Raw genomic sequence first — 72,089 nt, forward strand, 5'->3', positions numbered from 1 at the left:
CCCTAGAAGAGACTGTTAAAGCCATCAAGCAACTGAAAAGTGGCAAGGCAGCAGGAGTTGATGGAATTCCACCAGAGATCTGGAAGCATGGGGGCACAGTACTACATAGCTCACTTCACAAAGTACTTGTCACCTGCTGGGAACAAGGCAAATTACCACAGGACTTTCGCGATGCAATCATCATCACCCTATACAAGAACAAAGGGGAAAAGTCAGACTGCTCCAACTACCGGGGGATAACCCTGCTCTCCATCGCAGGCAAAATCCTTGCCAGAATACTCCTGAACAGACTGGTGCCGACCATTGCAGAAGAACTCCTCCCAGAGAGCCAGTGCGGCTTCAGAGCTAACAGGAGCACCACCGACATGGTATTTGTTCTCAGGCAGCTCCAAGAGAAATGCAGGGAACAGAACAAGGCTCTGTATGTGACTTTTGTCGACCTTACCAAAGCTTTCGATACCGTTAGCAGGAAAGGCCTGTGGCAAATCTTGGAACGTTTAGGATGTCCCCCAAGGTTCCTCAGCATGATCATCCAGCTACACGAAGACCAGCGAGGCCAAGTCAGACACTGCAACGACCTCTCGGAGCCCTTCCCAATAGGCACAGGTGTAAAGCAAGGCTGCGTTCTCGCGCCAACTCTCTTTACGATCTTCTTTAGCATGATGCTTCAAAGAGCCGCAGTAGATCTAGATGAGGACGATGGTGTCTACATCCGCTATCGCACCGATGGCAGCCTGTTCAACCTGAGGCGACTAAAGGCACACTCCAAGACAATGGAAAAACTCATCCGAGAGCTACTGTTTGCTGATGATGCTGCACTCGTCTCCCACTCGGTATCAGCTCTGCAGCATATGACGTCCTGCTTTGCAGAGGCTGCCAAGCTATTCGGCCTAGAAGTTAGTCTGAAGAAGACAGAAGTTCTCCACCAGCCTGCACCCCAGGAAGATTATCACCCTCCCTGCATCACTGTGGGTGAATCAGTTCTGAAGACAGTCCAGCAGTTCAGCTACCTGGGGTGCATCATCTCCTCAGATGCCAAGATCGACAAGGAGATTGACAACAGGCTGGCAAAGGCAAACGGTGCATTTGGCCGACTGCACAAAAGAGTGTGGAGCAACAAGCATCTGAAAAAAGGCACAAAGATCAATGTTTACAAAGCGGTTGTGATGACAACCCTCATCTATGGCTCCGAATCGTGGGTTTTATACCGTCATCACCTACGACTCCTTGAGCGCTTTCATCAGCGCTGCCTTCGCACCATCCTCAACATCCACTGGAGTGACTTTGTGACCAACACTGAAGTCCTCAAGCGGGCAGAGGTTACCAGCATCGAGGCACTGCTGTTGAAGACGCAGCTGCGCTGGGCAGGGCATATTTCTAGGATGGAAAACCACCGCCTTCCCTATTCCTACAATAACACTGCTTGTTAGGTCAACAAATTTAAATAAATTAACTATCTGTGCCTGTCATTCTTTCTGGAGGGAACATCTTGTTGTTTTTTTGTTCAGTTGCACAATCAAGTTTGACTCTTTGTGACCCCATGGACAAAGTCACGCCAGGCCATCCTGTCTTCCACCATTCTCCAAAGTCTGCTCAAATTCGTGTTTGTTATATCAGTAACGCTGTCCAGCCATCTCATCTTTTGCCATCCCCTTCTTCTTTTGCCTTCTGTCTTTCCCAGCATCTTGTTTAGCTGTATATATATTGTGACTAAAACATTTCTGGAGCCAGAGTTTGGGGCCTACATACATGCAGACCATGACAGAACTTCTCCCCCCGCCCCCGCCCTTTTCCAGGGTAAAGGCAGCAGTACTGCTATTGTAGTAAGACAGCTAGATCAATGAAATAAGACTTTTTATTTAAATGAAGTATAATTTAAACATCTGGGAACATAACACATTTAAGTACTTTTCCAGTAGAGTAAGCATGAATGTACATAATCTTATACTACTTGCCAACTGTGTCACAAGTTAATCAAGCTGTTCATTAAACCTAATTCTTTGAGTAACCCAAACACACAAAAACTTCTGCAGCTGTGAGATGACATGGATACACCGCTCTGGCTCACACTAGATGTCTAAAGAGAGTGCTTTCCTTGTTCTTGACTGCCTATAAAAATCCACATTTTGTCAAAGGAGGAGCAAATATGCTCTGAGTCTCTGTAGCTGGTCAGAATCAACAGTTGCTACAACCAGATGGAGGCTTCTTCTCATTGCGAGGTTCTTGAACCAGGTACATCGGTTATTCAACTTCTTAAGTACGAGCCATCACATCTTTCAAACTGTACTTTGTGTTTCAATAAGTCAAACATACATAATATACTAAAAAAAATCTCAGGCAGAGTCCACAGCAGAAGCAACAGAGCTTCCCCCAGCAAGTAGTCATTTCTAAAAGTTGGAGGATTATCAGAGTGGGCATCCAACACAGCACAAGACATTAAACAGAAACATGAAGAGCATCCTGGTGTATTCATGGGACTCCTTGGATTCTCAATCTTATATCTATTACACATACATGTTTGTGTGTACATACATACACATTCAAGTATATGATGGCAAAAGCAAAAAAAGTATAATCTAATAAAAACAATCAAAGCTATGACAACAGCAAACTTGTAACAGAAAAAAACAGGTAAAATATTCACAGTAGATACATCTTAATTACCTTTACTGCCAACTGTTAAGCTACTAAAGTGCTATGTTGTTTATACAGAGAATATTGTTGTTACACAATATTTTTTCCTTATATACACCAACAGTGTAATTAGTTTTAACTTACATTCCATGAATTGTGCTGGGACTCATTCATTTGAGACTGGGCAGAGGATTGCAGCCAAATATTAAACAGCTGGATTTTAAAAAATAACTTTGGCCAAATATGTGGGTACTAGATCCACAGTTTATAAGAACATGTTCACCTGGAAGTAAGCAGTCAGATGAAAGGAATCTGTTTCCAATTAAGTCTGGAATGGAAGGTAACGTGGCTCATTTTGACAATGCAGATCTGAGAAGGCAGAGACCACTTTGGGTTTGAAGTGGAAATTTCCACACCTAAGTCATGTCAGAACCATCACCTGCTTTGCTCTTCATCGATTACTTAATATTCTATTTTCAACAGTAAACGTAACATTCTATTTCAACAGTAATTAGGAATTTTTTTTAGCATGGAACATTACATCTGTCTGACATCAAATAAATGTAGGCCAGTATACACTGAATAAGAAATGTAAACAATGTACTAGAAGACATCCAAGCAATAACTAGCACATGACTGTATGAACATAAAAGTAGTTTCATTTACTATCAAATCAACATAAAAAATGACAAAGAATATTTAAAATGATGGTGAATGAGCACACAATCAGTGCAATCCTAAATAGAGTTATAGCCTTCTAAATTCCCTGAAGTCAGTGAGCTTAGAAAGGCATAGCTCTGCTTTAGGGCTGCGCAGTGCAGCCAGCTCATAGCCAGCATTGTAGATCAGAGATCCAACTTTTCAAGCTTATTCAAGAGAAGACAACAATGCAAAAAACTAAATTCCATTAAAGATTTTTACATTTAAGAATATGTATTTTCAGTTTTTCACACATGAAAGTTTATCTGTTCATCAGTATCCACATCCACTACTTGTGCTCAAATGTAGAAATCCATCTAATCAACTTTCACCTAGAAAATAAAAGTATAATTAAGAATAAAATACAAATGACAGCATATATATATTTACTTAAACTTAAAAGTTTATATAATAGGTATGTGAACAAACATATAGTCTGTAAAATTCTGATCAAGTTAATGAAGCTGTACCCTCCTTTTAAAACATAATATATACTGGTTTTAAAACAGTATCAAGAATCTGGAACATTTTTTCCCCTCTGTTGCACTGCAGCATTAATTCTGCAGGCTTTTTTGAAAAAAAAAACTTTACCTGGAATTATGTCTTATAAGAAGTAAACTCATGTTGTTATGTCTAGGAACACAATGAACTACAGCCTGACAAGAGATTATATTGAGAGATCATTATGAACCATGGACTACAGTCTGGGGCTAAATGAGACATGATGGCATCAGTCCTGCATGTCTGGAACAGTTCAACATAAAATCTGGACAAAGACCGGGATGAGATGTACATTTAACGTACAGTAAAGGAGGGGAAGAACTGAACCTCTTTCCTTATTTTCCCCTACCCTGAAGTCACTTTCTGAAAAAGCTGCTTTCCTCCCAGTGGAAATTCACAAAATACCAGCAATAGGAGAAAAGTGGCTAAAAACAGCACATGCACACACCTCAGTACAAAAGAAGAAATTTTTTGTCTGGGGACCCTTATTAGTGTCATGATATGGAGATATGCCTGTGCTTCAGAGGACAAAGATTCAACTTGCTTGGATTCAGAACCAGATTAGGATTTACAAGATTATGCATGGGATAGAGAAGGTAGAGAAAGAAGTTTTCTCCCTTTCTCACAATACAAAAACTCGTGGGCATTCAAAGAAATTGCTGAGCAGTCAGGTTAGAACTGATAAAAGGAAGTACTTCTTCACCCAAAGGGTGATTAACATGTGGAATTCACTGCCACGACAGGTTGCGGCGCTACAAGCATAGCCAGCTTCAAGAAGGAATGGATAAGCACATGGAGCAGAGGTCTATCAGTGGCTATTAGCCACAGCTTATCTATTTGCCTTCTGACCGGCTCTCAAACATCTGACATTCATTGTCTTGTAGTTCTCAAACATCTGACGTTCATGTCTTGCAGCTCTCAAACATCTGACATTTATTCTATGTGGCTCTTACGTTAAGCAAGTCTGGCCACTCCTGAACTATATGTTCAGCAGATATATATACTTCCTCAAGTGATTAAAGCACTGACAAAATACTGCTAACTTGCTCTCACCAGCTCAGAAGATTACAGCACATGGATAGACCCCTGCTGTTTAACTGACCAGGGGAATGAGCCATATCTGGCACATGGATGATGGAACTTAAACCAGGCAATTAGCTTCAGAACCAGCTTAGGATCCCCAGCCTGAAACCAGAACACCACTACAACAGATGCTTGACTCAGGCAGCGATGCAGCTTGAAGAGTGACTAAAGTAAGGCAAACACACAGTGGGTGATTCCACACTAGGACCTAAAGCTGGCTCTTTTCAGAGTTCAATTTGAGGACATTTACATCCATGTATCCCTGATTTTTTTTCTACACCACCATTTGTCCCAGTTCAAATTGCCTGTCCTGTCCTGGGTTATTAATTCCATATTCAAGCTCCTAGTCATCAACAGAGGGGAAGGTGGGAGGGGGGCAGAAAAACAGCTCTCCCTTTAGGGGATCTGGAGGCTAGGCAAGGGGAGGACCTTCTCAGTTTGGTAGAGGGCGCTCCAGACTCAGGACCCAGCACCCGAAACCCCTGGGGATCAACGAAAGTGAGGCAGGAGAGCTTCATGAGGGAAGGCATCCTTCTCCCAACGAGAGAAAAAGAATATCCTGGCAGTTCGACATCTGCTGCCCACTCAGCTCTCTCCTCCACAGTCTAGAAGGGGGAGCACCTGCACCACATTTGAGTCCCTCAAATCCATTCAATGTGAGTGGGGGAGAAGCCAACCTCCCCACAGCTCAATTCCAACAGAGTTGCAACCCAAACACAAAAGAAGATGGGTTGCTGGTAGCAATTGCATGGTGCATAACCCAAAATAGATGACAAAGAAAAGAAGGGGGAAATATCTAATAGAACCCTCATACAGAAATAAAACCTTACACACATTGACAAGTCACCAAATGGTGAAATTGCAGGTGGAAGGATAACAGAGGCTAAAAGATTAAAAGCTGAGTTATGCTTCTACTACAGCATCAGTATCCAGTTCATAGCTGCATTCCCTGTGTAAGTCTCTGGGTGCGTGGTATACTGCCTACAAGTCATGTCTGCCTGTCAGAGGTTGCCTCTCTGTTGTTATTTTCATTTTAGCTATAGCAAACAACTGTGGATCTGTGGGCACAAAACTGGGCAAGTTACTGAAGATCCCAGCAGAGACTGAGAGACAAACTATCATCTGGCTGAACCTGAAAGGCCTGTATTAAGACTGCCTAATTCCAACCCTTTTCAACCTAACAGTAGAGTGGGGACTTCAATAAGACATTATGGTCCTTTAAGGTTTCCTGTGGCACTGGTGTGACCCACAATCTAGGCAGCTCACAGAAACAAGTCAGTCTCTACAGAGCTGATGCATGAACTTTTCCAACAAGAGCAAATATATAGGTAAGTAGATTTGCTCCTGCATAACTCCAATGAGAAGTTCCCTTTAAGTAATCCTGATGGCAAGGCTGCCCATCTCAAGAGCTGGCACACAATCTCCACCCCAAGGCTGATGGAACAGAGAATGAACAACAGCTCCCACTACAGTCCCCTACTGATCCTGAAAAAAGGAAGGTACATGTTTTCACAGTGACATTGTGAAAACATCTACAACATCACCTACTAGTTTATACTTTTAACTGGAGAGACCAGGTATGAAACCTGAGACCTTCTGGATATAAAGCCTATGCTCTACCACAGAGCAACTGCTGCACCCATGCCATGCCAAAACTCAAGAACACTGGAACAACCTCAAGTACTGTGACCTTGCTTTGCTCTCCCCACCCCTGTCCTTCTACCTACTGAATACAGCTGCAGCCACAATGCATCAAAGCCTGTTAAAAGTTATTCCATACCCTACTGTAGTCCTTATGCTGCCACCCAGATATCTGAAATCACCTCAGAAACCACATGAAATCTGCATTTGCTTATCTTAACTGCACTTTTAATGGCAACAACTTTTCACAAAGCCCTGAGGCTCCTGAATATTAAGCCATTAAAGCAAATATGTATAAACACTCTTCCAACTGATACAACTTTTAGGTCAGGATCTGAACCTTGCTTTGTTGTTGATTTTTTATGTGTTGGTTTTTCACCAGTAAACATCACATAACATCCTTGGTATTTTCAACTGTTTCTAAAACATGTTCTTAGTTTCAAAAGCTATCTGCAACATGTATTTAAAAATATCATTCAGCAAACAAAAGTCCAAAGCCCCTTAGACATGTAGACCAAGCAGTGAGTGTTTGGATCCCACTCTTAAATCAGATTTGGCCTTATATAATTCTCACTTATTACATACAAAGGGCAAAATTATTTTTACATTTGAAACTGACCTTTCTAGTACAGTGTTTACTTGAAGGGTTCTCATCAGAAATTTTCATCACATCTAGAATGGTACTCAATCCAGAAGGGTCGGGCATCTCATGTGTCGTTTTTGCTGATTCACCTGTGTGATAAGTTTTCTTCAGTCTCTCTGTGTGACAACATTGGCCAATGAAGGACCAGCTATACTTCAGAAGATCCTCATGTTTTCTTCTTTTGCTGAGTAAAGCTAACTTCTTCTTCTGCTGTCTCTTAGACAATTTTTTAGAGCTGCTCCCTCCTTGGTATTTGTTAGAAGTATACTTGAACACCAAATCTGATTTTTTTTTGTCCTCTTCCTTTCTTGGCTGTAAGGTTCTCCTTACATTAGAGCTTTGCTGACTACCCAATTGCAATGGATCAAGCAAAATTTGTGAATTCAACACATTAAATTCTACCCAGTTAATTGACATGAAAGAATACACAGCACATCCAGAAGCAACCAATACATCTGCTGCACTGATCCCCTCATATAACGCATCTACCTCCATCTTCATCCCACAGTAGCGTCTGAATTGGAATAGAAGACCTTGTCTACTAAGAAACTGCTGAATTTTACATTTAGCCTCATCGTTCCACTGTTCCCCAAAAACAGGTGACACTCCAAATAAACAGCAAGGGTAAGTTAGTCGAGGTAAATTCACAAGCTTTTCTGGGATAACTTTTAGCCTGTGGAACTCTGAGATGGGGATGGGAGCCAATATTCCATCATCTACAAATGTAAGCATGAACTGATCTGAGATTTCAGAAACTTCAACTCTATTCCATTTTTTATTAGGCTCAGTCTTTATCAAGCAGCTTGTACCAATACAAACAAGATCTTTTGGCATAGTCGGCAAGTTTTCTGGCAGATCAGAGAGTAGCTTAAACAATACTTCCATAGTTTTAAATGAGTCTTCTAACTGAATGCAAAAGCTTGAAGGATCACTGACTGATGTGACAAAACCAGGATAATGCCTATTATTCTGAAACTCTGCCCATGAAATTGAACTCCACCTAAATGAATACTTGGGTACTGTTGTTTTCACATTATTTAAACCTCCCAATAAGTTACATTCCTCTAACATTACTTGATTAGGTATCTGAGGCCAACATTCCAGCAATAGAATCCCATTCACTAAAATGTCTACTTGCCAAATTAAAAGAGATTCTAGGTATCTCACAAATAAAATCTTTATTTCCTGACCTTTTAACATCTTCAGAACTCTCTCAAAAGCCAGGCAATCTACATTTTCAATCCAAACCCATTTACAAGGTACTGCACTCCTGGGAATACTCCTCAGTTTGCTACTCAGCCTCCTTGTGTCACTGATTGATACAATTTCATATATTCCCAAATCCATGAAAAAAACCAGCATGCTCTCATTCATAAACTTTTTTATAACTTCAGATCGATACCATTTGAAAGTTATTTTTGATTTTGTCAGACATTCTAATCCTTCTTGAATATGTTCCACTGCAACTGGCATTTGATCTACTTCCTGAGTAGCCACCATATTCAAATTAAGCAATGTTTGCATATCCTTCTTTAATTTTATGTAGAAGTACCCATTTCTGGAAATATGACCTATTTCAGCATTTTCTAGCTGTCCAGAGTTTATTTTTTGATAGGTAATTTTAGGAAAACATTCCATAGTATGTCTAGACTCATATTCTTTATATACTATTTGATAACTTTGGTCATTACCATCAGTACCTGCATTTGCCACTGACAGCAATGCTGTGATTTCTTCTGTATCTAACATGGGCATGTTCTGTAAACCTAGACTAACTTCCAACTGCTTTAAATCTTGAATAACAGATATTCCGTGACAGAACAGATCAACCTCCCATTGTTCTTCATGTTGTTGTAGAAACTTGCAAATTACTTGTTGGTTATTTACTTTACTGACAAAATAAGCAGTAATATCACTACTCCAGTTTTTACCAGGCAACATACATTTTGCATGACTAATGAAACAGGGTATGCTCAGTCTTGGTAAATTTAAGAATTGTTTCCCTATCTTATAGATTTTGGATGCATTCAAAATTGATGAGTTACCATAGTCAATGAATTCGGCTTCATAGAATGCTTCTGATTTAACTCCCGTAATAACAGCTCTGTATATGCAATGATCAACTTCATACTCTGCTAAGACTATGTCATCTTCCTCAATGTCAGTTTGTTGCTCTAAATCCAGTATGCAACTATTCAGTTCTTCAGCAAGCTGCAAAATTTTATCCTCATCTATTTTAAGATGAATATAGAAATCTGATGGACTAGTTACAAAGGAAACATAAACCATGACTTCAGAATTCAGCTGAATGTTACATTGTACAAGATCTCTGTACTTTTGCTTGGCAGAAGTATTCCTTTCTTGTTCTGAAGGGCTTAGTTGATGGATATGTGATTCAGTTATATTATCTGTAGACATCTCCTTGAATTCTGATGGGTCAGGCATCTCCACTTGTTCTCCACTTGTACTTTTATTTTTCTCTCCCATAGTGTTTTGCAAGACCAATTCTGTATTTTCACAGTCTACTTGTACAGACCTAATGCGCCGTTTTTGCAGATCAATCACAGTTTCTTTTCCATATTCAACATGTACATCACCATCATTCTGATGACAAGAATTTATTTTATTCTTGATTTCTCTGTTAACTGCAGTTATCTTTTCTTTAGGTTTCACATTTTGGACCTCAAGAGGCTTTTCTATGACACTTTTTATATATTTTGGATCCTCATTACTCTCTGTTGTACTCTCTAATAATAATTCTTTAATCTGCTTACTTATTTGTAGTTGGTTATCATACAACTCCACAGCAAGCTGGCCATCAGAGTCTTTAGCTATTATTACTGCCTTTAGTTCTTTACCCAAGTAATTTTTCTCAAACCATTTATTTATTTCAACTGGAATTTCAGTATCTTTGAGTTCTGACAGGCAACACTTGATAGCTTGCATAGGGGTGAATAATGTTTCTGAGGCATGATCTGGAATATTAATCAGTTCATCTTTTGCCACCACTTGTTTATTCCCAAAGTCCACAAAATACACAGCCACATAATCTGATGATCCTATAGGAGATGCCAAGGCCCTGTAAAAGAGGCCATCTTCAAAATATTTGGCTAAATATAATCTGCAGGTGTTTATTTGGCCAACACAGCTTGCCATGTGACTGATCTCTGAGATTTTTTGAAACAGATTATCAATATCACCTGCATTTCTATTTAGCTGGCAAAAGAATTTTGTAGGGCTGTTTATATGGGTTACACATACGCCCTCTATATTTCCAATGTCTGTATCAAAGGATGAATAGTAAAAGCTATATAAAGAAAATGGCCGTGCAAGTGATCTTGGGTATTTGAGAGAACAGAATTGGTCATGGCCACAGTCTAAGAGAAACTGCTGTGCTCTGACAGATGGAGTCCACAAATCAACCACATTATATAAGCAGCCAGGGCTCTTAATAATAAGGGCTAAAACGGTGCAAGTCAACAGTCCATTGGAAGAAGAAATGAAGGATTTAAAATCATCATATGCCTTTGCAGTCCAATTATCTGGATCAAACTTTAACAACTGAGTTACACTACTAAGACAACATCTGAATGCTTGACATTCCAAGGTCAGAAAATCTGGGTGAATAGCCTGAATGTCTTCCAGAAAAACACTTATTTGTTTCCCATAGTCTACTAGTACAACTTCAATTCTGATTTTGGATATGTATTTCAGAATGATAGCTCTGTACCACTTTCCATCCACAGAATCTTTTACAACACAGGCAAGCTGTCCACTTTGATATGGTATGGTATAAGTCTTATAATAAATCTGAATTTGATCCATTAAGTTACTTAGCTCTAGTAATTTAGCCTGCAGCTGGCATGAAAAGTCACCTGGTGAAGTACTATGACAACATATAACACTGAGGACAGTTCCTGGTTTAAACTGATGCGTTTTATAAGGGCACATAGTATTATTTTCCCTAGACATTTTCCCATATTTCTCTGAAAGTATTTTCTCCCATCGTGGGAAATCAGCAGTAGCCTTTTTTGTCAAAGGATAAGTATTTAGCAATTGATTAACATTTCCACGTACTACCACATTATTCTGCGTAAGGTTTTTACGCTGCATGCTTTTACTTCTGAGTTTTGAGTCTTGTTCCTTAGAATCTTTTATAATGTTCAGCAATGGATCTGGCTTTACTTGCCAACATTCAGCAAATCCAGCCTGAACCATAGAGATGAGAACATCAGCTTGCTCTGAGCCATTCATACACTGCATATTGACACTGTACTTATTGTTTTGCTTTCCAACAACATGAAGTGTGATTGGTTTGCCAAACACCAAGTTTTTAAAGAAGTCTGTTTCCTTTCTAATCCATATATCTTCAACAGGAAACGCACTAGCAAGTGAACAACATATGGCTAATGCTGGTAGCTTCTGGAACTCTGGAAGAAGAGTTCTCACATCAAAAGTTGGCACTGTTTCAGTATTTCCAAAATCCAAAAAATAAACAGTAATACCATTGCAATCCACTTCCTCAATGACAGCCCTATAGAAATGCATGTCCTTACTGTAGCGTGCACAGCACAGCATTCCAGGTTCTGGATTTTCTAGAATCTTATCACCAATTTCACCCGTATCATATGCATCTGAAATTTTACACATCAAGGTTTCAAATTCATCTACATTATAGTTAGTTTGAACCCAAAAATTTGAAGGATTCAGTACATACTCTACAAAAGCAACACAGATAGAACCTATTTTCATTTCTGCTGTCTTGTAAGGTGTTGCTAAAACAGCATTTAAGGAGCAGCCCTTTGTATTTGAACAATTTCCAAATTGTAACATATTCCTGTGAACAGGTTCAGACAAAACAGGGCTGGCACCAGAAATTCTCATGTCCCCATCCCTGTCAGCAATTTTTGTCTTGAAGGAAGAATCATATTTTGGAAGTCCATCATTTCTCTGCGGCAGATATTCACCACCTGTAAGTGCTTCATGCTTATGCAGTGTAACATAATACAAATGTTCATCAGCACTGAATAAGTCAATATAGACATAAACCATACTTTGCCTTAAAAGTGCCTCCTTAAATTCTTTTAGCTGACTGTTTCTGACAGAATCATTCTGGTCACTAAGACATGATAGAGCACAAGGAAATGAAAATGTAGGTATCAATATGAATTTTGACTGAAGCTTCAGAACACAAGTGGAAGGCATAGCTTCACAACTGCCAATATCCACAAACCAAACCTTCACGCTGTTATCAGAAAGGAGCTGTTGTATTACTCCTCTGTACCACTGACCATCTTTTCGTTTGGCTGCACAGAGGACTCCCAGACTGTCACAGGATGGAATCTTTTCTCTATTAATAGTTTCATAATATGAAGACATACTGCTTGTCAATTCATCAAGCTCCATTAGACGTTGCATGGGCTGACAATAAAATTTACTTGGACTGATTGCCACTGATATTTTTGCTAGTTCTACTCCACCAACTGATAAAAGTGGCTGTAGCTGACCAAACATGGGTTGAAAATCTGGTTGAATCCTAGCATTACAAAACACCGAGTCCAATCTTGCATATTTCTTTTCAGTTACATCTGGCATTTGTTTATATAAGGGCTCTTCTGGCAATTCAGTTAACAGTTCTACTATAAGATGGAATGAGTCGCCATCAACAAGTTTTCCTAATTTCAGTTCTACAACATCTCTAGTAACTTTTGGCACATCAAGAAGCAATGTTTGGTGTGGCATAATGGCTTGCATGTAGCCATTAAGTTGCAAATCTGTTAAGGATGAAAAGTAATTCAGAGCCTTGGGAGACCACTTTTCTTCAATAGGAAGTACATTTGCAAAGATTCCACAAACCATTTTTGGAGGAAGCTGAAACAATTCATCAATTGTAGATGCAACATATGTATCATGAACTGCCAATTTTTTCCCATTGTCTATCAGAAATACTTCATACATGTGGTTCTTCTTTTGTATTACTTTTCCTCTATACCATTCCCGACAATCTGGATCTTCTACTAAGCAAAACTCACCAAAGCCAACACAGTCTTTCACTTTGGATACCTGTTGTATTTCATTTTGTAATATATGGTAGTCAAACTCACAGTCTGTGTTATAAGAGCCCTGAAATTTCACAAGAATGTCCTTTGGGTGGCAGTACACATTAGTTATCTTCAGATCTACATCTATGGATTTTGTTGGCGATAAATCCATTCCACCTAGAAAATCAGCACAAAGTATGACATGCTCAATAATATATACTGTCCTTTAAGTTTAATGCAGTTAATTTGCTAAACCTTGACAATACTATTTTTTAAAAAAATGTTTCCCAAGAGTAAGCATACACAAACATGTATACACTTAAAACCAACACTTTATAATTTTTATTCACTTCATTTAAAGCCCAACTTTCTTATTGGGACTCAAGGAAGATTACGTAAAGTAAGTCAATATAATGGATAGGATAGGGCACCTAGTCAACAATCCAATAGGATCTGCATTGCAAAAATCTGGAATCAACCAGAAATCTGAAAACAAGTATGTTTCTAAACAAGTATCTTTCTTTTGCTACTGTACTGATGCCCTGTTGCCTGTGCAGAAAAGCCATCTAGGGACTGAAGTTACTCTTTGAATATCAAGACACTTCTATCATTTCAAGATTTTATTACATTAGTAACAAGCCCTTCCATCTCTTCAGATTGTGGTTCACTTATATAATGAGGGGGTTTTCTCACAAGCTAAAGCAAAGGAAGCCAACTATGAGAGTGGATAAAAATCAATGATCTTTTTGGGTTTTTTTCCTTTAAACAGATATTTCCTCAAAACGTGTTTTACCCCCCACCCCTAAAAAATTCTATCTAAAAGTAGTTTTTAATTAAGATGCGTTATACCGCAAAGATATCTCATTATGAAATAGAGATAATTAATTTTTAATTCTATAGCATGTCAATATATTCATGTAGTTTTATAAGTGAATTCCAATAATTTATGGATTAGGAAAGGGGGTCCCGGGGTGAAAATGGTATCAGCTGGATGTGCTGGCTGCCAAAACCTCAGCAATAGCCAGAGATATCAAGCTGGCATACTGGAAGATTCCTCTTGGGGATGGGTGCATATCAACGTGGTATAGTGACTGAGGGGGAGGACCTTGGCTTCTAGGCAATGCATGTTAACTGAGCATTCTGGATAATAAAGTGCAGCATAACAAACCTTTTACTGCATATGTTTACAGAATACACAGCAATTATTATCTAATACTGAAGATTTTTTTACACAAAAATCTTCATGCTACATATTCTAACTTACTTAAACCTTGTTTTAAGAAAGCATTTCACTCATTCCAAAAAAGCAAAAAAAAATTTTTTCCAGAGTTCCTAAACACTTACACTGTCTGAAAAAATTCTGAAGTGGAGAAAAAAACATATTTGGTTATTTCTCCAAGTTTTCCCTGACCTTGTCGTCTGACAATGTGAAAAAGAACACAAGAGAGAAGTGCTGAGGTGGAGGTGGGGGAAATAAAGAGGCAGCTCACAATCCAATTATTCAACTGGAACAAGGTATCAAAGAAGACACACAAAAGATAAGGGCTGAGATTTCATCTGGACTGCAAGAAATAAGCAAAAAAAAATCCAGGAAAACAAACAAGACATTCAAGAAATTAAGATAAAAGCAAAAAGAATCTGAAGGTAAACAAGATAAAACTGAGGCACTACAACAAGAACAAACAAACTGTTAGGTAGACGCAAACCAAAGAATTTAAGTTCTGAACAAAACTTAGAAGTACCTTTGTGGAATTTCAGAAACTCTCCACAACTCAACTTAAGAGAAAGGATTTCAAAAACCAATATAAGACTATCTGACGGTACATGGTAATTTCCCAGGAATCAAACCAATATTTAAAATCAATTCAAAGCACACCTGCCATAAGATATACTAGTCTGTTTCACCCACAAAAAAATAAAAAAGATACAATGCTATTACAGCACAGAAAAGAACCACTCAAAATCAAAGGACAAAATCAAAATCAAAGGACAAAATATCAGAAACAATTACGAAAAGGAAAAAAAATGATTATTATTATTTCAACTTAATTAATTGCCCCATCGCAGCTAGCATGGGCTCTGGGCGATGTACAACCAAGAGATAAAAATACATGGATTTGGATCAATGAGATATTAAAAACAAATTACAGACTCGGATGGTGTCTCATTAAAATGCTATTTTTCAGCTTTCCAGACATTACATCAGTGGTAGGGGGACCCCCAACAGGGCGGAGGAGAAAAGTGCCAGCACAGTGACCATCACTGCCCTTGTGGCAAAGGCTTGGCAGAACATCTCTGCTTTACAGGCCCTGCAAAACTGTAAAAGATCTCACAGTGCCCTTGGGTCTTCCAGCAGAACATTCCACCAAGACTGAAAAGGTCCTGGCCCTCATGGAGGACAGCTGGACCTCTTTAGGGTCGGGGATCACCAGCAGGTTCTGACCAGTAGAGCGTAACACCTTCCTTGAGAGTCACTTTGGTGTAGTGGTTAAGTGCATGGACTCTTATCTGGGAGAACCAGGTTTGATTCCCCTCTCTTCCACTTACAGCTGCTGGAATGGCCTTGGGTCAGTCATAGCTATCGCAGAGCTGTCCTTGAAAGGGCAGCTTCTGGGAGAGCTTCACTCAGCCCCACCTACCTCATAGGGTGTCTGTTCCCCCCTCATTTTATCTACTTTAAGACTTCCTCCCACATTTTTCCAATGGGAAACTTGAGGGAGCACTGAATATTTAAATGTAAAATTTTAAATGTAAATAATAATGGCAATAATTACTAGATGTAGGCAGGCCTCATTCTGAGCAGGAGCTCTGGAACCTCTAAATTTTATTGTGCTCTTTCTTAAAACCCCACCCCCAAAGTACTTGCTTCTGGACTCCAAACCCCTTGTGAGAATTTTCCTGAACTCTAAGATTTGACAAATTTTCTAATATTTTTCCCCACAAAAAATGGGAAAATAACCAAAACATATAAAGCAGACAGATGGAAACAGAAGATTTGTATCACTTACCGTGAAGCTTCCTTCTCGGTGGACTGGCAGTGGGTCGGTCTGACTACTGGTTATAGGCTCCTCCTCCTCATCACAGGGTCGGGTCTTCCAATTGATCCAGAGGGGGGGGGAATGACCTCTCCAGTCGTTTCCAAGCCGCATCTCCCACTATAGGAAATAACTTCCAAATCCTCCCCATTAAACATTACTATCGAGTACATGAGGAGAACAACTTTATTATGCTCATATGTACCATACAGAATGGATAACTGAACTACAGCGTTACAAACCACAGTACCGTAACTTATCCCAAAGGAAGGAGTAAGCGCCAGAATCCAGCTCCAAAACCCACGAATCCTCTCAACCACCAAAGGGCAGGCCGGACCAACCCACTGCCAGTCCACCAAGAAGGAAGCTTCATGGTAAGTGATACAAATCTTCCGTTCTCCAGTGGCCTGGTCAGTGCGTTGGTCCGACTACTGGGACGTATCAAAGCTGTACATCCCTGGGTGGGACCGGCTTCCTTGTTTAGAGTGCAAGCTGCAGTACACGCCTCCCAAAGGCAGCCTCTGCCGAAGCCCACTTATCTGCCTTATAGTGTTTGGTAAAGGTATGCACCGACCTCCATGTTGCTGCCTTACACACAACTTCCAAGGAAGGAAAAGACCTATACACTGCCGATGTAGCAGCACCCCTCAAAGAGTGAGCCGTGATCCCATCTGGATGGATTTGGCCTTGGGCCTTGTAAGCCAGCAGAATACATTCCCGCAGCCATCTACTAAGAGAGGAAGTAGAAACCTGTCGCTCCTGTGACCCTTTACTGAAAGAAACAAAGAGTCAGACTTTCTCCAGTCTTTTGTATGGTCAATATAAAAACTAAGTGCTCTCTAAACATCTAGACAGTGCAACTCCCTTTCTCTAGAAGACTTGGGATTGGGGCAAAAATTCGGGAGCACTAACTCCTGAGACCTATGAAAGATGGAGTTAACTTTAGGAATAAAGGATGGTTCTGGTCTAAGCACAACTTTATCATTATGAAAGAGACAGAGTTCCTTATCTACTGAAAGGGCCCGTAACTCAGACACCCTACGTGCCGTGGTGAAAGCGTGATTTTAGAGTCAATTCTTTAACCCCACATGATGCCATAGGCTCAAAGGGGTGTCTACACAAGGCCTTCAGCACGACATTCAACTTCCATGAAGGAAACCTATGAATCTGTGGCAGTTTGAAAAGTGCAGTACCCCTCAAAAAACATCTAATATGCGGATGCATGGACAAGGACTTACGCCCCCACACTCCTTGGATAGCAGAAATGGCAGCCACTTGACGCCGCAGTGTACTAGTGGATAGCCCCTTGTCCGCCCCCTCCTGTAGGAAACAAAGAACACCTTGAACATTCACCTTCAATGGATCCCACCCCTGCTGGGCAGACCACAAAGAGAAAACCTTCCAAGTGGTGTTATACACTCTGTTAGTGAAGAGTCTACGAGATGCCAGCATAGTGTCCACCACCCTTTTAGCATAATCTAGACCTTCAAGGTGCGACCGCTCAGCCTCCAAACTGTTAACTTTAACAGTTCCGGCTGAGGATGTGACATGTTGCCCTGTGTCAAGAGATCTTCCCTCCTCGGCAGTCGCCAAGGGGGCTGAACTGACATCCTCAGTAACTCCTGAAACCATGCCCGTCTAGGCCAGAAAGGAACCACAATCACCATCTCTGCCCTTAGATCCACTACTCTCTGAATCACCCTGGGCAATAGCTGAGTGGGTTGGAAGGCATACAGTAGCCCTGTCGGCCACTCGCCACTGAGTGCATTGGTCCCTTCTGCCTCTACGTCTGTTTTTGGCGAAAAACCTGTCCACCTGCCGATTCTCTGCTGTGGCAAACAGGTCAACTGATACTGGACCATATCTGTCCACTATCTGACTGAAGGTCTCTCTGTGCAGCATCCACTCCGTCTGATCCAGAAAACATCTGCTGAGCCAGTCCGCTAGCAGATTGTCCTTTCCAGGAACATGAACCGCCTTGATCAACAGAAGACTGGCTTCCGCCCACTCGAAAAGAACCTTCACCTCGGCGTGAAGAGACTTCACTCGGGTTCCCCCTTGTCGATTCACATACTCCTTGGCCACTGAATTGTCCGTCCTGACAAGGACATGACAGCCTGTCAAGACTGCCTGTAAACCCAACAGCCCTAGACGAATCGCTCCGAGCTCTTAAGTTGATACTGCGCTTCATTTCGTGGGGTTCCCATTGTCCCTGAATCATTTGCTCCTGTGAGTGGGCCCCCCAGCCCCACAGACTGGCGTCCGTGGTCATACATACTCTCTGGGGTTCACGGAGTGGATGTCCCGGAAGGAAGCAGACCAGATCCAGCCACCATTGCAACTGGGTTGTCACTTCTAATGGTAGTGTCACCAGCTTGTGAAGTTTGTTCCCTATTATGTCCTGGAAAGGCCTGAGAAAAAACTGGAGGGGTCGAGTGTGGAACCTGGCCCAAAACAGTAAGTCCTGACATGAGACCATCATTCCTAGCAACTGCGCTAGGGACATAACCGGTACCCTGCATCATTCCAGAACCCCTTGTAACAGGAAGCATAACTTCTCCCTTCTCTCTGAAGTCAGAAAAACTGTCCATGGTCGTATCTATCTCTACCCGCAAGTGCACTAACCTCTGTGAGGGAAGAAAATTGCTCTTTTCTACATTTACTACGAAACCGTGACGACATAACATGATCACAGTCCATTGAATGTCTTCCAGACACTGCTGGTATGACCCCGCCTTCACCAGGGTATCGTCCAGGTAAAGAAACAGGGCCATCCCCTGTAGTCTCAGCTCCGCCACCAGTGTAACCAAGATCTTTGTAAACACCCGAGGAGAGGACTTCAGGCCAAAGGGCAGGGCCCGATATTGGAAGTGCTTCCCCCCGTAGGAGAAGCGCAGAAACTTTCGGTGTGATTCCCAAATGGGAACATGTAAATAAGCCTTGGATGATCCAAGGAGGCCAGGAAGTCCTGTGGATGGATGACTAACAGCACTGACTGTAAGGTCTCCATCTTGAAATGTTTCGTTTGTACGAACTTGTTGAGCCATTTCAGATCCAGAATGGTTCTGAACTCCCCATTCTTTTTTGGCACTAAAAAATTACTGAATAAACCCCTTTTGCGGGTGTTGGGACTAACTCCACAGCCCCGATATCCACCAGATGCTGAATGGCTGACAACATTGCTCTGTGAGCAACTACATCCCGCTTCCACGGAACCCAACGAAAGCGACTGGGAGGGAGTGAAACTCTATAGTGTAGCCCTGTGTCACGACCTCCAACACCCATTGGTCTTGAATAGATTGATGCCAGGTGTCTGCGAATAGAGAGAGACGACCCCCTATTCTCCTAGTCGCCTGATGAACGGCATAGTCATTGGGACCCCCTTTTCTTTGAGAGGGGCTTAGAATTCTGGTCTGACTTCCCAGAATAGTAGGGTTTAGGTTCACACCCCTTCTGCTGCCACTTTCCTCTAAAGGAACGAAAGGGTCCTGGTCTGGAAGGCTTCTTGGAGTCTTGAAAGGAAGGGAAAAACTTCCGCTGTTTTGCCTCTTTACCCTTAGAGGGTAGGACCTTCTTTTTATTCCTGTTCCCAATGAGGTACCTATCTAGGCCCTCACCGAACAACAAGGACCCTTTAAAAGGAACCGCTGCCACCCTTGCCTAGGCTGCAGCGTCCACCTCCCAATATCAAAGCCAAATGTTGCGCCTCGCCGCCACGCCTCAGGCCATGGCTCTAGCCGCTTGCTGCATGGTATCTAATGAGCCATCAGCCACAAAGGCAGCCGATAAGGCAATCTTTTTCAGCTTGCCATTGAACTCCTTAGGAGCTCCACTATCCGCTGCTGCTAAATTATTAGCCCAGGTACACATTGCTCTACCAAACAATGAGGATGTCGTGGCAGCCTTAACAGCCCAGGTCGACGCCTCAAATTCCTTGCGCAAGGCCTGTTCTATCCTTCTATCACATGGAACCTTAGGGAAGCAATCTGCATCCATAGGTAGGACCGAATTAGAAATACGACTAGTTACAGGGTCATCTACCACTGGTAGCTTTAATCTCTTAGTGGCCTGTGGAATTAGGGAATAGAGCTTAGAAAACACTTGCTGGGTGGCCTTGGGCTTAGCCGGCCATTCCAACTCTGCCTTAACCATGGCAAAAAAGGCAGCTGGCAAAGGAACCCCTGTTTGAGAACTACTCAGTTTTGGCATCATCTCCCCTGAGCCTGCGGGAAGTTCAGGATCAAGCTCTTCCTTTTCTTTAGGAGTTGCCACAAAGTTAAGGGTTCTTAAAACCTTAAGGAGCAACCTTGAATAATATTCGAGGGGGAAAAGTCTGGATTGCACTGTAGCAGCCTGTTCCTCCTCTTCTGAGAGCTCCCCTTCCTCCCTGTCTGACTGCTGATCGGAGCACTCCGACTCCTCAGCCGAGCTAGGCAGAGGCGAATCTAAGCCTAGATGAAGTCTGCCCTTAGGTCTCCATTCAAGAGAGTCACTAGGGCTGGTATCTCTGCCTCTTATTCTTCCCTTCTGTTTCCTTTTCAGTGTGGAGGAAGCAGGGAAGTCCAGGTGTTGATAGAGGTCCTGCCCCAGCTCTTTTAACATTTCCTGCTTAAGCCACTGAAGCAAGTTTGCCTTGGCATCATTCCCTGAAAGATCGGGGTTCTGAACCTCTTGTGCGTTCTGAGAGGCCAGAGTCCCTGATAGAAGAGGTAGGTCGAACTCACTAGGGGAATTGCTCTTTGAATTAGCTGCCATTTCGTTGCCTCCACGCCTCACAGAAAACAAAAGTGAAAGTAGAGGCAGTAAGAAATAAAAGGCGGGAAGAGCATAAAATGGAGGGCAACATGTCTTCGCTGCGCCCCCTGTCGGATCTTAAGGCGTCTTCTACCCTTCCCTCGGTTCCTCCAACGGCCACCGTGAAGGGTTTCTCCCCACTGCTATGCTTCTTACCGCAACGCAGCTTTCGGCTCCAGACGGTCTTGTCTGCGCTGTGCCTCTTCCCATGGCTCTCAGTTGGGCTTCCCGATTTTACAGGGTCCCTTCCCACTGCCGGGTGACTTACCGTGCTGCAGTTTCTGGGCTCACTCGGCTTCTGTGCCGCTTTCCTCCCGCTCTGTTCCTGTCGCGTCAGCGAGGGAATGGAGCTCCGCAGGCCTCTGCCGCCTTTGGCGACTGGGTCTACTCGCGAGTAGCCTTCGTCGGCTTGCCCCTATGCCGGTTTTGTTGGGGACCAACCCCTACGCTCCCAGCCTTCGTTCTTCTTCATCCAGATCCCCGCATTTTCTCAAGAGTGCTCGGAAGAAAGCCGTCCTGCTTCATGCAGGGCTGGAACGAACTGGAGAGATCTGGGAGGTATAGGCCACTACCCCCCCTCCGGATCAACTGGAAGACCTGACCCTGTGATGAGGAGGAGGAGCCTATACCCAGTAGTCGGACCAACCAACTGACCAGGCCACCGGAGAATCATCATGCTACTGTGGTCACATAGGAGACAGCAATTCAAAAAGTATGATGGGAGTAAGGTTTTATTATGACAATTTTAATTTAAGAAACATTTTAAGGTAGATGCTGTGCTGATGTTACTTAGTATACCTTCCAGTGACGTCAGGGGTGTGTGGCATATGCAAATGAGTTGTGCTAATGAGCTCTGGCACCTCTTTTTCAACAAAATGACCTCCGGCTATTTCAGAGGACTAAAGAGATCCCTGGTCTGGTGTGATTAGAAACTGCAAGTAGAGACCCTGAAAGTCAGTCAAAAATTCAAGACTACTGGTGTTCCAAAGAGAAGGGGATACCAGCCTCTTAGACAGCAAAAAGAGTCAGCGTTTATACAAATAAAGTGAATTAGAATGTTTGGGAAAACACTGGAACAAAAGCCTCTTAATATAAAGATCTAAGTAACTATGAATAATTTAAGAACCTCACTAGAATTTAAGTATAACTCAAGAAACTGACATTTTGAAACTGATCCCTACGGGGCTTATCGGCGCGAGTTACTTTGTAGCGGATGGCTGCAAAAGCACCCAGCGACCCAGAGCCCTCCAAACCTACTGAGCTACCAGGCACCCCGGTGTGGCACATCGTCAAGCCCTGGAGAGCTAAGAAGGTAGCAGCCAAGTGCTATTCTTCACCCCGAAGGCTTGGCACCCCCGCACCTCAACCACGCTGATGGATGAGGTGGCGCTGAGGCACGCGAACATCCTGCGGACCCCGGGAGATCCTGGGCCCCCGGCCAACGAACGAGACCAGGGGAGCCAAACCCTAGACGACGATGACGAGAGGGAGTGCCCTGCGGAGCCAGACGATGAGTGGGAATGCCCAGTGGAGCCGGACGACCTCCCATCGGGGTCGGAGCCGGACGACGAGCATGACTCGAAATACCCGTCCCCGAAACGAGACCCAATGGAGGACCTGAGACGGGAGATGGAAACCATGAACCGCAACCTGCGGAGAGAGATGAAGGCGAACCTATCGCTCGTGGTGTGAGAGGTCCAGAAGCAGATCGACCGAGCCCTGACTCGAGCCCAACCGACGGCACCGGCACAGCCCGCAGAACCCGCCAGACCCGTCGCCCCGATCGGCGTGGCGGTCCCGGCCAGACCGGCCGCCCCGGGGCCCAGAGTGAAGACCTGGGAACTCGACGTCACCTTCAACGGGAGCCCAGACAAAGTGGAGTACTTCATAATCCAAGCCAACACCTACTGGGGCAACTCCTTCCCAGACGAGCACAGCCAAGTGGCCTACCTAGGATCAAAGATGACGGAGGAAGCCCAGCTGTGCTACGTGAGTCTGTACGAGACCCGAGGCCCTGAGGTGGCCACCGTGACGGGGTTCCTGCAGGCGCTGCTATCCCAATTCGAAGACCCGCTGCAAGAGAACGTGGGCCGTCACCCCTACCCCAAAAGCGCCCTTGGGGGGGTGAAGAAATCAATCAAGCCGAAGGAATCGGGCCGAAGCAGCACCGCCCTATCGATGGTGCTTGATGAGGATTCTATAATGCTGGAGGAGCTGGGGGAAGACCCATGGGAAGCTGAGCCGGTGGGAAACGGGGCCAACCTGCACTAGAGGGTGCCCAGCGGCAGGTCCCGGAGAAAGCGGCACCACTACGGGTGAGAATTTCGGGGGAACTGATGTTCGTCCCATTGACTTTGTTAAACGTAAAGTTAAAGAGATTCGTGCACGCGAGAGCCCTCATAGACTCAGGGTGCACCCGGGAGATTATAACCCCCAGACTAGTGGAGATGCTAGAACTAGCCAAAGAATTACTTCCCCGGCCACTCGAATTCGAGCAAATGGATGGGACTCGAATGAAGGGGGAACCCTGTGTGGAGCAGACCCAAGAGGTCCCCATGGGGGTAGAAGACCATTGGGACTTGGAAGTGTTTGTACCATACCATACCAAACCTTTAATGGCATAATAGATTCAGATAAAAATACACAGAGTATAAAAATTTAAACATTGGAGATAAAATCAAAATAAAACCAAGCTTACAGATACATTCAAACATGGTCAGAATTAAATTTAAGGATGTCAGCCAGAAATTTTGCCACAGCCTCACTAACCACCCCCTCAGTATCACTCAATAAGTAATAACAGGGTGGCAGAATAGACAAATCTGGAGAAAAAGAAAGCTTGCCAAATAAATCTTTACGGAGGTTATGGTAAAAAGAACAATCAAGCAATATATGCTGGATTGAGTCAGGGGTATTCGCTCCACAGGAGCAAAGTCTGTCGGCTAAAGGGACTCGCTGATATCTCCCTTGTAAAACTTTGGAGGGAAACGCGTTTAGTCTAGCCAACATAAATGCCCTGCGATGACTTGGAGTGGTTAGGTCTGATAGATAATTGGGCATTTTGCCACAAAAAGCATAAAGACCTAAGGAAGCTGGTGAGCAAGTATAAGGGACAGTTGGCCGTAATTTCGTTTCCTCCAATTCCCACAGTCTCAGTTTAATACATCTGAAGATATATGACTCTTCAGAGGTAGAAAAATCATCTACCTCTAATCCCAATTGATTGAGTTTAGACAGAAGCACTGCTGTCCAGGATGAAATATATGGGGAAGTGTTTGTAGTCGCCCCATCTTGCTCCTTTGGCATAGTACTGGGGGTGGGTTGGTTGGCCCGGCACCAACCAGACATACAACGGGGGAAGCACACTATTGATTTCCTTGACAGACGGTGCACCTCCCACCTGTGCTGCAAGCTGTGGGGTCCCCGGCCTCCCCCTAAGAACGAGAAGTTGTGTGTTCCCATAGAGGAAATAAAAACAATTCCCGAAATGTACCGAGACCTGAAAGGGGCATTCAGCGAGGTGGAGGCTGACGAGCTGCCGCCCCACCGCAACATGGACTGCGCCAAAGAACTCATTCCCAGCCAGTCCCTACCCAAAGCAAAGCTATACTCCATGGGGTGGGCCGAGAAGGCGGAACTGCGGAAGTTCCTGGACAAAAACCTCCGCGGGGGCTTCAACCGCCTGGCCACGGCCCCACACGCTGCCCCCGTCCTGTTCCGTAAAAAGAAGGACGGGAGCCTGAGACTTTATACTGATTTTCGCGGGATCAATGGGATTTCCATGTCAAACGCCTACCCCATCCCCCTAATCAAAGACTTACTGAGCGCAGTGTCCGAAGGGTCGATATTCACCAAACTCGACCTGCGCGACGCTTATTTCCGGGTTAGGATCAAGGAGGGGGATGAGTGGAAAACGGCGTTCAACACCCCGATTGGACAGTTTGAATACCTAATGATGCCGTTCGGGCTCCAAGGAGCCCCGGGGGTCTTCATGAACTTCATCAATGATGTACTGAGGAAGTACTTATACCAGGGGGTGGTGGTGTACCTTGATTTATTTATTTATTCGAAAGACCTCCCCTCCCACATAAAGTTGGTGAGAGAGGTCCTGACAACGTTGTACCAGAACAAGCTCTATGCCAAGTTTTCCAAATGCGAGTTCCATAAAGAGGAACTGGACTACCAAGGTTTCCGGGTGTCGGGCAAAGGGCTGGCCATGGACCCCGCCAAAATACAAGCAGTCCTAGACTGGGAACCCCCGAGGGCACGTAGACAGCTCCAATCATTCCTCGGGTTCGCAAATTTCTACAGGTCATTCATTCAGGGGTTCGCCAAGGTGGCCCTGCCGTTGACGGACCTCCTCCAAACTAGAGGGAAGGGGCCGGAGGCAAAAAATCCCGGGGCCAAGTTAAATTGGACTAAACCGTGCCAGGAGGCGTTTGACACGCTAAAGCGCCTATTCACTAGCGAACAGGTACTGGTGCACCCCAATGAGCTCAAACCCTTCATGGTCCAGTGTGACGCCTCCGACACGGCCGTGGGGGCAATATTAATGCAGAAAGATGAGGGGGGCCAACTACGACCCTGCGCCTACATTTCCCGTAAATTCTCAAATGAGCAAAGAAACTGGTCAGTGTGGGACAAAGAGGCCTATGCCGTAACGTTTGCTTTAAAAACATGGCGGTCGTGGTTGGAAGGGGTACGGGTCCCGTTCGAGATTTGGACCAATCATAAAAATCTGGAAGCACTCACGGGGTGCCGCAAGCTGACTGGGAAACAGATTCAGTGGGCGGGATTCTTTGCTAAATTCGACTTCACGTTACGCCACATTCCGGGCTCTAAAAACTTTTTGGCGGATGCACTCTCCAGGCTGCCCCAGCATGAGAGTGAGAGAGAGGAGGTCATAGACTCGTTAATCCCACCTGAGGCAGTAGCCGGGGCCATCCAGACCAGATCAAAAGCGGCCGCTCGGGCGAAGGAGCCCTGGGGAGGCAACAAATTGATACTCGAAACAGAAGAAGGGAAGGAGCGGCCAGATGGGTTAAAAAAGGGGGAAGGAGGATTTTGGTACCATGACGGGAAACTATATGTCCCTAAGTCGCTGAGAGTGGAGGTCCTGCAGCATCGTCACACCAACAAGCTAGCTGGGCACTTTGGATACGTAAAAACCCTGCACCTGGTGCACCGGCAGTTTTGGTGGCCACAAATGAAAAAAGACATTTCAGAATTCGTGCAGACGTGTCCCGCTTGTCTTATGGCTAAGCGGAGGGGAGGAAAGTGCCGGGATTACTGCAGCCCCTCCCTACCGCTGAATGGACCTGGTCGGTGGTATCAATGGACTTCATAGTGGAGCTACCACCCTCTAGGGACAGAACGGTAATACTGGTGGTGGTGGACACTTTTTCTAAACAAGCCCACTTAATTCCATGCTAAAAACTCCTCACCGCCAAAGAATTAGCCTATTTGTTTTTCTTGCACGTGGTCCGGGTCCACTCATTCCCCGATAAGGTCATTAGCGACCGCAGGCCACAGTTCGTTGCTAACTTCTGGCAGGAGTTTTGCAAATTAACCGGGATGGAGCAGGGACTGAGCTCCGCCTATCACCCGCAGACGGACGGGCAGAGCGAGCGGGTTAACGGGCTTCTGGAGCAGTACCTGCGATGCTACATAAACTTTCAACAGTCTAATTGGGTAGAGCTCCTGCCCTTTGTGGAATATGGATACAATAGCAGCCTCCATAGCTCCACCAAAGTCTCCCCTTTCCAAGCAGTGCATGGTTACGAGGGAAAGCCTTTCCTCTCCCTCCCGGGAGGAGAAGACAAACCCCTCTCTACAGACTGGCAGCAATGGTGGGGAAGACTAAAGAAATCCTGGACAGTTATACAGAAGAACCTGGAGGAGGCGAAGAAAGACTATAAAGCTCAATTTGATAAAAAACATAGCCCGGGGTGGAATTTCAAAGAAGGAGAGACAGTGTTTCTATCTACCAAAAACCTACCATTGCCCCAAACTTCCCGCAAGCTAGCCTACCGATACCTGGGGCCGTTCAAAATAAAGAGAGTGATCTATAAAGTGACTGTGGAACTGGACTTGCCCAAGCTGTTTAGTAAAATACATCCTGTTTTCCATTGCAGTCTTATCCGTCGGGATCCGAGTGGTTTGAGGTGGCATCCTCGGGACCCCAAACCGGAACCTATTCTGGTGAAGGGTCAGAAACATCACGAAGTGAAGGAGATCCTCGACTCTAAACTACAAAGGGCTGTACTACCTGGTCCGCTGGCGCTATTTCCCACCCAGCTGCGACGAGTGGGTGAAAGCCTCTGATCTCAACGCCCCCCAACTACTCAAGCAATTTTACCTACTGCACCCAGACAAACCCCGAGCAAGAGATTAGGGGGGGGCAGTATGTCAGGCAATGCTTCATTGAAGTCAACTGTGCTTATTAATAATGTTTAATCCATACTTACTAACCCTAATGCTTAATAGAATGTTAGCTACTAATGATTGTGCCCTGCACGGAAAGGAGGGGTGGGAAGAAGGTTGCCAAAACTCCAAAGAGCAGCCTGGCCTTTGAAGTGCAAAATACCAGGCTGACCCCTCTGGCGCCTCCCGGGTGAGAGCAAGGACACCAACAGGAGGGAGGATGTAACTGTGCCTGGGGGAAAAGATAACCAGTGTGTGAAAGTAATAAGTGCAGGGACGAATGTAGATTTATTATGAGAAGTAGTTTAAAGCCTTAGTCTTTGAAGTATGTTCATAAATACCAATGATTCCAGTTACTCGTTATCAGTTTCAATGAATCTGTGCAGAGAGCAACATTGTTGTAATCAATAAATGAAACTTAGTTTTGAACAAAGCCGAGCCTGATCATTTTGGATACTTCAATGAATCCTTTGCTGACACATTAAGGCTGAGATAAAAAAAACCAAGTCTCAGCTTGTGATAGATTTACTTTAGTAATTTCAACCCCTGATTTCACCTGACCTTTCCCTTTGATGTTAAATAAAACCAGATTTGTTTATTTTTTAAAGCAGGAATGCACAGGAATGCAATTCTGGCTGGCTTGGAGTCAGGGTGTGTGGCCTAATATGCAAATTAGTTCCTACTGGGCTTTTTCTACCAAAAAAAGCCCTGGATATAGGTATGATCAGAAAGTACTAAAGTTTTTTCCACTATATTCAACTTTTCACCCATCGTTCCCTGTGGGTTCTCCTTGCATTAATTTGAATCCAACCTACTATTCAGAATTTAAAATTGCCATCTACTTACTTGAAAATAAACAGCATTAAGAAGGGATTTACTTAAGGATTAATAGTGTTACTACAATATATCTCAAATTGTAGATACATCTACTTGGAACTCTATCCCAGTGATATTTTGTTACAGAAAACTTTATGTTCATAGCTTTTTACACTGAGGCTCAAAGGGATGTCCACTATAAACAATACAGTAAAAACAAGATACTACAATGAAGTCCAAATACCCCAATCTATTTTTCTGTGGCAGCAATAATTGGATAGTATGGTCATTAAAAGTTAACCTCCTGAAGGCTGAAAATGACCACTGGACACTTACCATGAAGGGTCCTTCTCTGAGGATAGGAGGACATTTTGTGGGTGATTCCCATCATATGATCAGGGAAGTAGGGATAAAAACCTCCACTTCCTGTTCCTGGTGGGAATCTCCCTCAAATTCAGTTCGACAACTCCAAAAGCAGTAATTCTGAAAACTAAGAAATATAACTTACAAGAACTAACATAAATAGTGAGAAGGTTAACTCCAGTTAAGATTAAGTACAGGAAATGAGCAGCATATGACCAAAAACTGAGAGACTATGAACTAGGTAAAGAACATCTTTCTTTCTTTCTTTCTTTCTTTCTTTCTTTCTTTCTTTCTTTCTTTCTTTCTTTCTTTCTTTCTTTCTTTCTTTCTTTCTTTCTTTCTTTCTTTCTTTCTTTCCTTCCTTCCTTCCTTTCTTCCTTCCTTCCTTCCTTCCTTCCTTCCTTCCTTCCTTCCTTCCTTCCTTCCTTGACTATAGTGCAACAAAAGAAGACAACGGCAACCTGGGAGAGGCAAGATGTCTTCCTATCCTCAGAGGATAAGGACCCTTTATGGTAAGTATCCAATGATCATTCTCCCTCTAAGATGGAGGACATACTGTGGGACACCTTAAAGCAGTGTCCCTAAGCAGTGGGTGGGTGGTCACCATCACTGGTCTCCAGAATGTGTTGTAGGACTCTACAACCAGAAGCTGCATCACTGAATCACAGACATTGATTTTGTAATGCCTAATGAAAGTAGATATACAGGACCACGTAGCAGCCTTGCAGATCTCTTTGACTGATGCTTGTTTAGTAAAAGCAGCACTGGTTGCTGTACTCTGGATAAATCAGCTGTGATACTGGTAATAGCAATTTTTGTCATCTGTAAGCCTCTGCAATACAAAGTCTGACAGTTACACTGATGGCTGCGCTAGACATCTTTTTCCTCATATGTGGAAAAGAAATATTAATAAAGACAGGTTGCTTACCTGTAACTGTAGATCTTCGAGCGGTCATCTGTGCATTCACACTCATGGGATATAGCGCCTGCACCGATCCCCCGAATCAGTACCTAAAAAGCCCAGGATTTTTCGCACTCGGCACCAGTGGGCATGCACAGCCGTCCCAGTACGCATGCTCACCAGAGCCAGCATGAGGATCCCATCAGTTCCTTCTTGACCTCTGAAAGCCCCTAACATAGGGAGTCCGTCAGCAGTGGGGAAGGAGGGCGGGTAGTGTGAAAGCACAGATGTCCACTCGAAGATCTACAGTTACAGGTAAGCAACCTATCTTCTTTGTGGTCTCTGTGCTTCACACTCATGGGAGATTAGCAAGCCAGACATACCTGAAGGTGGGAAGACAGTCAACCAGAAGAGACAGCTTGCAGAACCACAGCTCCCAGATGAGTCCTCTGCTGAGCATGCACGTCCAAAGCGTAGTGCTTCATGAAAGCATGCGGAGAGGACCAGGTGGCAGCTTTGCACACATCCGTCAAGGAAACACCCTTTAGGAATGCCACCAATGTCGCCATCACTCTAGTAGAGTGTCCACGAATGGGTTCAGGCAACGGCTTCTTGGCCAGCAAGTAGTTTAATAGTCTCAGTAAGCCACTTCGAAAGCCACCGAGATGAAATTTTTGAACCCAATCTAGGAGCAGCATAAGAAACAAAAAGATGCTGGTCCTGATGAAAACTCTTAGAATGACTCTAGTAAAAAAGCAACGTACGCTTAACATCTAAAGCGTGCCACCGACATTCCTCATCCGAGGAAGGCATGGGATAAAACGTGGGTAACCAAACGTCTAACTTAAGGTGAAATTGGGAAACCACCTTAGGGAGAAACGAAACATCAGGAGCCAACGATACTCCGGACACATGAAAAACTAAATATGGATGGTCACAACGCATAGCCATGAGCTCCCCTGCACGGCGTGCTGATGTGATTGCCACCAAAAATGCAGTCTTCCAGGACAGAAGCTGTAGGGAGCAGGTTGCCATTCGTTCAAAGGAACGCCATGTCAACCTGTCCAACACGAATGGCAGATCCCACAACTGTGGAGGTGATCTAGATGGAGGATGCAATCTGACCAATCCCTTCAGGAAACGCTTTGAATGAGGGTGAGAAAAAACTGAATGCCCCTCAACAGTCTCATGGTATGATGATATTGCTTTTAAATAAACTTTAACAGAAGAAAAGGAAAGCCCAGCATCCACCAAGGAAACAGAAAGTCAAAAATCACCGGTAGGCCAACCCGCTGGGGTGAGACTGCAGGATCGGCCAAAAACCAAAGAAACTTCCTCCATTTCCTGAGACAGGAGACACATGTAGATAACTTTCTACTATTTAGGAAGAAGTGCTTGACTCTGCTTGAGAATTCACAGGGTTGATAAGCCATGCCGTCAGCTTCAGATGAGGTACGTTGTGATGAAACACCTGCCCCTCCTGAGCCGAAAGAAGGTCCGGCTCCACCGGGAACTGATAAAAAACTCCCTTCGCTAGATGAAGCAAAAATGGGAACCAGTTCTGCCGAGGCCACCATGGCATGATTAATATGCACCTCGGCTTCTCCCTCACTATTTTGTTGACCACTTTTGTCAGCAACGGAAGAGGCGGAAATAGGTACAGAAACCAACCCTTCCATGGGAACATTAGACTGCCTCCCAAGGACGCTGGATCTGATCCTCCCCTGGTGCAGAACAGAGGACACTTTCGATTCAGGGCTGTGGCAAAGACGTCAACCTGAGGGTACCCCCAAAGTTGGAACACAGGTTGAAGGAAGCAGCACTGCATCTCCCACTCGTGTGGAGACGCTGCTCCTCTGCTCAACGAATCCGCCTGGAGATTGAGTACTCCTGGAAGATGTGCAGCCTTCACGTAGATGCCATGCACCAGACACTCCTGCCACAGTTCTATTGCTAATGCACAGAGACGTTGGGGAACTGTCCCTCCCTGCCTGTTGACATAGCAAAGAGCTGTAGTATTGTCCATCAACAGGGCCACAGCCTTCCCCGCCACCAAGGGATGGAAGGATCGAAGAGCAAAGTGAATTGACAGCAGTTCAAGATAATTTATGTGGCTCCGAGTCAGCTGTGGAGGCCACAGACCCCCACATACAGAGTATCCATATGAGCACCCCAGCCCCATAAAGATGCATCTGTGGTGATCGTGACTGTCGTTACAGGCAGATGGAAGGGAGCTCCCTGACAGATGTTGTCTTTGGATTTCCACCATTCCAGGGCTTGAAGGATTGATGATGGAAGCATGAACCTCTTTCGAGGCGAGTCCCGTAACGGCTGAAACTTTCTGAGGAACCAAAGTTGAAGCCCTCTCATATATAGTTTCGCGAACAGAAGCACACTGGTAGTCGCCGCCATCAACCTTGCTACCACACTTGAGGCAATGTTTGAAAAAACCTCAACACCTTTCCATAGGCACCGGAACCCACACAGAAAGATTTGTGAGGGAATGGGGGAAAATAAAGCCCCAAAGGGCAAAGTCCAACACAATGTCTTTTTTTAAAAAACAACAGCATCTAACTATAACATTAATTACTAACTCGGAAAACAACAAATGGGCGAATAACAGGAGAAAAAATCCAAAGGATTACCAGGCACCGACCGGAGCAGTCAAAAGGAGAAACCTATCAACGCGGCAGTCAAAAAGGACCTGGCAGGATCCTAGCGCTGGCTCCGGTGAGCATGTGTACTGGGACGCCTGCGCATGCCCACTGGTGCCGAGCACGAAAAATCCCGGGCTTTTTAAGGTACCGATTCGGGGGATTGGCGCAGGCACTATATCCCATGAGTGTGAGGCACAGAGACCACGAAGAAGATACACTACAGCTATCTTGTGAATAAGTTCAGTCCTTTTAATATAATATTTCAGAGCTCTTCTGACATTGAGGGTAAGCGCCATACCTTTTCCTGAGGATAAGTAGGATGTAGACAGAAGGAAGGTAAGAAAACCTCTGTGATTTATTTTAAAAAAAAGTTAATCTTTGGCTTGAAAGTTGGATATGTGCATAAAACTACTTTCTCCTTGTGAAAAATGCAAAGTTCAGACTTTACTGATAGAGCACCCAATTCAGGGACTCTTCAGGCCAGTGTTATGGCTACTAGAAAAAAGGTTTTCATTCTCAGGACAACTAGAGAAATATCAGTGATAGGTTCAAAAGGAGGCTTAGTTAGCACCAGCAAGATGGTGCATAGCCTCCAGATTAGAAACTTGTGGACTTGTGGACACTGAGACAAGGAAGTCCCTTGAAGGAAACGAAGGATGTGAAAATGCTTGGCGACCCTCTGGCCCTTGAACCGAGGTAAGACTAACGCCAGGGTCATTATTTGCCTTTTCAAGTTAGCCAGTTTTTAACCTGTCCTGCAAAAAAGAAAGGATGGACTTTATCTCCAGCTTTTTGGGATCCATGTGTTTCCTGCAACACCAATGGACAAAGGCCTTCCATGTGATATTATAGAATGATTGCGGAAAGTTGTCTTGAGGCCAGAATAGATTTGATAACCTCAGCCAAAGAACCCTAGAGTAGCAGTTTCTCCCTTTCAACTTCTACATGGTCAAATGGTACCATCCTGGTCGAGGATGAAAAATCAGATGCTGATGCAACATGTCTTCTGAGACTGGAAGGAACAACTCCTGAAGAGAAGTGAACTAAGGATGTCTTTGTCAAGTCTGCTTTAACTCTGGTCAAGCCTGCACTCAATCTTTGGTTCAGGAGAGAAGCATCCTGGGTAAAAGCCATACTGTATGCCAATGCTGCTAGCTCACCCCCCTCCTTTCCTTTGTTATGTAGTTGTGCTTTGAAATGGGAATATGTGAACGAGTTTATAGAGCCTTCTCAGGCCGGGCATCGGGGGAGGTTGGAGCCGAGGAGACGCTCAAGGCCAAAGCAGGTCTGAGAACGAAATTGTAACATCAATGTGTGAATGTGCCCTGCCCTCAGGAATCCCTTTGAAGTGTACCTTATATGATTGCATTCTACTGTATGATCTTTAGTCTTTCAATCTCCTTGTAGTCGAGAACTATGATATCAATAAACTAGCTACTTTGTTATCAACAAAGCCTCGTTATTGAATCCACCAACTTGACATTTTGAAAGACTCCCCTTCGAAGCTCAACTTTTCCGGCAACTTTAAAACCTGATGACAGAAAAGATTCCGGACAATGGAGAGCTTCCCAACGAAGAGGGGGAGACCGAGACGCCGTGGCACATCCTTGACTCCAGGAGAACCGCGGCGTCCCCTCCCCAGTTCCAGTTGGTGATTACGCCCCGGCAGTACCAACCGCGGACCTCAACCACTACCATGGACGAGGCACCGATCCGCCGGGAAGCCATCATGACCCGCCATACCCGGAGGGTCCGAATGGCCGAAACAGAGGCCACCAACCCGGGCACCATCAAGCCAGGGGAAGTGGAAAGCATCATCGTCGTCCAAGTGCCAGAGGACGAGAGCGAGGGTGCCGAGTTCATGGAAGCCGGCGGCGGGGCTCCGAGGCCAAAAGACATGCACGATGAGGACTACCAGATGTTCCGTTCGATGGTGCGCCGGGAGGTCGACGGAGCGATGCGGAGCCTGAAGGACGAGATGCAGACCCTAACGGCCCAACTGGGGAGAGCGCTGGGGGTGACCGGGTCCCGGAGACCACCACCGGTCCAACCGATGACCCAAGGCCGCCAGAGCCAACCGGCACAGGCGGCAGCCCCTGCAAGAGGCGCGGCTCCCACAATCCCTCCAGCCCCACGCGACGCAGGGAGAGGGCGAGAGCTGGATGCCACCTTCGACGGGGACCCGGAGGAGGTGAACTACTTTGCCATCCAAGCAAACAGCTACGTGTACCACTGGGGGAACTCCTTCCCCAATGAGTTCAGCAGGGTGGACTACCTGGGCTCGAAGTTAAGGGGGGCAGCCAAACGATGGTACGTGAGCCTGTGTGAGGCGATGAGCCCTGACCTGGACTATGTGCACACCTTCCTGCAGGCCCTGCTGACCCAGTATGAAGACTCTCTTCAGGAGGCCCGTGCACTGGCGGCCCTCCGCGATGCGCAACAGGGGGCCCGATCCATCCGTGAGTACGCGACCGAGTTCCGGGCGAATGCGGCCAAGGTCCGGGGCTGGAGCGAGTTGATGAAGATTGAGCACTTCACCCGGGGGCTCAACGCTAGCATCCTGGACCAGGCGCTCACCCAGGCCCGTCCAGATACCCTGGTGTGTTGGATCCAGCTGGCAGGGGAGGTAGAGACCAACCTGAAGCGGGTGGCAATGCAGCGTCAACACCAGTCGGGCAAGAGCCAGCCAAAAGCTGCCCCAGGGAAAGCCGAGACCCAGAAGGCCAAGAGGCCAGCGGCGGCGGTGCCGGTGGGGCCCCGCCGATGCTTCAGGTGCGGGGACCCAGGCCACCTTGCCTCCAATTGCCCCCAACCCCCGGCTACTCAAGCACCCCAGGCAGCCCCCAAACCAGGCACCCCGGGGCCCAAGAAGACGACCGGCCGCCCTAAGCATGCGGCGAAGAGCAGCACGGTGGTGACCGAGGAGCTGCTGGACAAGGAGGTGCTGTTGTCAGCGGAACTAGCCAACCTCGCCTGGACGGAAGAGCCGGCGGGAAACGAGACCGGCCTGCTCTGAACGGTGCCAACCAGCAGGTCGAGCGGAAAGAGGCACCACTGACAGTGAGAGTAACGGGACGTTTATATTTTTTTACTGTGAAGTTGCTGAACCCCAAACTGAAAAGGTTCTTGCAGATACGGGCCCTAGTGGACTCAGGGTGCAACCGAGAATTAATTTTCCCCAAAGTAGTGGAGGCACTGGGGCTCAAGAGCTCACAGCTACCGCACCCGATGCTGTTTGAGCAAATGGACAGGTCCATGATGTGCGGGGAACCGTGCACGTTAGCAACTCAGCCCTGCCCCATGGGGATCGAGAAACATTGGTATCACGAAATTGTTGTCATTGCTCCCTCGTGCTCCTACCTTGTAGTATTGGGGGTGGGCTGGCTGGAAAAGCATGAGCCCAGCATCCGGTGGAGGGCCCAAACCATCCGGTTCTTGGACCCCCTATGCAAAAGCCACCTATGGGACATGGCGTGGGGGCCGCGCGCTCCCGTGGCCAAAGAGAGGGCGTGCGTTTCGGTGGAGGAGGCGCACCCCGTCCCGAGCGTCTACCGCGACCTGATGGGGGTGTTTAGTGAGCAGAAAGCTAACCAACTGCCCCCCCCCCATCGGAGCACAGACTGCGCCATAGAACTGATCCCAGGAGAAAACTTGCCAAAAGCCAAACTCTACCAGATGGGGTGGGCAGAGAAAAAGGAACTGCGCAAGTTTTTAGACCAGAATCTGGAACGTGGGTTCATTAGACCAGCTACGGCCCCCCCACACCGCCCCAGTACTTTTCTGAAAGAAGGAGGACGGCTCACTTAGACTTTGTAGGGATTTTCGCGGAATAAACGCGATTTCTATGTCTAACGCCTACCCCATCCTCCTCATCTGGGACCTGCTGAACACAGTTTCCGGGGGGAAGATTTTCACTAAGTTGGACTTGAGAGACGCGTACTTCCAAGTGCGCATCAAGGAGGGGGGATGAGTGGAAAACGGCATTCAACACCCCGATGGGACAATTCGAATACTTGGTCATGCCTTTTGGGTTGCAAGGGGCGCTGGGAGTGTTCATGAACTTTATAAATGCTTAGAAAGTTTTTGTATAAGGGGGTGGTGGTGTACCTGGATGACATCATTATTTATTCCCAGGACGAGCAGTCCCATGTTAAGTTGGTGAGGGAGGTGCTCAGCACTCTGCTGGAACACCAACTGTACGCTAAGCTGTCCAAATGCGAGTTTCACTGGACCGAATTAGATAACCTGGGGTTCCGGGTGTCGGGACAGGGGTTGGCAATGGACCCAGCCAAGGTACAAGCGGTGCTAGAGTGGGCCCCCCCAAGAACACGTAGACAGCTCCAATCCTTCCTTGGGTTCGCAAATTTCTACAGGGCGTTCATAGAGGGGTTCGCTCAAATCGCCCTGCCCCTGACCGAGCTCCTAAAGACCAAAGGGAAGGGGCCGGAAGCCAAATGGCCGGGCGCCCGGTTACACTGGACGCCTAAGTGCCAGGAAGCCTTTGACCACCTGAAGCGCTTGTTCACTAGCGAACCGGTCTTGAGCCACCCCGATGAACAACGGGCCTTTGTGGTGCAATGCAACGCCTCCGACGTGGCCGTAGGAGCCATTCTCATGCAGGAGGATAGGGAGGGGAAATTGCAGCCCTGCGCCTACATCTCCCGGAAATTCTCAGGGGAACAAAGAAACTGGTCGGTGTGGGATAAAGAAGCTTTTGCGGTCATGTTTGCCCTGAAAACCTGGAGGTCTTGGCTCGAGGGAGCTAAGGTGCCGTTCGAAATTTGGACGGACCACAAAAACCTCGAAGCCCTGATGGGAAAAAGAAAACTGAGCGAAAAACAAATTCGGTGGGCGGGCTTCTTTTCCAAATTCGATTTTACCCTGAGGCACATCCCGGGGACCAGGAATTTTCTGGCCGATGCTCTTTCTCGGCTCCCGCAACATGAGAGCCAGAGGGAAGAGGTGGTGGACTCTTTAATTCCGCCCTCCCAAGTGGCGGCCATGGTCACCACCCGATCGCAGAAGAGGAGGGAGCTGGAAGGGATTAGCCGCGAATGGATTGCCATGGAAATGGAGAGGGAAGGGGGAATCCGACCAGAGGGAGTGCTGAAGGGAAAAGACGGACTCTGGTACAAGGGGGAAAAACTTTACATTCCCGAGGGGCTGCGAAGGGAGATCCTGCAGCTCTGCCACTCATCCAAGCTGGCCAGGCACTTTGGTTACGTAAAAATCCTACACCTAATCAACCGGCAATTCTGGTGGCCGTCCCTAAGGAAGGATGTGTCGGAGTTCGTGACTAGCTGCCCAGTGTGTGTCAGGGCCAAGCGAAGGTAACATGAGATAGCAGAGATATCAACTTTATAAAAGACACAAACACTATTAAAGGTATTATTTTTTAACTTAAAATACAAACATGCTTAAAACTCTTACAATATTTTTTTTAAATGGAAAGGTGGAGGAATAGTGGGATTTGGCAATGCAATTTTTAAAACATCAAGAAGCACAAGGATTATAGCAGAAACTAAAAATACAAAATGCTCTGAGCCTGGGAAAACAATAAATTGGCATTGCAAGCTTCTCCCCCCCTCCGCCCCCACCGGTCTACTCAGTTCTCCAGTGTAATATTCCCCTTTGGCTGTGGGTTCCCCAGATTAGAGTACTCACTAGGTCAGGTCCATTCAGCAGAGACAAGCAGATTTAAAGCATCAACCTTTTATTTGCAAGAACACAACTCCAGGAAGCATGAGCTTCAGCTGACTACAGGAACACTAAAAGTGAAACTGATCTCGACTCCATTGAAACATATTGCAGCACAGAAATTACAAGGAAAATGTAGAATGGATTTTCCATTAAGGTCTGTGGGTCCTATCTATCTGGATATAATGACCTTAATGGAAAATCCATTCCATATTTTCCTTGCAGCTTTGCTTCCTGCTGCACCCAGCAAAGACAAGGCAGAAAGAACAGGGAACTTAGCATCGGAGCTTCAAAGGGTGAAGAGAGGAAGGGGGAAGAAGAGAGCCCCACAGGCCTGATTAAAGCCTTGGGCAGGCCGGTTCCGGCCCACAGGCAGACATTTGACAGCCCTGAGTTACAGCATCCATATCTAATGCCTTCTGATGAAGGAACCTGGAATAGAAGTGGTCCAGTTGATGATTCTCTGGGGAGGCACAGATCAACCATCCATTTGCCAAGTAGTTGATTATCAGTTGGGAAGTCTTGTTGAGGGACCACTCCCCCTATTGAATGGCTTGATGACTCAGTCAGTCTACTTGGACATTCACTGTCCCCTTCATGTGATCTGCCTTACTAGATGCTGGATGACTCTCGGCCGATAGCAACAAACTGCATGCTTCCCTGTGAAAGACAAAAGATTTGGAACACCCCTGCTTGTTGACATACACTTTGGGAGAAATATTGTGTGTCCTAAGTAGAATATCTTTCCCCATGATCTGAGGGGCAAACTGTGGAAAGGCTAGCTCTCAATTCCAGGATGTTGATAGGAAGTATGCACTCATCTTGTGACCATTGTCCTTTGACTGGCTGATTCTGGAATGTGCCCCCCCCCAAGTCACTGAGGCTGGCATCTGTAAAGATCTGGTGACGGTGAGGGATCAAAAAATGTTTGCCGTTCGACATGCTGGATATCTTGGTCCATCACCAAAGGCTGTGCTTCACGATGACTTCCGGAGTTGGAGAATAATGAGCTGACCTGTTTCTCTTAAAAGGAACAGACCGAGATCTTTGTTTGGGGCATAAAAGGCACTTTAATGCCTGCTGCCTACATTTTCCAGCAAAGGAAACTATCTAGGACATGCATAAATCATTTGAGGGGATTTACTTTGGCCGGCAAGAGATCCCAGGAGGGCTTTGTTTTTGGCTTTGAAGGTTCCCCAATGAGAGTTTGCATTCCATCGTCTACAAAGAATCTCTGGAGTCATTTGAGCTGACATAAGCTCATTAAGGTTTCAGCTTCCTACGGACTATAATAACATCAGAAGACTGAGTGGACGGTATAATTAATGAGTAACGTCGTTAAGGTAAAAAATTCTTATCTTTCACTCCAGGACTAATTTAAGACTGTTTTTTTAAAAAGTTTTAAGATCCAGAGCTATTGGCTACAATATGAAATTAAAGAGAAGTGAAGGGGTGAAAGTGGAACTTCTGGAATTAAGGGAAAGCAGAAAAATGCAGATAAATACTTGCTGTTGAAAATTCCTGTGGCTTCTGGAAAACCCCCAGCCAAAACAACTGCAGTGTCTCATTACAAAGCAGGAAGTGACGCGTGCTTTAAATATCATGAGATTTACAACCAGTGAGTACAGGACTTCATTGCCAGAGAGTCAGGAAGTAATTGCTGAGAGAAAGAGGAACTTCTAAACATCCGGGTATTTTCAAGAATCAGAAACCATAGAGAAACATCAGAGGCAATTATAGAAAAGTCAAAGTTTTTTGTATAAAATACAGTGAAACTGGACTGTAATAATACTCATAATCAACATAAATCATCCCCAAAAGGAGAAACAATCTGGACTATAATAATAATAATAAAAATTTATTTATATCCCGCCCTCCCTCGCCGAAGCAGGCTCAGGGCGGCTATATATTTGGAAATGAAAAATAAGCCTTGGGGGGAAAAGGAAAAGTTTTTAAAAAGTGAGGCTTGGAAATATTGCGGCCGCCATTTTGGAAATTTAAAAACTTTGAAAATTAATTTCTCGAGCCAGGGAGCTCTGAGGATGGAGATTTTGGGCTTGCTGGAAAGGGCATGCTCTAATCTATCAAATGCAACTATCAGATTGTGGATCGGTGAGATCAATTTGAACTCCATTATTTGCAATGGGCAGCCAGTAATGTCAGACCAGAAGTTGGGATTAAGAGCTACAAGGGCAAGAGCCTCCTCATTGGCAGAAGGAAAAATGTCTAAACAAGGGTAGGATCAACTGGATGCTATGGAAGCAAGACTTTAAAAAGCAATGAAGGACTTAATAACAGGAAGTTAAAAGAAACTCACTAAGGAAATAATTAAAGAAATAAGTTCAAGTGCTGAAGAAGTAAAGAAGGATATTAAAAAAGAAATTGATGAACTGAGAAAAGAGTCCCAAGCAACAGTGAAAAAGACTGAAGAGATTGAAGAAAAGATAAAAGATCAAGATGCTACCATTAAAAAGGATAAAGCAATACTACAGGATTGCAAGTTGATGGAGAACATGATACGTCTAAGAGGAGTACCTGAGACTGACCAAGAGGATTTAAAGAACTATATTGTTACAATATTGGCTGATTTTATGGGAGATGATCCTGTGGAGATGGGACGTTTGTGTGATTATGTCTACAGGGTCAATTCAGAATTTGCCAGAAAGCGCAAGCTACCCAGGGATGTGGTAGTGACGTTTACCACAAGAGACGTGGTGGGAAGGATCTTAAGTAAGCAATTTGAAAGCCCATTGGTGGTGGAGGAAAGCAGAGTGCGGATGATGAAGGAACTGCTGAGGAAAGTCATCACTGACAGAAAACAATTCAAGAAACTGACAGACAAGCTGAGAGACAAGGATATAAGATACAGATGGATTTTACCTGAAGGTCTTAGTTTGAATATAAAAGACTGAGGAAGACAATAGTGGACATGCAAAGCATGAATGAATTTTTGGCGGACAATAAAGAATTTGAGGATACAAAATAATTGAAAAATCATTATGGATTACAAATTAATTTCTTGGAATGTAAATGGACTTAATTCACCTCAAAAAAGAAAAGCAATTTTTAATTGGATTAAAAAGCAGAAATGTAATATAGTATGTTTACAAGAAGTACATATTAAGCAATTGCATTACAAATTTTTGTGGAATAAGGCTTTGGGGGAAGAATTTTTTTCATTAACTAAAGAAAAAAAAAGAGTGGTCTTTTATATTAAAAAAATTGGAGCCAAAATTATTTTTTTAAAGACAATGAAGGCAGATACATTGCTGTGGAGGTGTTTATGAACGAAAAAAAGACGTTGTTGTTGGGACTATATGCCCCTAATGGGGCAAAAGATGCTTTTGTAAAAGTCATTCAGCAACAACTTGATCAAATGACTTATGAACAGGTAATGTTAATGGGAGATTTCAATGGAACAATTAAGAACTCTCTGGATAGATCGGGAAACAAAAAGAAAAAAGATGGCAAGCTGCCAAAGTCTTTTTTGAAATAATAAAGCAAGAAAATTTGGAAGACATCTGGAGAAAGTTTAATCCTAATGTACGTGACTACTTTTTTTTCAGCAAGGCATGATTCCTTCTCAAGAATTGATGTTATGGACTATGAAGGATTTGGGACTTATTAATAAAATAGAGATTCTTCCGAAAATAGGTGCAGACCACAATCCATTAATGTGGTCAGCAAAGGGAAGGAGAAAGAGAAGAAGATGGAGACTAAATGAAGACCTGCTGTTAAAAGCTGAAGTAGTGAAATCTCTTGAAAAAGAGACGAAAGCTTTCTTCCAGCTAATGAAGACCAAGAGGTTAATATTCAGACTATATGGGATGCGTATAAAGCTGTTATGAGAGGATTACTAATTATATTGAACAATAAAGATAAAAGAGCCAAGGAAAAATAACTGAAGGACTTGCAAGCAGAAACAGGCAGAAAAGAAAATGATTTGAAGAAAAGAATGAGAGAGATAATTCTACAGAATCAATTGAGACATTTATTGAATAAAGAGGTGGAGTGGAATTTAAAAAGGCTACAGCAGAAATCATTTGACGGCACTAATAAACCGGGGAAATACTTGGCCTGGCAACTGAAAAAAAAGGGAGAAAAAGTTCATAAACAAGATGTTTTCGGAGGGCAAAGAAACTGTGGACCAAGCTGGAATTAAAAGGGAGTTCTACAAATTCTACGCCAAATTATTCAAAGGTCAACAAGTAAATAGAGAGAAAATCGATGCCTATTTGCGAAAAATTAAAGTACAACCCTTAAGTGAGAATATGGAAAAGATTTTAAACGATCCAATTGAGAAAACAGAAATTGAAGCAGCAATTTGTTCAATGAAATTAGGAAAAGCTCCGGGTCCTGATGGCTTTTCAACAAAATTCTATAAAGTCTTGAGAGAAGTACTAGTACCAAAACTTCCAAAATTGATGAACTGTATAAGGCAAGATGGAAAGGTGCCAAACACATGGAAAGTAGCCATTACTTTGATTCCGAAAGATAGAGATTCCACGAATGTAAAAAACTGCAGACCGATCTCACTATTGAATGACTATAAGATTTTTGCTAGAATTCTAGCAGAACGATTCAAACAGCATTTGGACATTTCTACTCAAGAGGAACGAGCAGGTTTTCTCCCAGAAGACAAATAAGAGACAATATCATAACTGTAATAGATATTGTAGAATATTATGATAAGCATCCAGAAAGAGGTGGCTTTATTTTTTGCTGATGCAGAAAAAGCTTTTGATCAGACCAACGCTCTGTGTCACATAGTGGCCAGAAAAACCAAGTGCCATCAGGAGGTTCAACAGTGGGGCTAGAAGCCCTCCCATTGTGCCCCCCAAGCACCAAGAATACAGAGCATCATTGCCCCAGACAGAGAGTTCCAACAATACGCTGTGGCTAATAGCCACTGAAGGACCTCTGTTCCATATGCTTATCCAATCCCCTCTTGAAGCTGTCTATGCTTATAGCCGCCACCATCTACCATGGCAGTGAATTCCACATGTTAATCACCCTTTGGGTGAAGAAGTACTTCCTTTTATTAGTTCTAACCCAACTGCTCACCAATTTCATTGAATGCCCACAAGTTCTCATATTGTGAGAAAGGGGGAAAAGTACTTCTTTCTTTACCTTCTCTATCCCATGCATAATATTGTAAACCTCTATCATGTCACCCTGCAGTTGATGCTTGGGGTGAGAGTTGGGGCACTCTCTCTGGTCTGGTGGACTGCTTGTTGCCCGACTTGCCAAATCTGTTTGGGAATCTTTGCCTGCAAAAGGAATTCTTCTGGTTCCACGATGACCTTTGGGAATCCTGATTGGCTCTGGGAAGAGTGTGATATGTCCAAAAGGACGATGAAAAGGACTGTCTTCTGTCTTGTCTGCAAAGGAATTTTGGCATGGCCTTTTTCTTATCCTTGGTTTCTACCAGGATCTTATCCAGGTCCTCCCCGAAGAGACTACCTCCATGAAACGGATAGGCCATTATGATATTTTGGAGTGAGAATCTGCTGACCAGGCACTGAGCCACACTGTACATCTAGCTGCTGTTGAAGAAGAGATAACACGAGATGCAAATACCATTGAGTCCAATGCTGAATCCGTGAGGAAGGAGATTGCTATCAGAATTCTATTTGCCCCGTCAAGGGCCTTGAAGTTTTCTTCTGGTAGCATCTGAATTAGTTTTCTCATCCAGACTATACTGGCCCTTGCAACCATGGATCCTACAGCTGATGGCCTTAAAATCATGGCTGCACCTTCATGGGCCTTTCGCAGAGCAAAATCAGACTTCTTATCCAGGCTGTCCTTTAAGCAACCATGTGCATCCTCTGACATTAAGCCAGAGCTTTGCAATGTCGTAATGGGACCATCTACTAAGGGAACCTTCAGAAATTGGTCTGTGAAGGAATAAAGGTGATACAACCTCTTCAGAAACCCAGGATATTGTTTGTTGGCAAATGGCTTCCTCCACTCCACCCTCATCTGTCTTTTGAAATATGAAGGAAAGGGAAAAGCCTTGACAGAGACAGCCTGCTTGGGGAAAAATTCTGCATCCCTCTGCTTGTAACATTTGCTGGGTTGCTGTTCCTGATCCTCCTCTACATCAGGATCATTGTGTAGATCTAAGGCCATTAGAGTTTTAGCTAGTAAATAGGTATTTTATTTTGTTTATTTAATTTATATCCCGCCCATTGCTTAGAAAGCTGGGCAAAGAACTCTGGAGGCAGAGCCACTGGAACTGGGTTGCCTTGCAAAGGGACAAGGGCGGTAGGCATTTGGTCTCCTTGTGAGGGACCCGAGCCCGCTGTGGTAGTCATAATATATATCAAAAAGAGCCTGTCGGCCGCTCAGTACACCACTCAAGACATGGACGAAGCACACTAGCCTCCCGGGATCTGTAAGCCTCCCTCCTTAAGATCATGTTGCCGCAAAGGTCTTTTGCCGCTTTGGCACGCTTTCTCAAAAAGGCATGAGATGGGTGGTTGCTATGGGGAGGACCGAACAAGCCAGCTACGGGTCTTGTCGGCTCCACTTTCTCGTTGATCCCCAGGTCGGTTCTCCTGTTATCTGGTAGGAGAAGCCCTTAGATTGCTGCTCCTAGGCTGATAGGCCTCTTGAGTCCCCAGGAAGCACTCGTGTCGGCGCAAAAGTATCGTGCTTAAAATAGTCACCGGCTAAATGCGGCTGAATGAAACACTGTTGGCTCTGCTTTTTGGCTGAGTGGCCTATAACTCTCCCTAAGACAGATGAGAAGAATAAATGACAGCTTGAAGCAAGGTAGAAGTAAAGAAAGGAATAGGAGTAGATTTATCATAGAAATGGAAGGATTAGATGGACTAAGAAAGGCGAAGCCTGATTTAGCTGCTCTCCCTACTGAGGCAGGAAAAGAACTGAGGGATGAGTGACCCCTAACCGGAACAGGAACTACAAAAACTTAAAGTCCTGCCTCCCGGCAAGAAGGTTAGGAATCACCCACAAGATGTTCTCCTGCCTCAGGGAGAAATCTCTCTCTCTCAGCAGCAAAGACTAAGAAAATAGTTATAGGCAAAGCCTAGTCTAGCTGCTCTCCCTATTGAGGCAGGAAAAGAACTGAAGTTGAGGGTGACTCCCCCCAGGAACAGGAAGTGGAGATTTTTGTTCCTACCTTCCTGATCATGGGATGGGAATCACCCACAAGATGTCTTCCACCTCAGAGGGAGAAGCAAGTCTGGCTTCTAAATTTTGGGGGTGGCTCATAAATCCAAAGAAGAATTGTCAAAACCCGTATTACACCCATTCTACAGTCACTCTGTTGTTACCTATTAATTAACAAGTTGAATTAAATCACTAATTATCACATACAAGGAGCTTCATGGTCTTGGACCTCATTTCTGCAGGACTGCTTCACCAAAACAGCTTCATTCATCTTAGCAAACCCTTCTAAAGGACTCACCCTGCAAATGTCTTAAATTCAACAGCTGCCAGCTCTGACAAGTTAGGGAACTATGCAACTGGTAAACAAATAGTATATCCACTCTTTCCCAAAACCCACCATACGAAGCAGATAATCAATGCTGACAATAGTCTGCCCTAGAAGTCTATGAAAAGGGAAACATTTACAATAATAGTCTCCCTTATTGCACAGTCTGTGGTGGAGGGTTAATGAATAATGAGTGGAATTAACTGAGACAAACACAGAACATTTCCTTCTCCTCCAACCACCTACAGCACAGCATTAAAGAAAAGGCAGAGGAAACAGGGACCATTGCACCAGCTGCTCTTGGGATAAGATGGCATTTTGTTACAGATTTAGAGCTGAATTTTGATCACCAGTTCCCATGCCTCAAAGAGAGGGTTAGTTGGTGAAATATTCTCAAATAATTTTAAAGCATTAACTTTAAACAAAAAAATATACTTTTATCAACTGTGTGATACTTATATTAGTTACAAAAATAGTAAATTATTATTGCTAAATGACAATTTTAAAATTAATTTTGTATTTCACAACGTTAAGCAAAGTTACTATAAACTTACTATAAATTTAGTTACTATAAATACTGATGACTTTGTACTTAGCTTGGCTGTATCAGGGAAACCTGCGCCCCTGTGTCTCTATATGCCTTGGCTTCCTGGTCATTTACTGTCACAGTCTCAGTATACTCCTCACTCAAGCCTTCCTGCACCTTCCATACTTTCAGAACACTAGTGGGTTTTTCTGGTGGTATGTTCTCTGGAAGTGAGGGTTTTGTATCTGCCTCTTGCTTTAGGTACTGCACCACTTTAACTGTCTTATTTGGTGGTGTCTTTTTCCCTTTGTCCTTCCTTGGACAGGATCTAGCATAATGCCTTATTTCTCCGCATTGGAAACAAGCAGCCTCAGTCTTTTTATATGGAGGTGGACTGTACCGCCTTGCAGGGTTGTTGTTACCCGCCCCAGACTTTTCCGGAGAGTTCCAGACTCGGGGTTTTTTATTTGGAGCAGTTCACATTGATCTCCCTAGATCTGATTCGATCTCATCTAAAATCACAGCTGCTGCTTCTACTGTTTTCAATTTCTTATCTCTCAGAACCCACCTATACTGAGAGGAGACTTGGTTATAAAACTGTTCCAAGCCCACTAAGTTTTTCAAGTTTCCTAATGTGGAAACTTTACTCCCTTCTACCCATCTGTTCAGGGCTCTGTCTAACCAACAACCTAGTTGAGAGTATGTTTCTCCAGGCTTTATATCATCCAGTTCACTTAGGTCTCTCAGGTTTCACAGATCATACAGCTTTCACTCTCCAACACTATTCTGGGTTGGCCTCTTGGGTATAATTTGCCAAGTCCCTTAAGTCGACTGGTGTCTCTTCTCCCAACCCTTCAGACTTCTAGACCCACATCTTTCCCTCAACCACCTATTTAGCTCTTAAGAGAAGTGTCTCTGTGTCTGTGACCTCTCGGGTCTTTTACTGTGACTCTTCTCTAGTCACACACAGCCCCTTGGCTGTCTTTATAGAGTGAACACTGAGCTTTGCTTCTCTCGAAGACTCTCCTCAGCTCCTGTCTCAGCTCCTTCTCAGACCAACTGCTCTCTTCAGCAGTCTCCCTCAGACTCTGTCTGACACGAACTGCCCTCAGCCGTTAGCTGTCAATCACCTCTGAGAGTTCCGAGCTCTCTGGCCCCCACCCTCAGGTCATCTGACGCAGGCTCTATGCATCCTTAGTTTTCTTGTTAACCCATTCATTACCGTCACAACAACGTTAAGCAAAGTTACTATAAACAGTTTACTGAATGGTTTTCTCTTTAGCCTTCCTGCACCTTCCATACTTTAGCTTTTACCCTCAACATTAGAGTCAACCAACAGTAACAATTTTTAAAAGCTAAAACAGAAATAAAGCAAACTAACAATAACCATTAAAAGGCAGTTATAATAAGCAGGCAGCAAACCGATTGTTCTCACAGCCAAGGCCAAATCCTCACAGGAGCTTGGCCCGTGAATTCCTGAACATAATTATATCCTTCCAAACCCATGGACTTCAACTAGCTTATACGAAAAAACCCTACTTAGGACTGCACTGATACAGAGCAAGAAACCAGATTGCATAGAGAAGAAAACCCTTGACTGCACAGCAAGAAAAATCTTAAGAAGCCCTTCTTTGCCACTTTGCTTGTGAAATACGATAAAATGGTTGTTTTCACTGTGCTCTTAAAGGTTTGCCCCCAGTTGAAACATAGTTATGGGTCATGCTGTCATTTACCCCATCCTTGTAAACAAAATATCATAATGAATTTTTCAAAGGAAGTTACCACCTGCACAAGTGGCATTCAGGACTTCATGGGCTTCATTTAGGCAAATCTGGATGGTCAGTTGATAGACATGACAACAGCACTTGCAGCATACATATTATTGTTCTAGTTTAATGGCTGCAGAAAAAATTATTCTATGTTTACATATTTCAATGTTTAACTTAATTCTTTTAGAACAAATAGCAACTAAGGCCTGATTCATACAGAATCACAGTGACGTTTGCTGTGTGACTCATCCACAAATATAGGTATTTGACGACCATCAATATCACCTCAAACAAAATGCTTCACGGTTCACATTCAGAGTAGCAATTCGAATATGATTAATAAATGTTCAGAAATTAAGAGTCCGAACCTATTCACACTTATTTCAAAATAAAAGCCACTGAACTCAGTGGGATTTGCTGCTGAGGAAATATGAATACAGAATTATGCTGAGACTAGAAATGTGAGGGGCCGGGGGGGGGGGGGGGAGATGGAAGCATTCTGGAAGAACATTCCCTCACCTCATAAGGATTTTTTTGTTTTGTTTTTCCAATATTTACAATGGAAAACTGGAAATTTGGGGGAATACTAAAAGTCGCTCCTATGAAATATGCTTTCTCTTAGAATGAGACAAATGCTTTGTAAAACAAGGTATTAAGTTCTCAGATTGTAGAACATGTGTCCCAATAATCTTTGGAATTTTTAGCCAGGGTGCATACAAATGCAACAGGAAGGAAGAAGAGGAAACCATAAGCACACACACATACAAGAAGACATACCAACAGGGAAAAGAGAGGATAAAAACCTACAAAGTGAAGGTGACCGACGGGGATTATTAAAATTACTATCATATTGTAGATCATGTTTTAGTCTACAGACAACATCACAGAAATCACACATCTACAGCTTCATAGTGCTGCCATGATGTATAGTTCTAAACTAAAGATTCTCCTGGATCCTCTGGACTTTAGTGTTGGGTCATGTCAAAGTCATTATTCAACAACATATGTCCATGGCCACAGACTGCATGAAAAAATCACAGATCTACCACTCTGCAGTGCCAATATGGTACAAAAATGTTGTTCTGAATTACAGAATCTAATGAATGCTGAGGATTTTTGCATTGGGTCACTCCAAACTCCACATCAGCCACATATCACATCCATGGACAGAGACTGCAACACAAAAATAATGGATCCACTGCTTCGTGGCACTGTCACAGCACAAAAACACAGTTCCAAAGCATGGATCCTTATCAGTCCTCGAGAGTTTTACATTTGGTCACCCCAAATTCATTATCCATGGCCAGACTGCACCACAAAAATCATGGGTTTGCCACTTTAGGGCACTACCATGGCACAAAAACTTGGTCACAAAGTACAGATCCCAATGGATCTTCAGGAACTTTGCCTTAAGTCATAGAAAACACACCATCAAATCATAAATCATGTTCACAGCTGCAGATTTCACCACAAAATTAATGAATCCAGTTTCCTGGCACCACTATGGCGCAAAAATATGGTTCAAAAGCATGGACATTCATGGATCCTCAGGATTTTTGCACTGGTTCACCACCCCAAATTCAAGATCAAATCAAGTATTGTCAACATACCCCTAGACTGCAACACACACACACACAAACAATCTACTGCTTCTAAGCATAGCCATAGCAGAAAAATGTGGTTCTAAAGGGTAAAATCCTCATGAATCCTCAGGATTTGTGTACTGGGTTACTCCAATTCATTATCCAATAACTTATGTCCATAGCCACATATTTCATTACAGATCCACTGCGGCATGGCACAGCCATGGTGCAAAAACATGGTTTTGAAGCATGGATCCTCAAGATTTCGGGGGTTGGATCATCCCAAACTCACCATCAAATCACAAACGATGTCTGCAGACAAAGAGTTCAACACAAATCACAGAACTACTGTTTGTGGTACCATCACAGGACAAAAACACGGTCCTCAAGATTGCAAACCTAATGGATACACGCATCCTAATGGATGCTCAGTTCCAAAGTTCAGGACACATTGTTTTGATGCGTTCCCTGTTGGGAGTTTTTTAGCTTGTAAAGACTTCTCCATGGCCAACCTGTGCAAGTGACATCCAAATGTGGGGCTGCAGAGTAAGAGGGGAAATGAAACAGCAAATACCCATTGCTTCATGGCACCATGATGGTGCAAATATATGGAGAGAGGTTCTGAAACACAGATTCTCATAGATCCTCAAGATTTTTGCTTTTGGTCACGTATTAAATCACATACCATGTCCACAGCCACAGATTTCAGCACAAAAATCATGGAACCACTGCTTTCTAGTGCTGCTACAGTGCAAAAATATGATTCCAAAGCACTGACCCTTGTGAATTCTAATGATGTTCAACCCAAACTCACTATTCAATCACATATTATGTCCTTTGGTATAGACTGGACCACACCAATCATGCATCCACTGTTTTGTGATGCCACCACAGTGCAAAAACATATTTCCAAAATCATATCAGGATTTTTGTGTTGAGTCACTCTGAACCCTAAAACTACATTAAAAATATAGTTCTAAGCCTACCACCAAATCACTCACTACATCTGCAGCCAGACTACACCATATAAATCACAGATCCACCACTTTGTGGCACCATTCTGACACAAGAACATGATTATCACTTCAAATCATTTATTACATCCATTGCCGGAGTGCACCACAAAATTCACAGTTCCATCACTTTGTAGATGCCACAGAACAGAGAATATATATTTTGTGGGTCAGATCATAGATACTTATATGATGTGTGAATATATAATCAATTTTTGTGGAATGTGTGTAAGAATTATTTTCAAGACCATTCTTTGTGCCATGGCAATTCCATAAATAACCAGATCTGTGTTTTTTTCTAGTCCCTACCATGAACATCAATAACATTATCAGAGCGAATTTTAATGGGAATCCATGTTAAAATCATGAGGGATCAATGAATTTGATACAATTTTCACTCAGTTGTGGAACCATGAAATGCTAGACAGTCAAATGAGCTGATAAATAAAAGGAAAGAAAATGCTAGACCTGTTGTGCTTGTGGGTCATTCCATGGCTAAGTGATAATGTATATTGCTGGTTCTATGTATTACTTTTGGCTGATCTAAGATTGCAACAAATAAAGTTAACTGATGGATACCAGTCATAAAGATCAAGGAGAATCCAAATATTTAATGCAGTGTTTGCACCATGGCAATGCCAGAAAAACTGGTATACAGGGGTGAGGAGTTGTGCTTCATTGTGAGATCATGAAAATAATGTGAGACTTCATAATCAATTTTGGTTGAGCCCACATAAAATTCCTGAAGATTCATGAGGATGCATGCTTTGGTATCATGTTTTTGCTTCAAGGCAGTTTTCTTGGTGTAATCTGTGGCTACTGGCATGATATATGATTTGATGGTGAATTGGGGTTACCCAACACAAAAATCCTGTGTCATGGTGCCTTCACATGTTCTTGACCAGCACAAGAATGCCCAGCCATTTAGGTTTTCCTCTGGGTCTTAGCTCAAAGCATTGACCATAAGATTACCATAAAGTACTTGATTTGATGGTGAATTTTGTGTGATCCAGCGCAAAAATCCTGAGGACCTATGAAGATCCATGCTTTGGAACTATGTTTTTGCAAATTGGCAGCGCCACAAGGTGATAATTTGTGATTTTTGTGGTGCAGCCTGTTGCCACAGCCATATGTGATTTCATGGAGAACTTGGGATGACCCAATACAAAATTCTGCAGATCCATGAGAACCAGTGCTTTGGAATTAGTTTTTGTAACATGGCCGCTCCATGAAAACAGCAAAAGCATGATTTTTATGGTGTAATCTGTGACCACGGACATGACATGTAGTTTGATAGTGAAACTGGAGGGACCGAACAAAAAAATCATGAGGATTCATGCTTTGTGACTGTATTTTTGTGCCAGTAGACATGACACAGGGATGTTGAACTTATTTGTTATAAGGGCCAGATCTGACATAAATAAGACCTCGTCAGGCTGGGCCATGTGTCATAAAATGTAATGCCAGGTAGCACAGACATAAACTTTATAAAGGACGCAAACATGCTTAAAAGATTACCACTCTTGCAATAGTCTCTGATAACTGACACCTCTTGCTCTGAATTACTGCATTAAAATTTGGAGACAATGTCTGTGCTGTAGCAATCTTGAGTATGCTGTTCAGGTGTGCATCTGTAAGTCAAAAACCTACTTTTGATTTATTGACCTACTTATTGATTTATTTCCCCAGAGAAATAACTACAACTCCTATGAGGCAGTGTGAGAATAAAGAGACAGCAATATATACAGGTCAGTATTGATCTACAATCTGCGAAGTCTAAGTTCAAAACCTCCAGTCTGCAAAAGAAATGTGTTTGGATGAACTTGATCTGGACACACATGCAGCCTAATCCACCTCACTGGCTTATTGTTATTCATCATCTAAATAGTTCACATTGTTTTCCAATTTAGAAAGACTGGATCATGATGGCATCAATACAGTGAAAAAGAGGAAGGGAATCCAGTTACGCCCAGGAGAGCCCTGGCACAACAGACCAACAAAACTCTCTCTCGTACCTTGAATACAACTTTGTTGGTCTTAAAGGTGATTTCCTTGTCTCTCTTCTGTGCATTTGAGGGAACTGGCCAAAATAAGCTCTTGCTCTTTCCCTACCTACCCAGGGGACAAAGAGGGGGAGGAGCCTCAGTCAATTAAGGACAGAGAGGTTTGGCTCTATAGCTCTGCTGTGCGACTGAGAAAGCCTGGCAAAGCAAGCTGTCTTGCTCCATAAATCCTGCACAATTGAGAAAGCCTGGCAAAGCAACCTGCAGAAGTCAGCATGAGACAGAGAAGGAAGCAGACAATGATGAGTTGCTCGCAGACCACATACAAGCCCTGTGAGGAATGGATACGGCCTATGGGCTGCACATTTGACATTCCTAATCAACAATATGATGGCAGTTTTTGGTTGGTTGTTAGCTTGCTTCAATGTAAAAATTGTATGAATTCATGAGGAATCATGTTTTTTGCACCATTACGGTCTTGTGAAGTTTTGGATCCATGTTTTTTATGGTTCAATCCATGGCCTGGCTTTAACATGTCATTTGATACTGGATTTGGTGGACTTTTGTTAAAGAAACCAGAGGATTCATGTAGATCAAAGCTTGTACTTTTTTCCATTTTGAGGACCAGAGCTCACCCCATAGAGCAGGGGTTGCCAATGGTAGCTCTCCAGATGTTTTTGCCTACAACTCCCATCAGCCCCAGCCACTGGCCATGCTGGCTGGGGCTGATGGGAGTTGTAGGCAAAAACATCTGGAGAGCTACCGTTGGCCACCCCTGCCATAGAGCATTACAATCTGGTACAAAAAATCTCCTGGTGGTCCCTAGCCTGAGAGAGATCCAGCTGTCTTGCCTGGTGGAACTCTCTGCCAGAGAACATTAATGTCCTGCAGGATCTGCTACCCTGCCTCAGGCCCTGCAAGACAAAGAAGTTCTGCCAGGCCTTTGGTTGAGGACAGTGATGGGACAATAGACAATCTGGTGCTCTCAGGCTCTCCAGCCCTCCTTTACCTACTCTCAGATATTAGGGAGTCATAACATTTAACTTATTTGCCATTTTAATTGTTTTAAATTAGAACTTTGTAATTTTAATTTTATTGATATATCTATACAGTTATTTATCCATGGCCCTGATAGGAGCCCTTCTGGGGGCACGTTTGACACCCCTGGATTAGACAATACAGACTCTGATGGACCAAGGGCCTGATTAATATAACTTGTAGAAGGGACCAGGAAAAAAATATCTTTCTCACTCACACAGTTGCCACACAGCCTTTGATCTTTCCCAAAACTTTGTGGCAAAGCAAGTTGTGGAAACACCCAAAAAAAAGCTGCGAAGGTACAGGAGCATACCACTAATGCTCTGAGGAAGCAGAGAAAAAACTGTAGGAGCAAAGTGTAGGGGTGTCAAATTTAGGTTCAAATCTCCCATCCTCTCGAAAAAAAGAAAGAAAACAGCGATTTGTTGTTTCTCTTTCACTTTCCACCTAGCCATTCATATAGGATTATTGTGAGGATTACGAGAATTACGGGAATATTGTGAGAATAACGAAGCATGTTGTTCTCCTGAGCTCCTCTGAGGAAACATAAAAATGCAGATAGACCAGCAATACAGCAAACGGTTGTTTTAAGTAGGTGATGGGGGAGTGCAAATGCAAGGCAGGTTCACGGTGGGGGGGGGGGGGGGTGAGCTAAAGCACAAAAGCACTGCTTCTTTTGGGGGAAAGAAGCAGGCGGGGGAGATCCCTGTACAAAGACGCCAGTGAAGAAATGAGAACAGGAATCACCCAGGGCTTATCGCGGGGGCAACTGGCTCCACAACCGCCAGCGATTTAAAACCCCGCGGAACTCCTCTATCAGCTTTTTAACCAAAAAGAGGCTTAAGCCGCGTACAGTATCTCTACTTGGTGAGATTTTCGAGGGAGGGGAGGAATGGAGGGGATGCCCCTTCATCCAGGCAAACCAGGATGCGAAGGTGGAAGAAATGGCGCTGGAAAAGGAGCCACAGAGAGAGTTTGTTAACGCCAGGAAGACGGGAACAGGGAAGGAAGGATCCCACGACGGGCAAGGAAGAACCAGGGCTCAAGAGAGGGAAGGTGCTTTTAGCTTTCGTCTTTTACTAGAGTCTTACCGGCGACACGACAAAGTGGCGATGAGTTCGTCAGCCCCCAACCCTCTCTCTGGGAGGTGGCTGCGGCGGCTACTATAGTTTCTCTTCGCCCTTCCCAGGCCCCACAAATAGGCGCTAAAAACCACCTCAACGCGTCCTCTGCTCAGAGCGCATGCGCCGTAGGAAAAAGAACGCGTCTTTGCTAGTTGGGCGAATAACTCCAGAAAGCGGAGGAGGTGCTTCGGTTTTCGTTCGTTTGCGCTAGTTCCCCTTTGTCTACTCAGAAGTAAGGCCAACTAGGTTGTAAGGGGAATTGGGATACCAACGCTGAGGTTGAACGATAGATTCGTGGGTGGTTTCCGTTTCTCGCCTCCGTCGTCTGCTTAGTTTTTCAACAAGACGGACGCACAGGGGGAAACTTTGAAACTGCACATGGAGGAAGAGTAGATAACTGGTCGATTCCCCCTGCCCCAAAGCTTCTTTTTTAGATAGTAGCAGGACCTCTTTTCACAAAAAGGTACATAAGATCTCAGGGCCCCCTTAAATACCGTTTATGCTTTGATGAAACACTTGCTGGCCCTTAAAGTGCCTCCAGACTCCTGTTTTATTTCTGCTGCGTGATAGGGTTGCCACTTTTCGAGTGGGGCCTGGAGACCTTCTAGAATTACAAGTGATTTCCAGGTTACAGAGTTCAGTTCTGGAGAAAATGGCTGCGTGGGGAAGTGGACTCTACGGTATTGTAGCTGCAGAGGTCCCTCCCCCTTTTCCCGAATTTCTTAGGCGCCCACTCTCAAATGGCCAGGAATTTCCCAATCGAGAGCTGGGAACCCTGTGCAACACGGATATTTCTCTGGAATTATTTTCAGGAAAACGTTTACAAAACTAGGGCTGTAACCTGTACTTTTACCAGCAGGTGAGCCCAATGAACAGGATTTACCCGTGAATAAATGTTCAGAGTGCATTGAGTATATTTATGAGTATTTTTCTCCTATATTTCCCTCAAGAACCAAAATTACAAATCCAGTCTTTTATTTTGTTGATATAATGCTTATGAGGTGTGTCTGTCAATAAACTAGTTTTAACAACAAATGGTTCTAGAACCTGGCTTTTTTTTAAAAAAAGGTAACTTTGGATGCAATGAATAAATACTATACAGTGTTAAAAGAACATGGTGTCTTTCATAGTTCCACATTTTATTCCCCCCTTACCCAGAATTGCTTTAAAAATAAGCAAGTATCTATATTAACCAATATCTCTCAGTTAAAATCTTTCCAATGATTACTGGAACAGTAGCTGATCTCCTGATTGAACCAAGCAAAGCATGCTGTCTAAATTCTAGATTTTACTAAAGTGGGCTCTCTCAGAACGGGCAAATATCTAGCAGAAAGCTATTCCTTCTCCATCCCCACGCTGGCATTTTTATTTTGCCTTTGTTGAAGGGCAAAAATAGTGCTATCTACATTCAGTGAAATGCACACTAGAATTGCATTGAACCAGAATGAATGTAAACTACGTAATTAGCTATGATTTCCTTTGCAACAATCTTGATGCAAGACCTTTTCCTAGGAATCCAGAACAGTTAATTGACTGAAAGTAACCAGAGACAGGAGGCAGTATTTTAAATTATTATTTAGTAATTTATGCTGAACTCATACATAACTTTTAAAGGGAACTCCAGTAGGCTGTAAAGTAGATAAATGGATAGCTTTGTTGGGACACTGGTGTGGATGATTAACTTTTTCCTCAATATTGTGCATGTCTGAAGCAGTTGTGCCATTTAATTGGAGTTGTTTGGACCCCTTCAGCCACTTTAGTGGAGAGTGGTTAAAGAAGGTGGGGTTCAGTGTTGGTGTTGCCTGTGTTCTGACAGAGTACACTGAATTATGTTTAGGGTCTAATGCAAGGGTTCCCAACCTTTTGGGGCTCATTTGGAATTCTGACACAGCATGATGGTGTTTGCCACAAAACTGCTGCCACAGTTTAACTTCATAACACAGTGCAGAGCAGGGGTGGCCGCACTTGCTTAATGTAAGAGCCACATTGAATAAACATCAGATGTTTGAGAGCCGCAAGGAAGGAAGCCAAATAAATGGGGGGGGGTGGAAAGAAAGCAACTTTAACTTTAAATACATTCTCCAAGCCACCAGCTGGCTTGGTTTGGCAAAATGCTTTAAAGAAACAAATGCCTTCTCCAAGCTGGCCAGCAGGGTGGTGGGGGCTTCAAGAGCCACACAATATGTGCAAAAGAGCCACATGTGGCTCCCAAGCCACAGTTTGGCCACCCCTGGTGCAGAGCCTTGTGCTGTGGTAGCAGCTGTTCCCAAAGCAACATTAAAAAAATTGCGCAGCCAGTCAGAAGCCTTGCTAGACAAAAGCACTTCCTGGCCCCACCCACTTCCTAAAAAAATACTTGGTGGGCACCTTGCCATGCATGGGCACTATACTGGCGACCCCTGGCCTTATGAATCTGAATTCTTACTTCTACCAGATACAGCTCTGAAGGGCTACTTTTTATAAAAATTTGACCATCTTGGCTGTTTTCTCACCAATGGGGTCCACAAATATCTCCGTCCAAAAACCGCACCTTCTCTACATTCTTCAGCACCATCACTGTCCTGCAATGTCGGAATAATAACACTGGAATAGATGGCAGAATCTTTGCAACAAACTCTCAGTTCCGCTTCCATCTTATAGTATTAGCAGAGGACTGTGTTGCTGTGATGTCATAAACCATTAGCCTCTTCCAACTTGTTTTCGGGGGATGACAGTGAGCTAAATTTATGAAGGTAGAGCAATTTTTAAAATGTGTAACGGGTTAAAAAGCATTTTGTTTCAATAAAGATGAACTTCTGATTTCAGTTCTACCTTTGAAAAGCAGCCCTCACTCCCCCATCACAGCTATGCTAAAGTAGGCATTTCTCCGTTTCCCGTGAGCAGATATTCTGCTGCACCCTGGATCCTCTGCTTGAGCAAACTTCTGTAGATGAAAACCTTTCCAAATGTTTAAGTACACTGAGTTCTTTGCCATTAGATTTATCACTGTGGAAGATATGCTGATGTAGATGGGCCTATGATCCCATCTTGTAAAGCAGTTCTGAAGTATTCTGTAAGATGATACTGAATTATCTACTTAATAAGACCCATTGTGAAGAAAAATACAAAAAAAAGAGGCTCCGGGTGAGTGCTCCCCTGCACCCTTGCAGTCTTCACTCCCCCCCCCCCACCTCAGGGGGAGTTGATCTCTGCCATCTGGAGAGCAGTTGTAATTTTGAGTGGTCTCTAGCCCTCATCTGGAGATTGGCAACAGTGGTTCCCCAGGAGGAAATGGCTGATTTGGAGGGTGGAGTCTATGGCATTGTACCTGTCTGAGGTCTCACCCCTCCTCAAACCCTACCCTATCCAGGCACCACCCTCAAATCTCCAGGAATTTCCCTGGAGTTGGCAACTGCTAAGTCCCACTGGCTGTTATATGGGGGCTGCTGTTGAACAGGAGCAAGCAGCCAGGCCTAGTTAAGTAATGCCAGTCAGATGGCATCAGGTCACCCAGAGGGTGCTGCTAAGCCTAGGGTAGCCAACCTCCAAGTGGAACCTGAAGATCTCCTAGGATCACAACTGAACTCCAGACAACAGATCTCTCTTCCTGTAAAGCAGTAAAGGGAGAGTCCTCAGCTGAATATAGTGCCATAGAGTCCACCCTACAAAGCAGCTGTTTTCTCCAGGAGAATTGATCTCTGTCACCTTGGTTGTCTAGCAACACTCTCTGACTAGCAGCTTCCCCAGTGGCCCAATCCTCGTCTGTCCTGAGGCAAGACTCAGAGGAGAAAGGAGAGAGCGATTGACAGGAAAGCAGTGGCAGCCATGGCCTCTGGGGTAAGACTGCTTTGGCAGTTTGTTCAACATTCCTGAACCTGCAGTTTGGTGGGGGCAGGGGAGTCAGCCAATGGGAGGCCAGAGACACTGATTGAGCTGTGGTGGGCCATTGGTTTATGGAGTACATGGAGAACTAACGGGAGATCTCCATTTGGCCACCACCATAGGGGAATTATTATTGATGATGATGATGTGTCACATGGAACTAATTTATGCTGCAAGCATATGTTTATAGAACTGCTTGTCCAACAGTTTGCGTGTACTGTGCTAACAGTGCAATCCTAAATAGCTTCTCATCCACAGCTGACATCCTGCCAGCAAAAATGGAAAGGGAAGAACATACCACAGTCAAACCATAGGGTTTGAGGTGAATATTAGAGCTGTTGCCTTGACACAATTATGACATATTCAGTTTTGCAGTAAAAGTGACATTGCATGTCAGTTGCATGCTTTTACCCATTTTCCTTTCCCTGGCCTGTGAAGCAGGGGGAGGGGGTAGGGTACAGGGATTGCCAGGAGAGGCAAACTCAAATCCCAAAAGTTATCTGGGTGTCTAGTTGATATACCATGTTCTAATCTAGCCTAATGGTAGCTGGATTTGTGGCATATGTACCACAATCAGGACACCTTATCCTAAGATAGTGCTATTGAGGTGCATGCAATAGTGCATGGGTGAGTTTTTCTTTGGCCTACTGATCTGGAGGGCCACTAGCTGCACAGCTCGCAAGAGGCAGGCAGGAGCACTGGCCTGAGGTAGTTTGACCTGCAGACCCTCCTAGCCAGAAGTACCACAAACCCATGTGGACTGTGATGTATGGCACTGCAGATTATGCAAGACATGGCCTAAGAAAGGCACATTATACATGATTGGATATTTTAAGTACATGTTCAGCCCTGTAAAATATCCAAGGAAAGGCCCAATATGGATCAGGGATTCAATGCTGTAAGGAGGGTATTCTTTTATGCCATTTTCCTGATCAGAAGTGCCATCAGTTGCTTAAAACCTTGTTGGCAGGAAAAAGTCACAATATGAGTCTTTTTTTTCTCAGAGTTAAAAGCATCTTCCACATGCTGCAATCCCTGTGCATGTTGGGCCCTCTGGCTAAGTTTAGATCAAAACACACTTTGGAAAAGAATCCCAGAACTGCAAACTGGTGTGTAGTTTGGTCTTCCTTACATTTCAGACAAGTTTATTGTGGGAATGAAACTGTCAGGCCACCTAATAAGTATTCGATATACATTAATGTTTTGTGTCTAAGGAAATTTTTGCTTGTTAACCACCTTGAGTCTAAAGAGATGTGGCAGGATAGAAATATTTTAAATACATAAATTTACTAGCAAGCAATGACTAATGACGTGTTTCCACTGGAAGACATGTTCACAAAAGAATTCAAGGCGGTATAGCCTTTGAATCCTGTTTTCCTGCTCCCTAACTTTGACAAAAGTGTTCATTATAGCCCCTTCTAAATGTGGTTTCCTCTGTGAACTCAAGCCACTAGGTGGCAGGCAGATATTCCTAAAAAAAATAAAAAGGTAAAGGTAGTCCCCTGTGCAAGCACCAGTCGTTTTCGACTCTGGGGTGACGTTGCTTTCACAGCGTTTTCACGGCAGACTTTTTATGGGGTGGTTTGCCACTGCCTTCCCCACTTTAAAAAAAATACTTGCCAGAGAATTAGAAGATTATTTTTATTGAGAATTTGATTGCAAAATAACTACTTGCTTCAGATAACCAATTAATCAGATGAAAACCAATTTCCATTAATATACATAATTCTGAATCTTGGATGAATATATGTTCTGTTTACCCAGAGGTCTTTTAAAATGGCTATTCCTGAATAACTTTCAAATTGTCATAGGTTGCAATCTTAAGAACACTTTCCTAATAAGTCCTATTGAATTTAAAAAATGGATTACTTCTAAGCAGATATGCTTAGGATTGCTTCCCCAGTCTTTCCGTTGTTGTGAGGGTAAAATGGAATAAGTCCACATGCATTACTCTGAGATCTGTGAAAGAATGTTGGTTGAAAATGTAAGATAAATCATGGCAAGTATAGGTACAAAGAGTGTTTCATAAAGTGCAGGCAGAATAGGATGCCTGCTCCCAAATTTCATCCTTAGGAGCTGAAAGGGCAAAACAAGTGCCATTCTCCAGAGTATTTGTTGTCTTTTTCTGTACTGTCACTGCCTTCTCCTCTGTTCCTGATACACACCCAGCCAAAAACCAAGATGAGGGGCAGACTCAGCAAGGACAGCTGATGATGTTAAGTGGGGGAGGGGGGCCCCAGAGGCAAGGAAGTTAGGGATGAATGGTCTAAAGTGCAAAATGGGGAGGAGATCTAGCACCCGTTATATTCTCACCCCAATTAAGAAAAAATGTGGGGTTTGGTTACAAATACAAGTTGATGGGGTGTGAACTGGCAGAGACTTACCAAGATCTTGGGGTCGTGGTAGATAACTCACTGATAACTCAATAAAACTTTCTTCAAATATATTAGAAGTAGGAAACCAGCCAGGGAGGCAGTGGGGCCCTTGGATGACCATGGGGTAAAAGGATTACTGAAGGAGGATAGGGAAATGGCTGAAAAGCTAAATGAATTTTTTGCCTCCGTCTTCACTGTAGAAGACGAGAACTTTTTGCCCGCCCCAGAACCACTAATTTTGGAAGGGGTGTTGAAAGACCTGAGTCAGATTGAGGTGACAAATGAGGAGGTCCTACAACTGATAGACAAATTAAAAACTAATAAGTCACCGGGTCCGGATGGCATACATCCGAGAGTTCTGAAGGAACTCAAAGTTGAACTTGTGGATCTTCTAACAAAAATCTGTAATCTTTCATTGAAATCTGCCTCCATTCCTGAGGACTGGAAGGTAGCAAATGTCACCCCCATCTTTAAAAAAGGTTCCAGAGGAGATCCGGGAAACTACAGGCCAGTCAGTCTGACTTCAATACCGGGAAAGTTGGTAGAAACCATTATCAAGGACAGAATGAGTAGGCACATTGATGAACACGGGTTATTGAGGAAGACTCAGCATGGGTTCTGCAAGGGAAGATCTTGCCTCACTAACCTGTTGCATTTCTTTGAGGGGGTGAACAAACATGTGGACAAAGGAGACCCGATAGATGTTGTTTACCTTGACTTCCAGAAAGCTTTTGATAAAGTTCCTCATCAAAGGCTCCTTAGAAAGCTTGAGAATCATGGAGTAAAAGGACAGGTCCTCTTGTGGATCAAAAACTGGCTGAGTAATAGGAAGCAGAGAGTGAGTATAAATGGGCAGTCTTCGCAGTGGAGGACGGTAAGCAGTGGGGTGCCGCAGGGCTCGGTACTGGGTCCCATGCTTTTTAACTTGTTCATAAATGATTTAGAGTTCGGAGTGAGCAGTGAAGTGGCCAAGTTTGCGGATGACACTAAATTGTTCAGGGTGGTGAGAACCAGAGAGGATTGTGAGGAACTCCAAAGGGATCTGTTGAGGCTGGGTGAGTGGGCGTCAACGTGGCAGATGCGGTTCAATGTGGCCAAGTGCAAAGTAATGCACATTGGGGCTAAGAATCCCAGCTACAAATACAAGTTGATGGGGTGTGAACTGGCAGAGACTGATCAAGAGAGAGATCTTGGGGTCATGATAGATAACTCACTGAAAGTGTCAAGACAGTGTGCGTTTGCAATAAAAAAGGCCAATGCCATGCTGGGAATTATTAGGAAGGGAATTGAAAACAAATCAGCCAGTATCATAATGCCCCTGTATAAATCGATGGTGCGGTCTCATTTGGAGTACTGTGTGCAGTTCTGGTCGCCGCACCTCAAAAAGGATATTATAGCTTTAGAGAAGGTGCAGAGAAGGGCAACTAGAATGATTAAAGGGCTGGAGCACTTTCCCTATGAAGAAAGGTTGAAACGCTTGGGACTCTTTAGCTTGGAGAAACGTCGACTGCGGGGTGACATGATAGAGGTTTACAAGATAATGCATGGAATGGAGAAAGTAGAGAAAGAAGTACTTTTCTCCCTTTCTCACAATACAAGAACTCGTGGGCATTCGATGAAATTGCTGAGCAGACAGGTTAAGACGGATAAAAGGAAGTACTTCTTCACCCAAAGGGTGATTAACATGTGGAATTCACTGCCACAGGAGGTGGTGGCGGCCACAAGTATAGCCACCTTCAAGAGGGGTTTAGATAAAAATATGGAGCACAGGTCCATCAGTGGCTATTAGCCACAGTGTATGGAGCACAGGTCCATCAGTGGCTATTAGCCACAGTGTATGTGTGTATATAACATTTTTTGCCACTGTGTGACACAGAGTGTTGGACTTGATGGGCCGTTGGCCTGATCCAACATGGCTTCTCTTATGTTCTTATGTTCTTACTGAAAATGTCAAGACAGTGTGCGATTGCAATAAAAAAGGCCAAAGCCGTGCTGGGAATTATAAGGAAGGGAATTGAAAACAAATCAGCCAGTATCATAATGCCCCTGTATAAATCGATGGTGTTGTCTTATTTGGAATACTGTGTACAATTCTGGTCACCGCACCTCAAAAAGGATATTATAGCATTGGAGAAAGTCCAGAAAAGGGCAACTAGAATGATTAAAGGTTTGGAACACTATCCCTATGAAGAAAGGCTGAAACGCTTGGGACTCTTTAGCTTGGAGAAACGTCGACTGCAGGGTGACATGTTGGAGGTTTACAAGATTGTGCATGGGATGGAGAAAGTAGAGAAAGAAGTACTTTTCTCCCTTTCTCACAGTACAAGAACTCATGGGCATTCAATGAAATTGCTGAGCAGTTGGGTTAGAACGGATAAAAGAAAGTACTTTTGTATGCTGGTGGCTACAAGCATAGCCAGCTTCAAGAGAGGATTGGATAAAAATATGAAGCAGAGGTCCGTCAGTGGCTATTAGCCACAGCATATTGTTGGAACTGTCTGGGGCAGTGATGCTCTGTATTCTTGGTGCTTGGGGGGGTCAAAGTGGAAAGGCTTCTAGCCCCACTTGTGAACCTACTGATGGCACTTGGGGGAGGGGGGGGGTTGGCCACTTTGTGACACAGAGTGTTGGACTGGTTGGGCCATTGGCCTGATCCAACATGGCTTCTCTTATGTTCTTATGGTTGCAGCTGCAGAACAAATATACAGAAATAAACTGGAGAAAAAAAATGGTGCATACAGCAGGCACACAAATCCAAAGTCAAGCTTTAAGGCTTTGCTGCTTGAATTCTCTGGAGTAAGTGGAGTAAACTGTCAGACTCAGTGCATAATGGGACAAAGTGACCTTTCTTTCTGTTATGCTCACTTCTTGCCTAGAGAGCTGTTGACTTGGTTTTTAACATTGCCTTTACCCAGCAAAATAATGGGTTAATTATGAGGATCTGATACTACATCATGACATGCTACCCCAAACGAAGAACTATTGAGAAGCCAGACAGAATTGATAATCATCAGGAATGTTTATTAGATAGGAATTATATACTGGATCAAAGTGGGGTCATTAGAAAGATTGATGGCAAGTAAATTAATCCAGGCAGGATAAATGGTTGGACTGAGAAGGGGGGGCGAGAAGAATGAGAAATTGTAAAAGAAAGTGATTTCTACCAATCAGTATATTCATGAAGCTGCATGTGTCAAGGCTAAGACTATCTACTCAGGCTGCTGGCAGCTTTTCAGCATTTTAGACAGAGGTCTTTCACATCACCTACTACCTTATCTTTTTAAATGGAAATGGTGAGAAATGAACCTGGGACCTACTATGTGGAGATGCTCTACCACTGAGCCACAGCCTCTCTCCTCCACAGACCTAGAATTCATTGGAGGACCAGCATCTAAGAAGTAGTACAGATGTCCAACAGAAGAGTCAGCCATGCATCAGATGGAAACTCTGAAGCTCACAAACCACAGGTAATCTTGGAGTAGGCAAAATGCACTTTGAGGAATTATTCTTCTCCATGATAGGCCAAAAGAAGTGATGGGTTTAGAACTGAGAGGGCCAAGGCAAAATGGTAGTTTATGAGCCCATATAAAGTGAATTTAAGTGACAATTCTAGAAAACATGAGGAATTTCCAGGGTCAAATTCAAATTTGAGCAAAGGTGGGGAGCAGCTGATATGGTAGGAATAGGTCCAGTGTAAGGCAACTGCAGCTGGTAAAAGCAAAGGAGTCTATTGCGGAAAAGCTCTGCTTAGGACTTTGGGGGGTCCTTGATGTACTACACTGAATGCCATTTTTTATGATGTTGTTCCCTGCTGGGATTGCCTGTTCACTCAAAGCTAGCATGAGTAACAGTGCAGTCTTAAACAGATTTATACTCTTCTAAATCCAATTACTTCAATGGATTTAGAAATGCTTAGATTGCATTGTGATTTAGGTGTGGTCCTGCTTCCGTCTTTGGTCTGCCTTTTGTTCAGTTCTGGCCATAGATCTGATAGGAAATCTGGAGGAATGTAGGTCTTGAGTAACCAGATTGGAGTTTGGGGCAGGGAATACAAAATGGAGGCAGTTTGATAACACCATACAAAATGGCTGTATACTGTGGTATGCTGATCAGCATGTAAGGCTTCACTGACACAGCCCCAGTGCTTTATAAATAAAGAGCCTGTGAGTGTGAAGAATAGTATTTTCCCCCAATCCACTCATGATATTACACAGGCATAGCATTTTCTTCATATGAGAGCTTATTGCAAACTGCTGCTGTGAAATAAAACTAGCAATAGCTTTTACAGCTGTATACCATTCCATTTTACAACATCCCATAAGATCCAAAGGTACTTAAATCTGAGGAAATACACAGAGAAGTGAAGTGTCTGATTTCTGGGATTAGTAGAACATTCACATTTTAATAATTTGGTCTTTTGCCCATGCATGCCTCAAGCAATATGGGAAAACTATTGGTAAATATCTCTCAACATAATTGAATTTTGTTGAGTATTTCATCTATTAGTATAAAGAATAAGATAGGAAGTCTCTGGTTCAAATTTGAGCTCAGCCATGCCCTCCTTGGTTGCCCTAGATAAACCACTTTCTCTAATCTACAGTCCCTGTATGTGATGTATAAATAATAATCACTTTCCACCAGATCAGAGTTACTGAGTCTGAAGAGTACTGAACCACTTTAAAAGTGCTCTGATCTGATATGTGATAAACTAGGTATTAAGGAATTATAGGAGTAGGGAGGAGAAAATTCCATCATATCCCATTTAGAGCATGGTGAACAGTTCTGTATTATGCTATTCACCTTGAGCTGAGCCCAACCTATTCACACACCTTCCCACCTGTTGCTAAAATCCCCAGGAGATTGAAAGCATTCTCCTGGATTTGAAATGTGTGCCTCAAATTAAGAAAGCAATGATAAGTATTGTCCATATTGTCCTGCCCACTGGTTAAGACCTGCTTCACAAGCCCTGCTTTCTGTGCCCTAACTTTCAGAAGTTAGACCAGTGGCAACCAGAGGCAGGGATTTTTCAGTAGTGGCTCCTTGCTTATGAAATGCACTTTAAGGATTGTCTTTCTTTTAAGCACCAGGCCAAAACAGTGCTGTTCATCCAGGCTTTTAATTAAGGAGTTAATCTTTAGTCTGGAAACATATTTTAAGATATCATTGGCCTGTTTTTTGTGGGCTATATTGTATGTTAGGCTCAGGTTTTAATGCTGGAATGTTGTTAATATATTTTAACATTTTTTGTTTTGTAAGCCACCCATGGAGAGGTGGCATAAATAAATAAGCAGAAGAATACTTTCAGTAGAATTCCAGTAACTGTGCAGCTTCATCCCTTTGAGGACAGCCTGTTAATATCCTTCAGTCCCCCCCCCCCCCCCTGTTACCTTTCTAAATGCATTGGCTTGAATCTCTGCCTCACTCATGTAAAGGTCTCACCATGAATTTCTGTTAAAATGATTATTCTGGATATAACCCTACTGTTTACTGTTGAGTAAAACTGAAACATCCCTTTGTGCCTGAGTTTGTTTCTTTAGAAATGCCAGCTTGGACTTGAGAACCATAAATATAACATGTTTGAACTGCAGTATCAGTTGGTTTCCAGGTCAGTCTCCCAAACTGTAGTAGATTATTTCCTCAGGGGGGAGGGGGGCGGATGGCTCCACTAGGAATGCAAATGAGGGGGAGGGACCAGTCCCATCTTAGAAAGTTGTGTTCCTAGTGCCTTGGGCTAGATGAGCTTTGTCCTCCCCAGCTAAATTTCATGTTTCTTCTCATATATATTTTCCCATAGAACCAATGGCAATTAAAGTGCTTTCTTGTATTGCCTCGAATGTTCCTTCCAAGCTCAGTTAGTGTGAGCTAGCTCACAGTTTTTTAGCCTCTGGCTCACAAATTTTTGTCTTAGAAAAATGGCCACAGAGCAAACTAATTTATGCAGTAATTCACAACTTGAATGCTAGTAGCTCACAAAGTAGAATTTTTGCTCACAAGCCTCCACAGCTTAGAGGGAGTATTGATTGCCTCCCTCTTTACAGAGTCCCGTCTTTAAATTGTGTTCTTTTCATTATTATCCTAGAGTATGACAATGCAGTGTAACCTAGGATCTAAATTTGAATTCATAACATGAAAAGCAAAATATATAACTGAAGGCATGTTGCTTGATAATTGCTGACTCTTGGATACTGTGTATTTATTATTTGGAATGCTCTGTGGCAGAGTAAGCCCCCCCCCCCCCAAGAAATCCTTAAGGAAACCAGGAAAACAGACTGTAAGAACATTTGTTTATATAAAACAAGCAGTTCTATCTTTTTTTTTTTGTGAAGTTTAGCATTGCAGGGCAGCATGTTAATAATTATACTTATCTTGTTAAATATTGTACGTTTCTCCGCTGTTTACAAACAGAATAGGTGACCTAGAACTGCCTCTTTTCTGACATTTTCTATTGGTCATGAGAGTTACACATGAAATCACAGTGCAAACAGAAGCAATGGTCATGCAGTGTATGCCTGGAAGTTCCTGGTTTCTTTGGATGGTTCATGAACATGTTCACAGGAATTCTTTAAACATGTATCCAGCGCGTAAGAACCATAAGACTTTCCTGACTATGGTTACCAGCTCTTCTTTGAGAAGTACCTGGAGATTTGGGGATGTGGAGCCTAGGGAAGGCAAGGTTTGGGGAGAGGAGGGACCACATTGGTATATAATGCCATAGAGACCACCCTCCAAAGCAGCCATTTTCTCCAGAGGAACTGTTCTCTGTCATCAGAGGGATCAGTTTGGAATAGCAGATTTCCAGGCAGCATCTGGAAATTGATAACCCTACTGACTACTCAGATGTGTATTTTCAAACCAGTTCCTCCAATACACATGCACATGCAGAAGCAACAACAACAACAATTTTTATTTGTATCCCGCCCTCCCCGCCGGAGCAGGCTCAGGGCGGCTAACAACATGATTCATACATTGATTATACAAAATTGAATAAAACTACATTTAACAGTTTAATTAAAATTCTGATTAAATTTTTAAAATTAATAAAATGTGCTAGTGCTATGTTTACTTTTATGATGGCGGGTTTCTTAACAATTTCCTTCTTCGTCAGCGAAAGCCAATTGGAAGAGGATGGTCTTGCAGGCCCTGCGGAACTGTTCAAGGTCCCGCAGGGCCCGCATTTCCTCTGGAAGTTGGTTCCATAGGCTTGGAGCCATAGAGGAGAAAGCCCGGTTACGGGTGCTTTGCAGCTTCACCTCTTTCGGTCCGGGAATGGTCAACAGGTTTTTCCCGGCTGACCTCATTGCTCTCTGGGGTTCATATGTGGAAGCACTGTCACATTCATGTATATACATGAATGTATGCACATATATAACCTACTTCATTCTCTTTTATGTATATCCTTATCCCGTTATATGCATGGCTCTGCTTTTCATTTCAACATTTGCTGAGGTAACAATTATGAGAGTATGGATTCAAACCTTTTTTATGGGAACTCCAGTGTGGAGTGCACTTCTCTGGATCCCTTCCTGATATATGTTTTGTTGCCTCCCTATTTACAGAGTCCCCTCTTTAAATTGTGTTCTCCCTCTGGGTCGGAGGCCATCTTGGGTGCCTTCCACCATCTTGTCAGGGAGGCAGGAAATAGAATAATTCTTTTTCCTCTTTCATGACCCTGGAGCACCCAGATCTCCTCAGTTTCTTTCCTGCCTCTAAAGGGAGAGCAACTAGTTAGCCGAGCTCCTAATAGATAGGAAGCAGCTTAGCCTGTTTTCTCTATTTTCTTACCTAATTCTTCACCTTCCAACTTTACTTTTCTTTAAATACTTTTCTCTTCTTTACCTCCCATCTTCCCTCATACCTCCACAACAGCAAGGGAGCGACGCTACCGCGGGCGCTTTAAAGTGGTTGATATTTTTTTCTTCTTCTCTGCGGAGCGCCGCAAGAGGCGGCAGATGGAAGGTTTCAGGGATGAATTTTTGGAAGACGCGGCTTCCCTTGGCTCTCACTCTGACGCTGTGGAAATAGATTCCGGGACCGGCATGACTTCTCAGCTTGCTGCGGTTCCCGGCAATGTTTCCTGCTTTAGTGACTCTAGTCACTGTGGGTTGAAATGTCCAGGGGCAACAGCGAACGGGCTGGAAGTCCCCCCCCCCATCAGAAGCTTGCAGTTGGTGACAGCCATCTTGAAGAAGGATTTTTGGCGCGCTTTTCACCTGATAGGCGCCATGAGCCTTATGCTTTGCCCCATGGGATGGTTGCCAATCTCCAGCCAGGAGCCACCACAGAAGGCCAGCCCCTGTCGGATCAAGCCTCCGCGGTTGACCCAGCCCTGCTGCAACAGTGTGGTAACGTACTTCACCCCAAGGGGCCCTTCTCCCAAGAATTTATGTCTATGCTCCAGCAAACGATTAGGGCCGAGTTGTTTAATGCTTGTCAATCAGGGGCTATGGGCATGGGGTCAGTGGGATCCAGATCTCCTTCCCCTCCTCCTTCCTCCTCACGTCGCCCAGAGCAAAATATGCCCAGAGAGCACTCTTGGCCAACTAAGGCAGCCAGAAAAGAGATTACTAACTCTAGATTAATAGAGGAAGATTCAGAGGAAACTCATTCAGATGTGGAGTCACAATCCAAAGATCAAGAGAGTTTTATTTCAGATGAGGAGGTGGAGGATGTTTGTGTCCTGGAACAGTCAGTTCATTGCTTTAAAGCTGATGATTATCAATATTTATTAACCAGGGTTTTGGCAGCACTGGCGCTTCAGGATTCTTCCTCTGAAGAGGAGAATACCAGTACCAATACCAATCCCAGGAACAAAACTACTGGGGATAGGGAGTTTTTTCCAGGGTTACACACAACTACTAAGGTTTTTTCCATTCCCACAATTCTTTGAGAAACAACTCAAAGCTGAATGGGGAAAACCTAACTCTAATCGTCAGTTTCCTGGTTTTGTAAAAAAGTTATATGATTTGCCTGTTTTTGCAAATGAGATGTTACAGGTTCCAGTAGTGGACGCTCCAGTGACGGCACTTCAGAACCCGGGCTTGGTGTCAGAAGACGGCCATGGTTCCATCAGAGACAATTGGGACAAGAAAATTGATCTGGCTCTAAAAAAGATCTCATGAGGCGGTAACGATGGCAATAAAGGCATGTACAGCATCCTCTATTGTATCCAGAGCAGCTGTAGCCTGGGCTAGGAGACTCACCCAACTGTTATCAGAAAACAATAAGAAGTTAATTGAGGGAACCACTAGGCTGCTTAAAGCAGCAGAATTCACGGCCGACGCTTCTTTAGACGCACTCACCTTTTGCTCCAGAGGTCTGGCCTCAGGGGCAGTAGCCAGAAGAGGCATCTGGCTAAGTGCATGGCCTGCAGACAACCATTGCCATCATTCTGCCCAATTCCTAAACATCCCAGGGAGCGAATGTGGCACAACTTAGATGTTAGATGTTGTCAGAAGACATATTTAGTCAGGACTGAACCAATTCAGAAGACGGATGCCATGTTTATCAATGTTACACAACCAAGATTGGGCAGAAGATGTCAACCTCAGCCATCAGCTATGCTATTAAGCAATGCATCACGGAAGCATATAGAGCAATGAAATTAGAAGTACCTATAGGGATTACAGCACATTCAGCCAGAAATGCGGCAACTAATGCGGCCTTTAACAAATATGCTTTAGTAGACGAAGTGTGCAGGGCTGCAACATGGTCTTCTATTTCAACATTTGTTCGACACTACAAATTAAACACTTACAGTTCAGCAGAAGCAGCATTTGGCAGAAAAGTGTTACAACATGTGTTTCTAGAAGAGAGCGATGCCCCACCCAGTCATTAATCTACTGCTATAGGAGAACCCAAGATGGCCTCCGACTCAGAGGGAGAACGACCATTGGTACTTACCGTGAGGCGTCATTCTCCTTTGAGTACAGGAGGACATCTTGCCCACCACTTTGCATCGCTCATACTAGTGTCTGTTCTGCCATATCTATATCTATTTCATTTTTCCTTGCTGCTTTACAGTTCCTTCTGTTATGCTTGTTGCATCTCGTCTTGTTGTTATTACTGTTTAATTCTTCTGAGTAAGGTTGATAGTCTAGAAACTGCTTCTCGGAGTATCCCAACTGAGGAGATCTGGGTGCTCCAGGGTCATGAAAGAGAAAGAAGAATTATTCTATTTCCTGACTCCCTGACAAGATTGTGGAAAGCACCCAAGATGTCCTCTTGTACTCAGAGGAAAATGACCCCTCACGGTAAGTACCAATGGTCGTTCTTTTCATTATTATCCTAGAATGAAACATTTTTGTTTTAGAAAACATTTCCTTCCATACTATTTGATTTTGAAAATCCCTTTAACTAGCTATTTATGCTGGATAAATTCATATTGATCAAAGTATGATGTGATCAAATCTTGATCCATTGTGATGCGTGACTGGTACCAAGCTGGGATTTGTAGCTAGTTAGTTAACCAGAAGTTGTATCAAGTGAGGTTTATTGTGATGTCTGAACTAACAAACTAGGTTCATTGGGCAATGCCTCATCTCATAGCCAGCTGCCTGGCCACAAAGATAGGAAGAAGATGAGCAAGTAGCCATGAAGCAGAATCACTGCATTTTTCTCAAACCAGAATATGTTATTTGCATCTGGTAGAGCAGAACATAATTTAAGAACCCTGCTAGATTAGGACAGCAGCCCATCTAGCCCAGCACCCTGTAGCCAACCACTTGTCCTGAAGGGCCAACAAAAGGCATCGAGACAAAGAACATCCCTTGATGCTGCCTCCTAGCACTGAGTTTCAGAGGTTTACTTTCTCTAAATGTAGAAGTACCCTGTAGTCACTACAGTTAGCAGCTATTCATGGACTTATCTTCCATTAAGCTAATTACCTCTTAAAGCCATCTGTGCTCACAGCTATCACTAAGTAATTGTGCAGTGAATTCCATAATTTATCTGTTGAATAAAGTAGTGTTTTCTTCATCCATTCTAAATCTGAAGCCCACCAACTAGGGTTGCCAATTCCCAGTTGGGTGCAGGGATCCCCCAATTTGGATCCCCCCCACGTTAGGCTTATCAGAAAGTTGGGGGGGTCTGCTTGTACCCTAGGAAGACCAGTTCCTATAGAGTATAATGGAGAATCAATCTGTGGGTACCCGGGGCTGGGAGGGGGGGTGTTTTGAGATGGAGGCACCAAATTTTCAGCATAGCATCTGGTTCCCCTCCTAAAAGAAACCCCAAGTTTCAAACAGATAGACCTGGGGACCAATTCTATGAGCCCCCCCAAAAGGTGCCCCTATCCTTCATTATTTCCAAATGGAGGGAAGGTATTTTAAAGGAACGTGGTCCCTTTAAATGTGATGGCCAGAATTCCCTTTGGAGTTCAATCATGCTTGTCACACCCTTGCTCCTGGCTCCA

General features: G+C 43.9%; 1 protein-coding gene across 1 annotated transcript; it reads right to left on the reverse strand.

Annotated features, from left to right (window-relative positions):
- Positions 1 to 1,837: 1,837 nt before the first annotated feature.
- On the reverse strand, positions 1,838 to 54,515 carry TDRD15 (tudor domain containing 15). The gene is made up of 3 exons (XM_060233452.1): positions 54,411 to 54,515; positions 7,178 to 13,419; positions 1,838 to 3,665 (listed from the first exon to the last, which is right to left on the reverse strand). Exons 2-3 carry the CDS (start codon positions 13,412 to 13,414, stop codon positions 3,651 to 3,653), a joined length of 6,252 nt encoding a protein of 2,083 aa, XP_060089435.1. The 5' UTR covers positions 13,415 to 13,419; positions 54,411 to 54,515; the 3' UTR covers positions 1,838 to 3,650.
- Between the last annotated feature and the right edge of the window lie 17,574 nt (positions 54,516 to 72,089).

This window comes from Heteronotia binoei, chromosome 1, assembly GCF_032191835.1.
Source record: "Heteronotia binoei isolate CCM8104 ecotype False Entrance Well chromosome 1, APGP_CSIRO_Hbin_v1, whole genome shotgun sequence".
In the NCBI taxonomy this organism is placed as follows: domain Eukaryota; kingdom Metazoa; phylum Chordata; class Lepidosauria; order Squamata; family Gekkonidae; genus Heteronotia; species Heteronotia binoei.

What these genes read in the sequence shown, in the direction of transcription:
- TDRD15 (XM_060233452.1), bottom strand. Translation starts at nt 13,414, where the DNA reads ATGGATTTATCGCCAACAAAATCCATAGATGTAGATCTGAAGATAACT.